General features: G+C 41.2%; 1 protein-coding gene across 2 annotated transcripts; it reads left to right on the top strand.

Annotated features, from left to right (window-relative positions):
* The first annotated feature begins 28,048 nt into the window (after nucleotides 1-28,048).
* On the top strand, nucleotides 28,049-71,605 carry trhr (thyrotropin releasing hormone receptor). Of its 2 annotated transcripts, XM_003219421.4 has the most exons (4): nucleotides 28,051-28,904; nucleotides 29,938-30,777; nucleotides 58,894-59,280; nucleotides 60,213-71,605. In XM_003219421.4, the coding sequence occupies exons 2-4, from the start codon at nucleotides 29,995-29,997 to the stop codon at nucleotides 60,219-60,221; spliced, it is 1,179 nt and encodes a 392-aa protein (XP_003219469.2). In that variant the 5' UTR covers nucleotides 28,051-28,904; nucleotides 29,938-29,994; the 3' UTR covers nucleotides 60,222-71,605. The 2 variants fall into 2 exon arrangements, with proteins under 2 accessions (XP_008106456.1, XP_003219469.2); XM_008108249.3 differs by lacking the exon at nucleotides 60,213-71,605 and having other exon boundaries at nucleotides 28,049-28,904; nucleotides 58,894-59,873.
* The last annotated feature ends 484 nt before the right edge of the window (nucleotides 71,606-72,089 follow it).

Raw genomic sequence — 72,089 nt, 5'->3', positions numbered from 1 at the left:
CAAGGTCATGTGGCCGGCATGACTGCATGGAATGCCGTTATTTTCCCGCCAGAGCGGTACCTATTGATCTACTCACATTTGCATGTTTCTGAACTGCTAGGTTGACAGAAGCTGGAGCTAACAGCGGGGGCTCACTCTGCTCCCCGGGTTTGAATCTGGGACTTTTCGGCCCGCAAGTTCAGCAGCTCAGTGCTTTAACACACTGAGCCATCGGAGGCTTCAATTTTAGACTTAGGCTCACCCAAAGTCTGAAATGATACAACAACAATCCTTATTAACTTAACTATCTCATTAGCCAGAAGCACGTCCACACTTCCCATTGAAATCCTGATAGGTTTATGTTGGTTACAATTGTTTTCATTTTAAAATATTGTATTGTTCTTTCATTGTTGTTGTTGTTTTGCACTACAAATAAGACATGTGCAGTGTGCATAGGAACTTGTTTTTGTTTTTCAAATGATAATTCGGCCCCTCCACAGTCTGAAGGATCGTGGACCGGCCCTCGGCTTTAAAAGTTTGAGGACCCCTGATCAACAGGATACACATTGTCATGTGTCAACTCCAGTTTGCTGTCCTCATGTTATAAAGTCCTATGTGAATCATTACTAAAATCATTAACATAAGACACCAGGAATAAGCAATAGCATGTTGGTCTGGAAGCTGTTTCCATCAAAATCCAAAACAGTTACTTCATAGGAAAAATACATTTGGGATGAGAGTTTACTATCAGACATATCATGATTTCAGAGCATTATGTGGGTAATACAACTGTCTTGTGGTCATTAGAGTTGCATATTATTTCAGCTTTCACACTGGCAAATAACAGTAACAACAACACTAACACATTAGGTTATATTCCTACAAAGCAGCTAGTTCTTTCCTCTCAAAATAATGCTAAAATACATATTTCTGAAGCTGCTTTCAGAAAACACTTTCTACCCACAACACACAAATTCCAGGAAGCACTGATTAAAGCTCAGTACAGACACACAATTCTGCCTTCAAAAAAATGTATTGACAATCTCCTCTCTTCAATAGGTCTACAGAAACAGCAAAAATGGGCTGTAAGCCGTGTCCTGTTAGAGGAGAGAAACAAATTCAAAATTAATTGACTTGAACTTATAACTGATGAGGGAAACTAAAAAGCATAAACTGATAAAGCTGTTGATGAGATGGTGTTAACGCTTTACAGATGTCCCTGTGATTAAAAAAAAAAACATTCCTTGTGATTGATCCAACAAAACCCCTCTTATGTTCTTACAAAAAAAGTAGCCAACCCACATCAGTGGTGGTTAGCTAAAATTTCAGTGACAATACAGCTCTTAATGCCAGATGGTGATGACTGACACCATAACAATGATATGGTTTTCATATGCTGCTTGTGGGTGTTGTGGATGCATCTAACTAACTACTGTTGGAAACAGGAAACTGACATCGGAGGGCTCTTTTATGTTCTTACCAACAGTGAGCTTTAATGTTATCTGCCATCAAGTCAAATTCATCATATGGCAACCTTGTAAATGAGAGAAGTCCAAGTCACTCTATCTTCAACTGCTCTGCTGCGGTTTTGCAGACACGGGACCATTCATCTGTAAATCTGCCTTTGTTCTTTCTTACTTCGCTTTTTTCAGTAATCTTTCAATGTCTTTGCTATTTCCACTAGTAGTATCTTAAATTGTTGGCATTCTTTCTTCCAACTTTCATGCCTCATTCCTCTGAGTCTAATCCTGCTTTGCATATATTATGTTCAGTATTCAATTTAAACAGAAAGGATGAAACAATGCAGCCTTGGCTGACACCCGATGGCAAATAATTTCTTCTTTCTCCATATTCTGTCCTAACGGTAGCCTGTGGTCTTGAGTACTTGTTATGGCTCAAGACAATTGTATGATATGGTACACCTATTTCTCTAAGAACTATCCATAGTTTTTCATGATCCATGCAATCAATAAAAAAGATTGCAACTTTCAACTATTAAGCAGAATATATTGCATTAAACCCCCAGAGACCATTAACAGGCTGTCGTGGTGGGGAGATGCTGGTTGAAGGGTTAATGTTGATGTTGGAGCCCAGCAATGCTCAACAGCTCCTTTAGCTGAGCTTGGAAGAAGACCTTATGGAGGTAGCCAGCTACCACTTCTCAGTCTGCAGAGGAAGTACAAGCAAGCTCCTCTGAGCAGAAAGAGGAAGCGTTAAATGTCGCAGTTTCGTGGACCAGCAAAGAGAGAAGGCCCAACTTCACAGGTCCTCTAGATTAGCAGAGAACCAAGCATATAAGGAGCTTGTTTGGCACATTGTTGGTAGCAGTAGCATCAATGTTTGGAGCTGTGACCTTGGATTGTTGCTTATCTTGGGTTCGTGATCTCTGGACTTACTCTTGGACTATGGCTCTGAAATTTTGGATTGACATTGGGCTCTAGACTCCTTTGGATTTGGCTTTCAACTATAGAATGGACTATCAGCATCTCTGGTGCTACCCTGTTGTTGTTGCCTCTCAGCTGGACTATTGGCTTGAACTCTTGCTAACCCCACACTTGTAAATGGGGTTGAGGCTCATGACAGCTTAGCTGACTGAGAGATCTGTGTTATTTTACTCATAACTTTGAAGGTATTAACTAGAAAGGCATCTTAACCCACCCTATAACTATGCAACTGTGTTTAAATCTTAGGATCATAGTAGGAAAAGACCCCATTGGCCATCCAGTCAAATCCCCTGCCAAGAAGCAAGAAAATCTCATTCAAAGCATCCCCAGCAGATGGCCATCCAGCCTCTGCTTAAAAGCCTCCAAAGAAGGAGACTCCACCACACTCTGAAGCAGAGAGTTCCACTGCTTAACCCTGGCTTGAATATTGTCTTGTGATAGTGGCAGCTGAGACCAGCATCAATAGTATTGTGAAACCATTCTGAGTTTTGAATAGATTTAGGTTCTGAACCTTTTTTTTGGAGAATAGGGTTTAGGACTTTAGATAATGCTTTTTAAACCATCCCAAATATGGAAGCCCACAGACATGGGAGCTATCAGTTGTCACTGTCACATCTGAAGAAGTGGATTAAAACTATAAATGCTTGAGCAAAATTTATCTGCATCTCTTAATGGTGTCGCAAGACTCTTTTCTTCTTCATTTCTTTTTTATATTCTAAAGCAGATTAACACAGCTGTTCCTTTGAAATCTGTGCCAAACTAGTGATTCCTTCCTTTGTGAAGCACTGACATACTCATACAACAAACACAAAAAATGAGGCTGATTGATCATGAAAACACAAAGAACTCATCCAAGATACTACTTTCATAGTCCATGTATAATCAATTGTACTCTTGAAAATCCACAAAATAGCTGTAATATCATCAAGTTCCCAAATCTCTTTGTTTTGTGGTTGGAGGAGAGTGTACTTTTCATGCCTTTCCCTTCTTTCTCATTGCACCCTGGCTTAATTTAATTTCTCCTCTGCAATTGAAAAAAAAAACAACTACATTGACAAAAGCCTTTAAAAAACAGTGAAAACTATATGTGGCATACATTGATGTTGTGTCCCCAAAACTGAATAATATATACTGGATTCATTTACAGTGTAGAGTCTGTCAATGCTTTTGCATATTGAAATTTCTACTTTAACAGTTAGAAGCACAAAGTTAACTGTGCAATATAACTCAATACTGCCCTTATCAGGGAAGAAGCTCTTTCAACCATATTAGAACAAGATGTTGTTAGCTTTTTATGTTTCCATATCATTATAATGCCCCCAAGGAAAACCTATCATGGGATTTTTTTGGCAATATTTCTTTAAAGGAGATTTGTCACTGCTTTTCTTCAAAGTTGAGAGTGTGACCTATGGAAAGCTAGTCAGCTGGTTTCCATGGCTGAATGGGGATTCAAAGCCTGGTACTCCAGAGTTCAAGTATTAAAACCACATTATTCATAGATTTGCATTCTAGCCAATGGCCAGGAACTAGTAGTGTACATCTAATGATCAAAGAAGCCCAGGAAGATGTGACCCTCTTCTCCCACACATGAAGGCCCTCCGAAGGTCTGGAAAACCCATTCCAAGAGGTACATAACTGAGTGGAAAGGAGAACTTCCTGTTATAGACACACAGGGATTGTATTGGAAAGGACATAAGCTCGTTGGGTTCCGGAACTGGAAAACAAAATCAGGATAATCACTGGATGTACACAGCTGGATTCTTACCAACCATGGCTAAGATCCTATCTGCTCCTTATCAACTGGGAGGGAGAGATGAATGCCAATGTAGAGCTTGTCCAAGATGTTTCACTAGATGAAATAGAACAGAAAGTGGATTCACACGGACACTTCAAAATGCACCATATCCAATGACTTTATTGCACGAGGCAGGAAAACCAGTGTTGCAGGTAACCCATCACATTTGGCGATGGCTTCTATCTCACAATCCTATAGGCAATCAACTGGTGGTCTGTTCTTCTGTCCCTTACTATTGACAGTTCCCAGTCTTGCAACATTCCCATCACCTGCTTTGGTGTAGTGGGTCCCTTCCACTTCTGTGCCAGCATGCCAGCAATAAATTCATATTGATAACTGTTCAAAAGATTGGGAACATCAGCAAACTTAAGGTTAATCTGCTACTTAATTGATTAATTTTACTTATTGACTTAAATCACTGCAAAAACAACAACAACAAAAAACCACTGTCGCACCACAGTGAAGTTTATTATGTTATTTGGAGCTCAAATTGAGGCTCTGAAGGGCAAATGTTGGCAATTTGTATCTATTTATAGAGGGGCCCCTGGTGGCACAGTGTGTTAAAGCGCTAAGCTGCTGAACTTGCGGACCAAAAGTGCCAGGTTCAAATCCCGGGAGTGGAATGAGCACCCGCTGTTAGCCCCAGCTCCTGCCAACCTAGCAGTTCGAAAACATGCAAATGTGAGTGAGTGGCGGGAAGGTAATGGTGCTCCATGCAGTCATGACAGCCACATGACCTTGGAGGTGTCTATGGACAATGCTGGCTCTTCGGCTTAGAAATGGAAATGAGCACCAACCCCCAGAGTCGGTCACGACTGGACTTAACATCAGGGGAAAACCTTTACCTTTAACCTACCTATTTATAAGGATGAGAAAGGAGTGTTGATATGCTTCTGGACATATGAAGCTTTTCTATGTACGGGCTAAAATTGCCACTTGTTGCCTTTAAAAATAGAAGGGTCTGATATGCTTAAAATATGAATGTATGAAAATAGTGGCCAGCCATGTTCTGTTTTAGATTAGCAATTAGTAGCATTTCTACAATTTTTCAAAAGAACGTCATTACAGCTTCTAATTAGCAGACCCTGTTTTGCCAAGTGGGTCCTAATAAAGATAATCAATATCTTTTCTGCTACTGACCAAAAGATTAATATGTTGTCTCATTAAGGTATTATTTTTCAGGCTGTAGATGGTGCATAACAGCCAAAATAGTCACTAAAACTGACTTCCCCTCTTTCTAAATGCACTTGATTGCATATAGCTACAGTATGTGACTCAGAAAACACTCCTGACCTTTTCTATTCTGGACATGTTTATCTTGTTTTGAACTTGAGATGACATTGAAATGTTTTGAAAATGGACAGCTGAGTGACAGAAGAATATGCCCTGATCCTCCACCTTTCTCCCACTTTCATTATGGAATGGAATGAGGAAAGGAAATGCTATTTCTTGGGGATGATTCACAATACGGTTATAAAACTTTTAGCCTTAGTCTCAATCTTGCTTATTTTTTTCCAAATTCCATCTGCATTTTTCCATCCTTATTTTGAATTTCACTTTGAAGCCTTTGAAGTATACCTTGTACTACATAATTAATAGCAGTTTAGGACTACTTCATTTGTCATAGCTGTGGAAATTTGAGATTTGCTATTTGTTATCTCTATCATCACATATACTATCTTTAACAAAATAAAGGTATTACTTTTAAAGCAGAAAATTGATAAGAGAAACAGAAATAAAACTGAAAAAAATATTATTTCGCAAACAAGAGGAGCAGCTCAGCATGTTTCAATGCGATTTTTTTTTTTTAAAAAACCCAACATTATGTAAATGTGAAATCAATCAATCTTGTCAAATAAATGCTTCTTCAGAAAGACATGTTGGAACTCCTTTTTTATTCATCACCTTCATTTTTTTATGATTCAGTGGCCAAATCTACAGATTTATGCATTTCTAACATGCCAAGAAAAATTGGTGAGGTAGACATCTTTGCTTCCCAATTTTCTATTTTGCTGTTCACGTGTGTTTGGTGAAGGATTCTGGAAGCAGCTGCTGTGTATATATTTTTATTAAAATTAGCATACAGAGTTTGAGTAGCATTGGCTACAGCAGAAGCTAGCTCTTTCCCAGTCAAGCTTTACTTATTGCATTGTTTATTGCAAGCAGTCTGCTACAACCTGACTCCAAAACATCCACTTTTTTAGCCCTCCTTGGTTATCCTCTCAGTGGCAATGCTGCTAAAAATGTACACCTAGACATATAGCTAAAATACATATTTTTTTTAAAATAGACAGTTCAAAACAGAATAAGAATGAAAAGGCTTACCAGGTAATATTTCTTTCCATTAACTGAAGACTGCTTTAAATAAAGGGTCTTTACTTCCCAGTGAAAAGACAGAAGAGAGGGGCTTTCCATTTTCCACCTATTATTTAAAATTAACAACTCCACAGCACACGTGTCAAACTCAAGGCTTGCCATGTCATTTTATGTGACCCTCCAGGTGCTGGATTACGACTCCTGTATACTTCATCATTAGACATCATGACTAGAACTGATGGGAGTTGTGATAAGTAACCTCTGGAAGGTTGCAGTTTGTTCTGTTAAGTCAGGATAGTGGCATTTGCATTCAGATACAAGGCATGTGGATAATATGATATCTGACTTTAAATTGTCCTTTAATTTTTCTCCTATCTCAGAGCCACAAGTGGAGTTGGTTTGCAATTCCTATTATCCTCATTCCATATGGCAGACAATCCAAAGTGATGGGAGTTGTTGTTAAATAAGATCTGGAGACCTACATTGGGTAAAAAACTGAAAAGCACCAAATGGTGTGGGTGTGGGTATGGGTATGTGTGTGTGTAGATAGATAGATAGATAGATAGATAGATAGATAGATAGATAGATAGATAGATACACACACACACACACACACACACACACTAACATGGGTACCCGGAGTTGAACTACAAATGACATCATGACAGGTTAACACCCAGAAACTCCATCAGTACTAAAAGTTTGTTAAGTTGGGCAAGTTTGCTCTAGATGCATCATCGGTGGGGTTCAGTATGCTCTCTGGCTAATGGCTATAGGGGAAATTACAACTCCCACTAAGGTTAGTCAGTCCCCTCAAACCCCTCCAGTGGTCATGGGGGTTCTGTGTGCCAAGTTTGGACCCAGTCCATCATTGGTGGAGGTAACAGTTTCTCTGGTTATGGGTAAACTACAACTCCCTGAATTGAAGGTCAGCCCCCCCCCTCCCTGGAATCAAACTTTGGCATATCAGGTATGAGTGCCAAGTTTGGTCCAGATCCATCAGTGTTTGGGTTCACAGTGCTCTCTGGATATAGGTGAACTACAACTCCTCCAAATCAAAGGTGAATTTTCCCCAAAGACCTCCAGTATTTTTTGCTGGTCATGGGGGCTCTGTGTGCCAAGTTTGGTCCAATTCCATCCTTGGTGGAGTTCAGAGTGTTCATTGATTGCAGGTGAACCATACATCTCAGTACATACAATGGCAATAAATCAAGGTGAATTTTCCCCAAATCCCTTCAGTATGTTTTCCTGACTGTGGTGGTTCTGTGTGTCAAATGTGGTCCAGGTCCATTGTCAGTGGGGGCCACAATACTCTCACTTGATGCAGGATGAACTACAACAACCATCATGTGGGGTCAATCCCCCAAACTCCTCCAATATGTTTAGTTGCTGCTCAGTTCTGCTCTGTTTGCTATGCAGACAGTCGAAAATAATAGGAATAGTTAAGGTAGAGACAGTGGGCAGGGTCGTGCAAATTCCACAGCAATGGAAAGAGAAAGGAATCCTGGGATGCCTTCCTGTGGTGGAGGAAACACATAAAATCTAGGATGAAATGGTCCCCAAATCCTTGGATGGTGGGCTGTAGTGTTTGGGGAGGACATTGGCAGGGTTTGGGTTACATAGTCATGGTAGTTATTATCACCTGCAATGTCAGTGGAAGGAGTGATCTTGGAGGCTTGTCAGCACTTAGAACAATACCTGTTTGTGAAGGCAGGAGTCTGTCTGTGTAAGTAGGCACCTCCGCCACATATGCACATACAGATTTTCACTTTTATTACGTGGATAGATAGATGATTGATAGATAGATAATGGGAGCCCCCAGTGGCACAGTGGGTTAAACCGCTGAACTTGCTGACCAAAAGGTCGGTGGTTCAAATCTGGGGAGTGGATTAGCCCCAGCTTCTGCCAACCCAGCAGTTCGAAAACATGCAAATGTGAGTAGATCAATAGGTAACACTCTGGTGAAAAGGGAACGGTGCTCCATGCAGTCATGCCGGACACATGACCTAGTAAGTGTCTACAGATAACACCAGCTCTTCAGAAATGGAGATGAGCACCAACAGGACTAGGACTAGACTTAATGTTGGGGGGAAACCTCTCTCAATCTCTCTCTCTCTCTCTCTCTCTCTCTCTCTCTATATATATATATATATATATATATATATATATACACTAGCTGTGCCCGGCCACGCGTTGCTGTGGCAAAGTATGGTGGTATGGGAAAAAAGTATTGAGGAATTGGTGGTAGTTAAGGTAAAGGTAAATGTTTTCCCCTGACATTAAGTCCAGTCATGTCGGACTTTGGGGGTTGGTGCTCATCTCCATTTCTAAGCTGAAGAGCTGGCGTTGTCTGTAGACTCCTCCAAGGTCATGTGGGATGACTGCATGGAGCGGCGTTACCTTCCCACCGGAGCAGTACCTATTGATGCACTCACATTTACATGTTTTTGAACTTCTGGGTTTGCAGAAGCTGGGGCTAACAGTGGGGGCTCTCTCGGCTCCCCCAATTGAAACCTGAAGCCTTTCGGTCCAGAGGTTCAGCAGCTCAACGCTTTAACATGCTGTGCCATCAGGGGATATTATTTCCGAAAGGTTGTGAATATACAATATTTCTGATTGTTTTGTTTTTTTTGTCTGTTGGAGGCAAGTATGAATGCTGCAATTAGGAAAAATGATTAGGATGTAATGGCCTTGCAGATTTAAAGCCTGGCTGTTTCCTCCCTGAGTGATTTTTTTTGTTGGGAGGTGTTAGCTGGCCCTGATTGTTTCCTGTCTGGAATTCCCTTGTTTTCAGAGTGGTGTTGTTTGCGATATTTTATGTGCTTCTACTGTCTGTGGCCCTGAGAAAACGGAGGATTGGCCAGACTTTGATGATGGGAATCCTTTGTTGGGAGTGTTAGCTGGCCCTGATTGTTTTCTGTGTGGAATTTCCCTGTTTTCAGAGTGTTGTTCTTTATTTAGTGTTCTGATTTTAGAGATTGTATTGTTCTGTTTTATTATACCACATTAATTTGTATATATTCTGATTTTAGTGTTTTTGAATACTTGGAGCCAGATTGTATTCATTTTCACGGTTGACCACAACACAATAATAATAATAATAATAATAATAATAATAATAATAATAATAGTAATGATAGTAATAATAATGACTTTGGTGATACACAGTGCTTCACTGCCTTCTCAGCTTCCTTTCTGGAAGAATCCTTTCTTGGGAGGTGTTAGCTGGCCCTGATTGGGTGATGGGTTGTGTTGTCAAATTTCAAGGTTGGGGGGCCTGTACTGTTGTTGTTTTGTGGGTTGCCGTGATGCCATCACTCTTTTATATATATATATATATATATATATATATATATATATATATATATACACACACACACACACACACACACACACACACATACACACACACACACACACACACACACACACATAGTATTCACAGATTCTCCATTCATGGATTCAATTGCCCTTTGAAGGCAACCATAAGGTTGATGTGGCTCTATAGGATTCAAAGGAGAGTGGCACAATGGTTTGAAGAGTCCATTCAATATGTCTCATAATTTTTTTAAAAAAAGTTGGAATTTACTATTGCAGTTACGGATGCATCATCTTGAGTTACACGCCCCTAACCAATTCATCCTCATGTTCCCTATTGTAGCTCTGTTGCTATAGTCAAAAAAGTATCCCAATCCTGCTTTATTGGGCATCAGTCAAAGTAAGTGACAGCGGTAGTTAGCATGCTGACATTCCCACTCCCTCCTGGGAAGAGGATTTATGACATGGACCACTGAAGGGAGGCAGATGGAAAAGTCAATATATTGCATCCTGATCAACAGGACAGACCTCTTTTGTTTGTAGCTGTTGCCTGCTAAAGCAGAATTGTGGTACTAAAATAAATAAACGGCATTTTCCCCAGCCCTATATCACACAAGAATAACATTCTTGCAGATTGTTGCATTATTTGTGCTATGCAGCATTGTTATTGTGCCTGAATTACAAAACAAACACTATTGTGATGTGTGGATCTGGCTCAGTGTTTCTTATTCTTTACATTTTTCAAATCTAGACACTTTCGTTACTTTAAAATGAAATACTTTAGTTTTGAGGAAAACAAGACCGACGCATCCCTGAGCTGCAACAATTGAAAAGACCTACTTCTTTTTAAAAAATATTCATGGACACTGTTCAAGAAAAGAAGCAGGGGGTCTGCAAATATAAACTCAAATACTTTTTTTTTTTAAAAAAAAATTGAGATTGTTCATTTTCACATTCTTCAAAGCAAATGAAGTACTTGAAAGCCAGTAAGATTTTTTTTTCCTTTGAAGGCTGTAGTGGAAATTGGATGACTTGGTCAAATAACCTGCTTTTATGTTTGTTTATTTAGAATTACGAAGAAATACATTCTGTGAGACTTATAAGTAAATCTACATGGATCTGGGCCCAAAGTTCATCTCTTTTGGGAAGGTGTTGGTTCTCAATTTCAAAATCCTCGCTTCATGAAATATGAATTTATTTCCCTATGGAAGGGCTATGTATTTAATCGTTGTTGCTTTTCTATAAGGAAAATAATAGCCACAGATACAGTGACACACACACAGTAGACAGTGTTTTTATTAAGAAAAAAGAAATAAAGGAAGAAAAGGAAAGAAAAATAAACTTACTTATACCTATTTTATGCCTTTTTATATGTGGAATTAACTTGGTCAACATCTCTGAGGAAGGTAACAGTCTCAAACATATAAAATGAGAATTTTATACCAAAAGAAAGAGGGAAGTCTAGATTTACAACTCAATCTAGGAGAACCTAGACTTTAAAAATGGACTAAAACAGCTGAATAGGAATGATTTGTGAGCTGCATTCTAAAGTATTGTATTTTATCATTCCTGCTGTTTAATGTTCTTGAACAGATAGCAGCACCTCTTCAGTTCTGGTGAAGAACGCTTTTCTGGAACCTTTCAAACTATACAATTTTTGCACTTTGATAGCACTTTAACTGCAATGTCTCCACCTTATGAAATTCTGGGATTTGGAGTTAGAGATTCTCTAACAGATTCTCTGTTAGAGATTTCAAATGCCTTTGTGAATATATACTCCAGGATTGCATATGATGGAACCATGGCAGTTCCAGTGGGATCAAAAATGCTATAACCTCCAAAATGTCACAGACAAAGCCTGGGATAGATGTCTCTATTAAGCAACATCACATTATGGTCAAGGGTGCAACCATTTTTATGTGAGTCTACACGGAAGGGCAAGACTCCCTTTCTGCTATTTCCTGTTGAGTCAAGTGACTGTAAATATGTGAGCCTTAGGTTTGCAGATGGTTTTGATTGCAACTCCCAGACATTTTATCTAGTATTGCCAATGGTCATGAATTCTGGAAGCTGAAGTTTAAAAGGTCTGGTGGACCAAATGTTGAGAATCACTGTCTGATTCAAGAAAAGAAAGTGGCCTGAATCCTACTATGGGTCCGGTCTAAAATACACCCATGGGATCAATGAAATTTACCTGCACATGGATTTTCAGTCCAGCAGTTGAGTCATTATGTTTGTTCTAGTTAGGACCTAGCAAATAGCCTTCATTCTAGTCTTTTCAGCATATTTGTTATTGTTTATTCATTCAGTCGCTTCCGCCTTTTCGTGACCAGCCCACGCTAGAGCTCCGTGTCGGCTGTCACCACCCCCAGTTCCTTCAAGGTCAAGGCAGTCACTTCAAGGATACCATCCATCAGTCTTGCCCTTAGTCGGCCCCTCTTCCTTTTTCCTTCCTTTCCCCCCAGCATCATTATTTTCTCCAAGCTTGACTGTCTTCTCATTATGTGGCCAAAGTACTTGTGATGACCCATGGGCCTTGTAGTCCTGCTCAGGACATTGTAATTCCTGATGAAGATGAAAACTTGGGTTTTTTACCTTCCCAGTCTGAACTGGATTCCTCTCAGCCAGATCTTTCCCAGGCAGATCTGGGAACCTTGCACCTGCAAGAAAGTTGTCTCCCAGAAGTATGTCAAACAAGCCCAGAGCCTACTTCTCCCGTGTTCTTGCGCCGGGAGTTTTGTAAACAACAGAGAAGTTTGGAATCAGCTTCGCGCAGGAGTGCGAGGATTGCAGCTAAGAATGTAGCCAATTAAGACTGCTTCTCGTGAGAATCTTTAAGGAGTTTAACATCTGGTCTCAGAGTTTAGCTTTCGTTTCTGATTCCCAGAGAACTGCTTCGGTGGGAAAGTTAGACTCTATATAGGTGTTTTACCCGCGTAGTAACTTCGCGGAGTCAATTCGTCAGCCTACGGAGCGAGTTGTGTCTGGACAGCGCGCTCCGATTCAAGCCTCGCTCCTGCTCAAGCCTTGCCTTGCTATCCAGCCTTCGCCTTGCTTCCCAGCCTTTGTTTATCTACGGACTTTGCCTTGTTTCCCAGGACCAATCCTTGCCTTGTTCCACGGATTTTACCAAGTTATTCCACGGACCTTGTTCTTGTTCCTAGTTACCTTGTTCCACGTTTTAAGCCTTGTTTCAAGTATCAAGTTATTTCCTAGCCTTGCTCAAGTTTATGGACTAAAGGACCTTGTCATCTCCCCTCACTTTGCTTGGCAAAGTGAGTGTTTCGGTTATTGGATTACAACTTTGGACCTTAATATTTCATATTGGACATTATTTCTTTGGACTAATTTTGACCTTTCCTGAAAGGTCTGCTTCTGGACTATCTTTTACATTTGCTTTTACTAACTTTATATATTTCCTTAATAAAGATATTAGATAGAATCTGGCCTCTGCGTATGGTTATTGGTGCTCTGTAGCCTGGGTCGTGACAGTTTGACTCCGCCACCCTAAGCACCAATTAACCTCGGCCAGAATGTCTACCGGAACCGTGCCCGGTGGGCAGCCACTGAGCTACACCATCAGCAAGGACGAAGTGGATCGCATCCGCGACAGACTCAACGCCCAGGATGGAGAAATAAAGGGCTTGCGGGAGCGCGGAATCCGCCTCCCGGCCATGGCGTTGCCTACCAAGTTTACTGGAGAAGCTTCTAAGGTTCATGTTTTCCGTCGCCAATGTCAAGCTTATCTAGAGGCCCGTGATGCCGAGTTTCCCCAAGAAGACATCAAAGTGGCGTGGGTTTACAGTCTTCTAGACGGGCCAGCGGCCAATTGGGCGACGGCACTGTTCGACCAAGCCTCTCCACACCTAAGATCAGCGCAACACTTCTTGGACCACCTCAAGGAGACTTGGGGAATCGAGGACAATTTGGAGGCAGCCGGTCACAAACTCCGTCGCCTTTTCCAAGGAGACAGACCTATGTCTCAGTATATAGCCGAGTTCCGAGTGCTGGCCCACAACACCGGCTGGAACGATGTAGCCCTCAGAGGACAATTCCGGGAGGGTCTCAACATTGAAATGCTGGAAGAAATCTCCAAGGTGGATCCTCCCCAGACCCTCGAGGCACTCATTGATCAATGTTTACGGGCTGAAGTCATGATTGCCAACAGGAAACAGTGGGTTCGAGGCCAGGGCAGTAGAGCCGGGGCAAAACCCCCCGCTCCCGCCAGCGTTCAGCCACGTCCAGTGTGGAGACCCCCACCGCCAACCCCATACCCCAGAGGAGGCGAGGAGGTGCCGATGCAGTTGGGCAATGTGCGTCCCAGACTAGATGCCGCCGAGAAGGCCCGTCGTCAACGCTTAAACCTCTGTTGGTACTGCGGGAACGGGGGCCACTTCGCCAGAGAGTGCCCAGCCAAAGGGAAGCCTGCCGCCCGTCTTGCGGCGGCGTCCTCCACGGAGACGAAGGCGTCTGAGCCGACTGGCACACAGCCGGCGGGGGAAGCCAACGACCGGGTGTAGAGAGGCTCGCCAACCCGGTCAAAAAATCCATTCAAGAGCCGCCAACCGGGGTCCTGTTCCTTCTCGTGGTCACATTATGGTCAGCAAAAAGGGGACCCGTCATGATCCACGCCATGATAGACTCTGGAGCTACCAACAATTTCATTGATAGAGAGTATGCCGACTCTCTGGGATTACAATATCATGATTTCAAGAATGCCCGTGTGGTGCAAGCCATAGACGGCCGCCCCCTCAAGACGGGCCCCGTAAGTCAGTGGTCGGAACCCACCAGGATGTGGATAAGGGAACATATGGAAGAGATTTCCTTCTTTGTTACCGAGGTTCCCCATTTCCCTGTGATTTTGGGAATTCCATGGCTGACTCTCCACGACCCTAACATCTCCTGGTCCAACAGAGAACTGCAGTTTGCTTCACCGTACTGCCAAAACCATTGCCTCGTAGCCAAGGTCTGCCATGCCAAAGACACCGAGCCCATCATCACCTTGCCAAAGAAGTACTCCGAGTATTGGGATGTATTCAATGAGAAAGAAGCCGAAAAATTACCCCCACATAGACCTTATGACTGTGCCATTGACTTGGTGGAGGGGGCCCCGATCCCGCGAGGGCATCTCTACTCCCTGACTGAACCAGAGCAAGAAGCTCTCAGGGAATTCATAGAGACAAACCTTCGCAAGGGATTCATCAGACCCTCTCAATCCCCAGCCGCCTCCCCAGTGATGTTTGTGAAGAAGAAGTCAGGGGAACTACGCTTGGTGGTGGACTACAGAGCATTGAACAATATCACCAAGCGGAACAGCTATCCCCTGCCCTTAATCTCGGATCTACTGGATCGGCTTCGAGGAGCCAAGGTTTACACCAAGCTGGATCTTCGGGGGGCTTACAACTTAGTTCGCATCAGGGAAGGGGACGAGTGGAAGACCGCCTTCCAGACCAAATTCGGATTATTCGAGTCCCGAGTTATGAATTTCGGTTTATGCGGAGCTCCCGCAACGTTCCAGCATTTTGTCAATGACATTTTTCAGGACTATCTAGACAGGTTCTTGATAATCTACCTGGACGATTTTTTGGTGTTTTCTAGATCACAATCAGAACATGAGAACCACGTCAAAATGGTGTTACAACGATTGCGGGATCATGGACTTTATGCCAAGCTGGAAAAATGCGCCTTTGATCTACAAGAGGTAGATTTCCTTGGTTACCGCATCTCGCCTCTAGGGCTTTCCATGGATCCAGCCAAGGTTTCAGCAGTATTGGAATGGCGGGCGCCAACTAACAAGAAAGAGGTGCAGCGTTTCTTGGGGTTCGCGAACTATTACCGCAAGTTCATTCCAGATTTTGCCCGCTGGTCCGACCCCATCACTAGCTGCATCCGTGGAAAGCAGCCTTTCCGCTGGACTGATCAAGCAGAGAAAGGGTTCCAGCAACTAAAGAAACTATTCACCTCCCAGCCAATTCTACAGCACCCAAATCCTGGAACCCCTTTTGTTGTGCAAGCGGACGCCTCTGATGTGGCAATTGGGGCTGTACTCTTACAACCGGTGGGAGATCACCTCCATCCCTGTGCCTTTTACTCTCGTCAACTAACCACACCAGAGAGGAATTACACCATTTGGGAAAAAGAACTACTGGCCATAAAGGCAGCCTTTGAAACTTGGAGACATTGGCTAGAAGGGGCCAAATTTCCCATTGAAGTCCACACTGATCATCGTAATCTAGAACATCTAAGAACTGCCCGCAAACTAAATCAGAGGCAGCAACGTTGGGCTTTATTCTTCGAACGTTTCGACTTCCAGATTCATTATGTGACCCCAGCCCAGACCAAGCAAGCAGACGCCCTGTCACGTAAACCGGAATACGCTGCAGGACGCAAGGAGACCTTTGAATCCCAACTATTACAACCCGGGAACTTTGCCACGCTCACAGTGGGGAACACCAAATCCATTCCCATTGGTTCAACTTCCTCTACTCCAGGACCCCTCTGTGCTCAAGAAATCAGGGCTAGTCAGCAAGCAGATGCCTGGGCGCAGGACCAACTTCGCCAAGGTCTGCATTTTCCCTTTTCGCTTAAGGATGGGCTGCTTTGCTATAGAAATCATGTTTATATCCCACCCGGACCGGGCAGGGAAAAAGCGCTTCGTCTGTGTCATGATTGCAAACCAGCAGGACACTTCGGACTATTTAAAACCATGCATCTGATCCTAAGGGATTTTTGGTGGCCCAAGATCCGCAAGGATGTGGAAAAATATGTCAACACCTGCCCAGTATGCCAGCGCTCCAAGATAAGAAGGGAGAAGCCCTCAGGGCTTTTACACCCCCTTCCTACCCCATCTCGCCCATGGGAAATAATTTCTGCGGATTTCATCACTGACCTACCACCTTCCTGTGGTTTCACCACGATCTTAGTGGTGGTGGACCTTTTCACCAAGTTAGCCCATTTCATTCCCTGCGAAGGCCTCCCCACGGCCAAAGAGACTGCGGATCTATTCCTTCAACATGTTTTCAGACTACATGGATTGCCCAAGAGTTTAGTCACAGACCGTGGATCTCAATTCACCTCTCGTTTTTGGAAGGCGCTACAAAAACTATTGGGCATAGACTCTCGCTTATCTTCAGCTCATCATCCCCAAACAGATGGGCAAACGGAGCGCACCAATGCCACTTTGGAGCAGTATCTTCGCTGTTATGTAAACTACCAACAGGACAATTGGGCTTCTCTGTTACCACTGTCTGAGTTTGCCTACAACAATGGAGTACAAGCTTCTACAAAAGAAACGCCGTTCTTTGCAAACTACGGCTTCCATCCACGTTTCTTTCCCCCTGTCATTGAAACTTCAGAAGTTCCCGCAGCAGAGGATTGGCTGCAGGAACTCACAGCGGTGCAACAACTTTTGCTCCAGCAACTGGACCAAGCCAAGGAGGACTATAAACACCACGCTGACAAACACCGCCAGCCGGGCCCCGAAATCAAGGTAGGAGATCGGGTTTTTCTGTCCACTCGCTTTCTGCCCTCCCACCGCCCTTGCCGGAAGTTAGATGCCCGTTTCATTGGCCCCTATCCAGTGGTGGCGCAATTAAACCCCGTGACTTTCAAACTCCAACTTCCGCGTTCAATGCGCATTCACCCAGTGTTTCACCGTTCCCTGCTCCTTCCGGCGGATGGTGTGCGTCCTGATACAGACCAACCGGCCCCCCCTCCTGTTTTGATGAATGGGGAGGAGGAGTTCGAGGTTGAGGACATTTTGGATTCTCGCTTTCACCGCCGCCGCCTACAATATCTCATTGACTGGGTGGGTTTTGGCCCTGAGGAACGCTCTTGGGAAGACGCCTCCACAGTCCATGCTCCTGAGCTAACCCGTCGCTTTCATCAGACCTATCCCGCCAAACCGCGACCTCGCGCCTCGGGGAGAGGGCCCCAGTTTGGGAGGGGCCTTGAGGAGGGGGATAGTGTGATGACCCATGGGCCTTGTAGTCCTGCTCAGGACATTGTAATTCCTGATGAAGATGAAAACTTGGGTTTTTTACCTTCCCAGTCTGAACTGGATTCCTCTCAGCCAGATCTTTCCCAGGCAGATCTGGGAACCTTGCACCTGCAAGAAAGTTGTCTCCCAGAAGTATGTCAAACAAGCCCAGAGCCTACTTCTCCCGTGTTCTTGCGCCGGGAGTTTTGTAAACAACAGAGAAGTTTGGAATCAGCTTCGCGCAGGAGTGCGAGGATTGCAGCTAAGAATGTAGCCAATTAAGACTGCTTCTCGTGAGAATCTTTAAGGAGTTTAACATCTGGTCTCAGAGTTTAGCTTTCGTTTCTGATTCCCAGAGAACTGCTTCGGTGGGAAAGTTAGACTCTATATAGGTGTTTTACCCGCGTAGTAACTTCGCGGAGTCAATTCGTCAGCCTACGGAGCGAGTTGTGTCTGGACAGCGCGCTCCGATTCAAGCCTCGCTCCTGCTCAAGCCTTGCCTTGCTATCCAGCCTTCGCCTTGCTTCCCAGCCTTTGTTTATCTACGGACTTTGCCTTGTTTCCCAGGACCAATCCTTGCCTTGTTCCACGGATTTTACCAAGTTATTCCACGGACCTTGTTCTTGTTCCTAGTTACCTTGTTCCACGTTTTAAGCCTTGTTTCAAGTATCAAGTTATTTCCTAGCCTTGCTCAAGTTTATGGACTAAAGGACCTTGTCATCTCCCCTCACTTTGCTTGGCAAAGTGAGTGTTTCGGTTATTGGATTACAACTTTGGACCTTAATATTTCATATTGGACATTATTTCTTTGGACTAATTTTGACCTTTCCTGAAAGGTCTGCTTCTGGACTATCTTTTACATTTGCTTTTACTAACTTTATATATTTCCTTAATAAAGATATTAGATAGAATCTGGCCTCTGCGTATGGTTATTGGTGCTCTGTAGCCTGGGTCGTGACAGTTTGACTCCGCCACCCTAAGCACCAATTAACCTCGGCCAGAATGTCTACCGGAACCGTGCCCGGTGGGCAGCCACTGAGCTACACCATCAGCAAGGACGAAGTGGATCGCATCCGCGACAGACTCAACGCCCAGGATGGAGAAATAAAGGGCTTGCGGGAGCGCGGAATCCGCCTCCCGGCCATGGCGTTGCCTACCAAGTTTACTGGAGAAGCTTCTAAGGTTCATGTTTTCCGTCGCCAATGTCAAGCTTATCTAGAGGCCCGTGATGCCGAGTTTCCCCAAGAAGACATCAAAGTGGCGTGGGTTTACAGTCTTCTAGACGGGCCAGCGGCCAATTGGGCGACGGCACTGTTCGACCAAGCCTCTCCACACCTAAGATCAGCGCAACACTTCTTGGACCACCTCAAGGAGACTTGGGGAATCGAGGACAATTTGGAGGCAGCCGGTCACAAACTCCGTCGCCTTTTCCAAGGAGACAGACCTATGTCTCAGTATATAGCCGAGTTCCGAGTGCTGGCCCACAACACCGGCTGGAACGATGTAGCCCTCAGAGGACAATTCCGGGAGGGTCTCAACATTGAAATGCTGGAAGAAATCTCCAAGGTGGATCCTCCCCAGACCCTCGAGGCACTCATTGATCAATGTTTACGGGCTGAAGTCATGATTGCCAACAGGAAACAGTGGGTTCGAGGCCAGGGCAGTAGAGCCGGGGCAAAACCCCCCGCTCCCGCCAGCGTTCAGCCACGTCCAGTGTGGAGACCCCCACCGCCAACCCCATACCCCAGAGGAGGCGAGGAGGTGCCGATGCAGTTGGGCAATGTGCGTCCCAGACTAGATGCCGCCGAGAAGGCCCGTCGTCAACGCTTAAACCTCTGTTGGTACTGCGGGAACGGGGGCCACTTCGCCAGAGAGTGCCCAGCCAAAGGGAAGCCTGCCGCCCGTCTTGCGGCGGCGTCCTCCACGGAGACGAAGGCGTCTGAGCCGACTGGCACACAGCCGGCGGGGGAAGCCAACGACCGGGTGTAGAGAGGCTCGCCAACCCGGTCAAAAAATCCATTCAAGAGCCGCCAACCGGGGTCCTGTTCCTTCTCGTGGTCACATTATGGTCAGCAAAAAGGGGACCCGTCATGATCCACGCCATGATAGACTCTGGAGCTACCAACAATTTCATTGATAGAGAGTATGCCGACTCTCTGGGATTACAATATCATGATTTCAAGAATGCCCGTGTGGTGCAAGCCATAGACGGCCGCCCCCTCAAGACGGGCCCCGTAAGTCAGTGGTCGGAACCCACCAGGATGTGGATAAGGGAACATATGGAAGAGATTTCCTTCTTTGTTACCGAGGTTCCCCATTTCCCTGTGATTTTGGGAATTCCATGGCTGACTCTCCACGACCCTAACATCTCCTGGTCCAACAGAGAACTGCAGTTTGCTTCACCGTACTGCCAAAACCATTGCCTCGTAGCCAAGGTCTGCCATGCCAAAGACACCGAGCCCATCATCACCTTGCCAAAGAAGTACTCCGAGTATTGGGATGTATTCAATGAGAAAGAAGCCGAAAAATTACCCCCACATAGACCTTATGACTGTGCCATTGACTTGGTGGAGGGGGCCCCGATCCCGCGAGGGCATCTCTACTCCCTGACTGAACCAGAGCAAGAAGCTCTCAGGGAATTCATAGAGACAAACCTTCGCAAGGGATTCATCAGACCCTCTCAATCCCCAGCCGCCTCCCCAGTGATGTTTGTGAAGAAGAAGTCAGGGGAACTACGCTTGGTGGTGGACTACAGAGCATTGAACAATATCACCAAGCGGAACAGCTATCCCCTGCCCTTAATCTCGGATCTACTGGATCGGCTTCGAGGAGCCAAGGTTTACACCAAGCTGGATCTTCGGGGGGCTTACAACTTAGTTCGCATCAGGGAAGGGGACGAGTGGAAGACCGCCTTCCAGACCAAATTCGGATTATTCGAGTCCCGAGTTATGAATTTCGGTTTATGCGGAGCTCCCGCAACGTTCCAGCATTTTGTCAATGACATTTTTCAGGACTATCTAGACAGGTTCTTGATAATCTACCTGGACGATTTTTTGGTGTTTTCTAGATCACAATCAGAACATGAGAACCACGTCAAAATGGTGTTACAACGATTGCGGGATCATGGACTTTATGCCAAGCTGGAAAAATGCGCCTTTGATCTACAAGAGGTAGATTTCCTTGGTTACCGCATCTCGCCTCTAGGGCTTTCCATGGATCCAGCCAAGGTTTCAGCAGTATTGGAATGGCGGGCGCCAACTAACAAGAAAGAGGTGCAGCGTTTCTTGGGGTTCGCGAACTATTACCGCAAGTTCATTCCAGATTTTGCCCGCTGGTCCGACCCCATCACTAGCTGCATCCGTGGAAAGCAGCCTTTCCGCTGGACTGATCAAGCAGAGAAAGGGTTCCAGCAACTAAAGAAACTATTCACCTCCCAGCCAATTCTACAGCACCCAAATCCTGGAACCCCTTTTGTTGTGCAAGCGGACGCCTCTGATGTGGCAATTGGGGCTGTACTCTTACAACCGGTGGGAGATCACCTCCATCCCTGTGCCTTTTACTCTCGTCAACTAACCACACCAGAGAGGAATTACACCATTTGGGAAAAAGAACTACTGGCCATAAAGGCAGCCTTTGAAACTTGGAGACATTGGCTAGAAGGGGCCAAATTTCCCATTGAAGTCCACACTGATCATCGTAATCTAGAACATCTAAGAACTGCCCGCAAACTAAATCAGAGGCAGCAACGTTGGGCTTTATTCTTCGAACGTTTCGACTTCCAGATTCATTATGTGACCCCAGCCCAGACCAAGCAAGCAGACGCCCTGTCACGTAAACCGGAATACGCTGCAGGACGCAAGGAGACCTTTGAATCCCAACTATTACAACCCGGGAACTTTGCCACGCTCACAGTGGGGAACACCAAATCCATTCCCATTGGTTCAACTTCCTCTACTCCAGGACCCCTCTGTGCTCAAGAAATCAGGGCTAGTCAGCAAGCAGATGCCTGGGCGCAGGACCAACTTCGCCAAGGTCTGCATTTTCCCTTTTCGCTTAAGGATGGGCTGCTTTGCTATAGAAATCATGTTTATATCCCACCCGGACCGGGCAGGGAAAAAGCGCTTCGTCTGTGTCATGATTGCAAACCAGCAGGACACTTCGGACTATTTAAAACCATGCATCTGATCCTAAGGGATTTTTGGTGGCCCAAGATCCGCAAGGATGTGGAAAAATATGTCAACACCTGCCCAGTATGCCAGCGCTCCAAGATAAGAAGGGAGAAGCCCTCAGGGCTTTTACACCCCCTTCCTACCCCATCTCGCCCATGGGAAATAATTTCTGCGGATTTCATCACTGACCTACCACCTTCCTGTGGTTTCACCACGATCTTAGTGGTGGTGGACCTTTTCACCAAGTTAGCCCATTTCATTCCCTGCGAAGGCCTCCCCACGGCCAAAGAGACTGCGGATCTATTCCTTCAACATGTTTTCAGACTACATGGATTGCCCAAGAGTTTAGTCACAGACCGTGGATCTCAATTCACCTCTCGTTTTTGGAAGGCGCTACAAAAACTATTGGGCATAGACTCTCGCTTATCTTCAGCTCATCATCCCCAAACAGATGGGCAAACGGAGCGCACCAATGCCACTTTGGAGCAGTATCTTCGCTGTTATGTAAACTACCAACAGGACAATTGGGCTTCTCTGTTACCACTGTCTGAGTTTGCCTACAACAATGGAGTACAAGCTTCTACAAAAGAAACGCCGTTCTTTGCAAACTACGGCTTCCATCCACGTTTCTTTCCCCCTGTCATTGAAACTTCAGAAGTTCCCGCAGCAGAGGATTGGCTGCAGGAACTCACAGCGGTGCAACAACTTTTGCTCCAGCAACTGGACCAAGCCAAGGAGGACTATAAACACCACGCTGACAAACACCGCCAGCCGGGCCCCGAAATCAAGGTAGGAGATCGGGTTTTTCTGTCCACTCGCTTTCTGCCCTCCCACCGCCCTTGCCGGAAGTTAGATGCCCGTTTCATTGGCCCCTATCCAGTGGTGGCGCAATTAAACCCCGTGACTTTCAAACTCCAACTTCCGCGTTCAATGCGCATTCACCCAGTGTTTCACCGTTCCCTGCTCCTTCCGGCGGATGGTGTGCGTCCTGATACAGACCAACCGGCCCCCCCTCCTGTTTTGATGAATGGGGAGGAGGAGTTCGAGGTTGAGGACATTTTGGATTCTCGCTTTCACCGCCGCCGCCTACAATATCTCATTGACTGGGTGGGTTTTGGCCCTGAGGAACGCTCTTGGGAAGACGCCTCCACAGTCCATGCTCCTGAGCTAACCCGTCGCTTTCATCAGACCTATCCCGCCAAACCGCGACCTCGCGCCTCGGGGAGAGGGCCCCAGTTTGGGAGGGGCCTTGAGGAGGGGGATAGTGTGATGACCCATGGGCCTTGTAGTCCTGCTCAGGACATTGTAATTCCTGATGAAGATGAAAACTTGGGTTTTTTACCTTCCCAGTCTGAACTGGATTCCTCTCAGCCAGATCTTTCCCAGGCAGATCTGGGAACCTTGCACCTGCAAGAAAGTTGTCTCCCAGAAGTATGTCAAACAAGCCCAGAGCCTACTTCTCCCGTGTTCTTGCGCCGGGAGTTTTGTAAACAACAGAGAAGTTTGGAATCAGCTTCGCGCAGGAGTGCGAGGATTGCAGCTAAGAATGTAGCCAATTAAGACTGCTTCTCGTGAGAATCTTTAAGGAGTTTAACATCTGGTCTCAGAGTTTAGCTTTCGTTTCTGATTCCCAGAGAACTGCTTCGGTGGGAAAGTTAGACTCTATATAGGTGTTTTACCCGCGTAGTAACTTCGCGGAGTCAATTCGTCAGCCTACGGAGCGAGTTGTGTCTGGACAGCGCGCTCCGATTCAAGCCTCGCTCCTGCTCAAGCCTTGCCTTGCTATCCAGCCTTCGCCTTGCTTCCCAGCCTTTGTTTATCTACGGACTTTGCCTTGTTTCCCAGGACCAATCCTTGCCTTGTTCCACGGATTTTACCAAGTTATTCCACGGACCTTGTTCTTGTTCCTAGTTACCTTGTTCCACGTTTTAAGCCTTGTTTCAAGTATCAAGTTATTTCCTAGCCTTGCTCAAGTTTATGGACTAAAGGACCTTGTCATCTCCCCTCACTTTGCTTGGCAAAGTGAGTGTTTCGGTTATTGGATTACAACTTTGGACCTTAATATTTCATATTGGACATTATTTCTTTGGACTAATTTTGACCTTTCCTGAAAGGTCTGCTTCTGGACTATCTTTTACATTTGCTTTTACTAACTTTATATATTTCCTTAATAAAGATATTAGATAGAATCTGGCCTCTGCGTATGGTTATTGGTGCTCTGTAGCCTGGGTCGTGACAGTACTTCATCTTTGCCTCTAATATCCTTACCTCCAGTGAGCAGTCGGACATTATTTCCTGGATTATGGAGTGGTTGGATCTTCTTGCGGTCCAAGGCACTCTCAGGATTTTCCTCCAACACCATAGTTCAAAAGGATCTATCTTCCTTCACTCAGCCTTCTTTATGGTCCAGCTCTTGCATCCATAGATTACTACGGGGAATACAATTGTTTTAATTATGCAGACCTTCATTGTCAATATGATGTTTCTACTGTTCACTATTTTATTGCGATTGGTCATTGCTCTCCTCCCAAGAAGTAAACGTCTTCTGATTTCCTGGCTGCAGTCTGTGTCTGCAATAACCTTCATGACTAGAAATACTAGAATAGGTAGGGTGAGAGTATACATCCCTGCCATACTCCTTTCCCAATCTTGAACCAGTCTGTTGTTCCGTGGTCTGTTCTTACTGTTGCTACTCGGTTGTTATACAGATTCCTCAGGAGACAGACAAGATGACTTGGTACGCCCAATACTACCAAGAACTCGCCACCATTTATTATGAGTCACAGAGTCAAAGGCTTTAGAATAGTCAATAAAACAGGAATACCCTGTTTCCCCTAAAATAAGACATCCCCAGAAAATAAGACCTAGTAGAGGTTTTGCTGAATTGCTAAATATAAGGCCTCCCCCAAAAGTAAGACCTAGCAAAGTGTTGTACATGGAAATACTGATAGTAACAAGAAATTCTTGATAGGATTCATAGTTTGTCTGGTTATGCTGGTTTATGATGACAACTACGGTACAGTATATAATAAATGTTCATTTTTTTGTTCAATAATAAATGTGAATTCTTCTTCATGGAAAAATAAGACATCCCCTGAAAATAAGACCTAGAGCATCTTTGGGAGCCAAAATTAATATAAGACACTGTCTTATTTTCGGGGAAACGTGGTAGGTGTTTTTCTGAAACTCCCTACCTTCCTCTATTTTCCAGCGGATATTGGCAATTTGGTCTCTCATTCTTCTGCCTTTTCGAAACCCAGCTTGTACTTCCGGCACCTCTTGATCCATGTATAGTTGGAGTCTACCTTGCAGGATCTTGAGCAATACCTTACTGGCATGTGAAATAAGTGACACTGTGTGAAAGTTTGAGCATTCTTTAGAATTCCCCTTTTTTGGTATGGGGATATAAGTTGATTTTTTCCAATCTGATGGCCATTCTTGTGTTTTCCATTTTTGCTGGCATATGGCATATGTTACCTTGACAGCATCCTCTTTCAAGATTTTAAACAGTTCAGCTGGGATCCCGTTGTCACTTGCTGCCATGTTATTAGCAATGCTTCTTAAGGCTCATTCAACTTCACTCCTCAGGATGTCTGGTTCTAATTCACTCACACCGTCAAAGCTATCCTCGATATTATTATCTTTCTTAAACAGATCTTCTGTATAGTCTCTCCACTTTCTCTTGGTATCTTCAGCTTCTGTTAGGTCCTTGTCATCTTTGTTTTTGAGCATGCCCATTTTTGCTTGAAATTTACCTCTGATGTTTCTAATTTTCTGGAAAAGGTCTCTTGTCCTTCCTATTCTATTGTCTTCTTCCACTTCCATGCATTGCTTGTTTAAAAATAGTTCCTTATCTCTTATGGCTAATAATGATAAAAACTTTATTTGCATTCTGCCTTATCTCCCCACCCTATCTTTCTGCCATGACCTTCCTGTCTCGAGTGTCCCTTCACAGTTTCACTCATGACATCATTGAGATGCTCGAGCTCCAGCACCATGACAAGGTAACAATCCTTTGCAGGAGTTTCAGCATATATAGGGTATAGATAGATAGATACATAAATAGTTAAAAGACTAATACATCCTATCTAGTATGGGGGTCTTTCTTGTATTGGCCACAGGGAGCCACACATTGATAGATCAGTACCCCAATTTTGGATTCTGAATCTATGAAAAGTGGTGATAAGAGCAAAGTGTAAGGTTTGCTCCGATCAAAGAGGTCAAGTTGTTCTGCTCTGTGCCAGCCTCTTCCTGTAAATATCCATTTAGTGCCCTTGGATTATGTCTATTCTGACAAAGATGGAATGTACCCCAAATACTGCCAGCTCTAGCTGGAGTCAAAGGCTGGCACATCAAGGTTACAGAAAGTTTCTGAATCTTTGTGCGCTTTGGCTAACACACCTCCAGGTATAGAGTTGCTAGGTTAATGAAGCAGAAATAATTAAATAACCGATTATTATGGGATGTTGTATGTGACTTGCTGAGTACGCTTTTACCAAGATATAGAATTTGCTAAGTAGTGACTACATAATACATTGTTGCTTATTAATCTCTTTATTAAAATGTATAAATGCTGAAGTCTTGTCTTTATTCAGATGCCTCTATTTGAGCCATCCTTTTTGCTGTAGCAGTAAAAGACAGGGAACTTCTTCCTCTGTGGGTTTTTTAATTGACAAAGGCAAACTGGGGATCTGTACCTTCCCAACCTTGGCTTGGGGACAACACATGGCTATCATATGCCCAAAGCAACAAGTGTATTGTGGAAATGGTTGTATCTTGATCGACCAAAACCATTCAACTTTATATGCCTTTTGTACTTTTCTGTTATTTGCTATTTTGATGCCGATTAGCTTGGTCTAGGTTGAGAAGCTTTTACATAAATCACATTTGACATACATGGGTTTGTGATTAGCTTTATCATGGCTTCCGAGCTCTTGAAAACTCAGCTACTTGATCTGAGTGCTAGAATCCAGACTTACTCTTCCTTAATCTTAATTGGTCTCTAAACATAAAGAACAGCCCAATATATGCTGCCTATGGCATCATCTGTTAAAGTAGGAATGATTGTATATAGATTTGTTTAAATGTAATTGAGTCATGGTGGTGCAATGTGTGCTGGAGATTGCATCATGCACTGTATACTGTTTACTATGTCAGTATGTAAAGGGTTAAGTCCCTGCAAACTTGGATTGCATCAGACAGCAGAGTCTGGGATAAATTGCCCTCTGCTTCCTATCTTATTCTCTTCTTTGTTTTCCTTCCCGTCTGTGCCTGCGTGAGAACTGTGTATTCCGTTCGTGAGTAAAACTTTTGATAGAGAACTGAAGACTCCAACGTCATTATTTATCTAGTGTTTTCTCGTCAGCGACTTCTGCTGCGTGTGTGCCTAGCAAATCACCCTGACATCATCATAGGCAGAAAGATTAATCTTACAAGTGTCTAGAATTATGATATACCACCTACTGTCCTGATCAGGTTTTTGAGCATTAGAGTCACTTCAAAATGAGGAAAAGAAACAAGCATAAACCCAATAAGAGAGGGCTATGGATCCTTTAGGAATCCATATATTTTTTGAATTTCATCTATTAGCCTGGCCAGGAAAGATTCTGGGAGCGGGAGGAGCTTACTCATGCTTACTACTTTCCTGTACTTTTCTTTTGATGTGGAATACTGGCAACTCACTATCATGATGATGAGTGGCTTTGCACAGCCACTGGTGTGTAATTGGGATGCCTCGGCTGTGCAAAGCCACACTTTTGGGAGACTGATGTAAATTCTGCCCTTTTGCTGTGCTGTGCTGCATTTTCTCCCATTATTATTATTATTATTATTATTATTATTATTATTATTATTATTATTATTATTTTACATGCACCATATTTGCAATAACTGAAAGATGTTGGGTTGAATTTTAAAAGATAATAAATCCCCTGGGAGGGAAGCGTGGGGATTTCTGTTGCAGAAGTGCCCAGACTTATAGCACCAGGTAAGTCCCAGGGCCATGGTCTGATCAGGGGCTATTCATGAGCTTTGCAATTTGTTTGTTTTAAAAACAATTTAAAAACAGAAACCCAGTTCGGAAATCCAACTTTTCATTTCTACACTCACATAAACTGTTATTTCTGAAACAGCTGCAACTGAAGCAAGAGCAGCACAAGACATGTTGTGTCCCTTCCCTCCCAAAAAAAGAAAGAAAACTGGATTGCTAAAGGGATTTCTCAGTTGCCTCTGAGAGCTAACGAACAGTGGAATTTGAAATTAATACAGCATATGTATAGATGCCTGTTACACTCTGAGTCAACACTGAAAAGAGAAAAGGCAGGAAAACATGATTTGAAAGCAGGATAGCTCCTTTTTTTCATTCCAAGTGTGGAAATTCATGGTAGGAAACGCAGGGTGGGAAAGGGAGAATGGGAGAGAAAAAGATCGCGCACACATTCACGGTATACAAGAGCATGGGTAGCACATTGCTGTCTGAGTTTCCTGTTTGCACTTGCAAAAGAACACAGACTACTCCTGTTGCCTATTTGCATGTCACTCTGCTGTTGCATTTTAAAGAGTCAGCATGAATTAAATCCGGCATCCCCAAAAGAGGTTCTGTTTTTCCTGCCTGGCAAAAGCAGGGCTGTGTGAATTGGGGGATATTTTGTTCATATTCCCTTGAAGATCTGAGGTTTGGGATTTGATGGCTTGGTTGCTTTGAAATGACCACTTTTTCATTCCTTGGAGGGCTTAGAGGATTCTGCAACTGCTAAGAAGCATTTAAGTCAGCCAGCGTGAGAATCACTGCAGCATGTTTGTGGAGTGAAGTGCAGGGACTCTCTGGTCCTGCCAAAGTGGAAGAGAGCTCATGCCGTCAACTCTAGCTGAGCATGCACAGCTCTGAAAACTCTTCAAAGCTAAAGGTAAGTTTTGCATTTTATTTTTTATACAGGGACAGGTGTGGGGACTGTAATAGGCTTTCAATTGCTTTCTTTCTTACTCCCTCGGTTCCAGACAGATATATATATTTCCTCTGCTTTTCAACTGGTACAATCTTCAATTTGAGACAGACTGATCAATGTATTTTAGTGACAAATGCCTACCCGTGGGATAAAGTAGCGACAAAGGGCTGTAACTCTAATTAACTCAGCAAACTTTCCCTTGTTCATGCCCCTTTCTTGCCCCCAGCATGACTTTTTGAACATGCCCATTACAAAAGATGCTTTAAGCCAAGAGCTTTGATCAATTTGACCTCAGTCCTCTGTATTGTTAAGCCACAGAGGAGAGTTTAGAGAAATGATGAAGGTGAGAGGTGCCAGCATTTTTTTTGTTCCTGCTGCTGTGCTCTCTGCTGAAGCTGATTTTTGAAAGCTTCTTCTGGACCACCTTTGGCTGTAAACAAGAAAAAGAGACTTGAGAACCTTATTGAAAAACATTCTTTTTTTAAAAAAATGGCATGAGTTTTGTGGAAAGCTTTAGGTGCTCCAAGTGAAAGCATCCATTATGGAAAGCTTTTGCCAAACAACACTTGTTGGTATCTCAAAGATGCTTGCTGTCTTTGTTGCAATAGCTTAATATACCTATGCCATTGGAAATTTCATCTCTGACTAGACTCCAGCCTTTTATTCATAACAACTAGTGAATGACAGTGTGGTCTAGTACTTCTCCCTTATATCTCTTCTTTCTGAGGCTGGCTTCCCACGAAGAGAAAATGCTCTGTTCTATGGCTACCAGTGCCTGAATTGTGTTCTAGAACAATTGCTCAAACATGACTTTATAAAAAAAACAACTAATTAAATTGACTAACAAAGACCCACTTGTATAGTAGTTTAATTACTATATGTGTAAAGGGGGTGCGTCGACAGCAAAGGAAAATAACATATGAATGTAAAATATGAAGACTGTGCAAAACCACTGTATATTCTACTAGATTCATTACAATCTTCATTTTCCTAGGGAGACAAAAAGAAAATGTGTTGACCAGCACCTAAGAGTTAAAGCAAGCACGTGAAGATGGAGAACAGCACAACTGATGGACAAAATGAAACAGAATTCCTGCCCAACCAAGAAGTGGTCACTATTGAATATCAGGTGGTCACCATCCTTTTGGTTCTCCTCATCTGTGGGTTAGGCATTGTGGGCAACATCATGGTGGTAATGGTGGTACTCAGGACCAAGCACATGAGGACCCCAACCAACTGTTACCTAGTGAGCCTCGCAGTGGCTGATCTCATGGTATTGGTGGCTGCTGGGCTTCCCAACATCACAGAGAGCATCTATGGATCCTGGGTGTATGGCTACCTTGGATGTCTCTGCATTACTTACCTCCAATATCTTGGAATCAATGCTTCATCTTGCTCTATTACTGCCTTCACTGTTGAGAGATACATAGCTATTTGCCACCCTATCAAAGCCCAGTTTTTATGTACTTTCTCTAGAGCCAAAAAGATCATCATCTTTGTCTGGGCATTCACATCCATCTACTGCATGCTCTGGTTTTTCTTGCTAGATCTCAACACAGTTGTCTACAAAGAGACCACCATAGTGGCCTGTGGCTATAAAGTGCCCAGGAGCTACTATTCCCCAATCTACATGATGGATTTTGGGATATTTTATGTCATACCAATGATATTAGCTACAGTCCTCTATGGGTTGATTGCCAGGATATTGTTTCTGAATCCCATCTCGTCAGACCCAAAAGAAAAGTCCAAGACATGGAAGAATGGTTCTTCTCCCCCGAACAAGACCAAAACAACCAATAAAGTTATCAACAGTGCTGTGGCTTCAAGAAGGCAGGTAAGAAATCTACCTATGAAATGGCTTTTTTGAGTTAAGGACTAAGGCCATATCTACACTGCCATATAAAATCCTGATTATCTGCCTTGAACTGGATTATATGAGTCTCCACAGCCACATAATCCAGTTCAAAGCAGATAATTTAGATTTTATATGGCAGTGCAGATGGGGCTTAAGATCATGTAGGATCTTTTAAAATATCTGGGAGACATTCTCCTTGTCGCAACAACATTACAGGCATATTTTGTGAGTACATGAGAAAGCTTTGTCAGTGGCTGCTCAGAGATTGTGGAATTCCATCTCATAGAGATTTGGTAGTCCCATCTCTCCTTCCATTGCTTTATAATTCACATGGCAGAGAGAGCTTTTAATAGTGTTGAACATTTACCTTTTCCAATACAATTAGTTGTATTCTATATTGTTTTAACTTTGTCTTTAAGCCAAATTCTTGTACAATGGGTTTTTAATGAAACTTATACAATTTTTTTAAGCTGGACCCTGCTTTTGATTGCTTCCAAACTGCCTTGGATCCTGTTCAAGGGGGAAGGTGGAATATAAAAATACAATACAAAATAATAAATAAAGATGACACCTACATAAAACTTTTCCTGAAGGTTTGAAGGGCCCTTTCATAGGAATTTCTATGCACAAATCTTTAGGACAAAAATGATGATGAGAAAAATCTGGGGCCTTCATGTCGTACTGGTGAATTTGCTAGAAGAAATGCTCAGCTGTTGTTGGAATTCTACTAGATTGTCCTTGTTCTCATCCAAAAAGGAAATTCTCACTAAGGATTCCAATGCTGTCATTGTGTCATTGTGTGCCTTCAAGTTCATTTTGACTTGTGGCAATTCTATGGCAACCCTACCATGGGGTTTTCTGAGGTTGAGAGTATGTGACTTACCCAAGATCACTCAATGGGTCTCCATGGCCAAGTGAGGAATTGAACCCTAGTCTCCAGTGCCATAGTCCAAAGTTCAAACCACCATACTTGTCTATAACTCCAGCCAGGGACAGCTACATTTGGGAGTTGGTAGCTAAATTTGAGTAAAATTTATTTTTAAGTATTTATTTATTTATTTCCCTTATTTCTATCCCGCCCTTCTAACCCGAAGGGACTCAGGGCGGCTCATAGTCTGGCAAAAATTCAATGCCAATATACAATACAAAAAGATAAAACATAAGTAATTAAAACAATTGGATAATTTAACAAAATACAATAAATACATTTAAAACAATAGTATATAAAATACTTGAACCATTCGTCCGCAAAACCTTGTACATGAACCATAATCCGGACCGAGTTGAAGCCAACAGAATTCACTCATCAAACGCTTGCTCACAAAGCCAAGTACACTTATATTCTGACCTCTAATGTACTCAGGGTATTAAATAAATTCTATCTGCCTTTTAGCCTCACTACAAGAGCACGAAGTAGCTTTGTCTGTTGTACTTTTAAAAGGAGGAAAGAAGGGGAATGAGAAAAAAATGAAATATTGCATCACATTTAAGGTTTAATTGGTTTAATTTTTGCATGACTTTTCCTGGATCTAAACCCACTTCTTCAGATGCATCCATTTTTGGATGTCCTGTGTCTGAAAAAGTGGGTTTCTAACCATAGAAGCTCGTGCACATTCCTCCCCCCCCCTCTCCCCGGGTGCCCCTTTCCTCTTATTTATGCTTCAAGATATTAATACAAAATTAATATCTTTGAAAACTGTTGCATTTTGTTGGTGATGTTGTTTCATCGTGTGCCTTTCAGTTAATTCCAGTTCATGGCAACATTATCTTAGGGCTTTCTTGGCAAGAGGGGTTGCCTTTGCCCTCCTTTGAGGCTGAGAGAGTGTGACTTGCTCAAGATCCCCCACAGGGTTTCTATGGCTGAGCAGGAAATTGAACCCTGGTCTCTTGGCCCTCTACCATTACCCTAAAAGGGGGGAAGGAGTTGCAAAAGAGATTGGGCTGGGAGAGTGAAGATTTCCCAGTGAGTTTCATGGCTCCAGAGGCGGTTCAACCACCAGGCCAACTAGGCAGTTGCCTGTGGTGCCATCTTGTTGGGGGCGCCATCGAGGCAACTTCTTTCTCCTGCGGCCTGCCTCCGCAAGGTATTGAACTGCTTTTTCTGTTCATTTGTTGTGAAATATGATGTTTTAGTGCTTACTTTGTAAAATCTTAATGTAATTTGATGTTTAATAGACTTTTCCTTAATCCCTCCTTATTATCAAACATTTTCGCTTATCATAGAATCATAGAATAGTAGAGTTGGAAGAGATCCCATGGGCCATCCAGTCCAACCCCCTGCCAAGAAGCAGGAAATTGCATTCAAAGCACCCCCGACAGATGGCCATCCAGCCTCTGTTTAAAAGCCTCCAAAGAAGGAGCCTCCACCACAGTCCGGGAGAGAGAGTTCCACTGCCAAACAGCTCTCACAGTGAGGAAGTTCTTCCTGATGTTCAAGTGGAATCTCCTTTCCTGTAGTTTGAAGCCATTGTTCCGCGTCCTAGTCTGCAGGGCAGCAGAAAACAAGCTTGCTCCCTCCTCCCTATGACTTCCCTTCACGTATTTGTACATGGCTATCATGTCTCCTCTCAGCCTTCTCTTCTGCAGGCTAAACATGCCCAGCTCTTTAAGCCGCTCCTCATAGGGCTTGTTCTCCAGACCCTTAATCATTTTAGTCGCCCTCCTCTGGACGCTTTCCAGCTTGTCAACATCTCCCTTCATCTGCGGTGCCCAAAATTGGACACAGTATTCCAGGTGTGGCCTGACCAAGGCAGAATAGAGGGGGAGCATGACTTCCCTGGATCTAGATGCTATTCCCCTATTGATGCAGGCCAGAATCCCATTGGCTTTCTTAGCAGCCGCATCACATTGCTGGCTCATGTTTAACTTGTTGTCCACAAGGACTCCAAGATCTTTTTCACATGTACTGCTGTCTAGCCAGGCGTCCCCCATTCTGTATCTTTGCTTTCCATTTTTTCTGCCGAAATGAAGTATCTTGCATTTATCCCTGTTGAACTTCATTTTGTTAGTTTTGGCCCATCTCTCTAGTCTGTCAAGATTGTTTTGAATTCTGCTCCTTTCTTCTGGAGTGTTGGCTATCCCTCCCAGTTTGGTGTCATTTCCAAACTTGATGATCATGCCTTCTAACCCTTATCCAACGCTTTTATTTTTCAGTGATTGGTTTTTTTTTGGGGGGGGGGGCACCAAAATTCTGTTCGCCTACACTTGAAAAATACCTAGGGCTGGCTCTGCATGATGGCTCAGTGTGGAATGAACCTCTCAAGTCCCAGTTTAATCCTCTAACCCAAACAGCTTTTTTCATTTGTTGTTCTTGTTGAAGAAGGATATAGACAGTCTACACAGCATTGGTAACCTAAAACAACAAAGCACATATGACCATAAATATTAAAAAAAGGTAAAGATTTCCGCTGACGTTAAGTCTAGTCATGCCTGACTCTGGGGGTTGGTGCTCATCTCCATTTCTAAGCCAAAGAGCTGGCGTTGTCCGTAGACACCTCCAAGGTCATGTGGCCGGCATGACTGCATGGAGCGCTGATACCTTCCCGCTGGAGCAGTACCTATTGATCTACTCACATTGGCATGTTTTCGAACTGCTAGGTTGGCAGAAGCTGGAGCTAACAGCGGGCGCTGATTCTGCTCCCGGGATTTGAACCTGGGACCTTTTGGTCTGCAGTTCAGCAGCTCAGTGCTTTAACACACTTCGCCACTGGGATTCCCGACCATGAATAGACGCACACATAATTTGACTATACAAACTTTTTGCTGACAAGGAAATAAGAAATTTGGAAATACCGTTATTTGGGCTTGTGATGCTGCTAAATTAAAATGTTCAGCAACCCTTGACTGGAATGGAATTTAAGCCATTTAATCTATCTAGAAAGTGTGACTCTCCTTATTTGGATATCTCTAAATAGAGGTTGGGTGGACCACATTTAAGAGTGCTTAAAAATTATATTCCTGTACAGTAGGAGGTCAGACTAGATGGCTCTTCTGATTTCTTCCAGCTCTATCATTCTATATGGAGTGTCTGCCATCATCATTCTATTCCACAAGAAGAGCAAGGAGACAGATATTATTCATAATGAGCAGTACTATTAAGTGACTTCAGATTCTGGAATCATAGGGGATAAAAACATATTTAGATGTGCGGTTCTTTTCTTCAGAATGATTCAAACTATGCCTTTTATATTTGGTGTATTTATATGAGCTTATTCTTCTCATTAGAGACTTGGATGTCTGCCACAATGTTCTGTTCAGGACAGTTAATGTCTTCTGCCCGTGTGGACTTAATCTTTGGAATAGGATTGGCTGTAGTTCCTGGCTAAGTATATATATTCAGTTGAAGATTCATCATGTTGTGGTACCTTTTGTGAAACAACCTTCAATAACTAAGCCAAAGGTCCTGCTGAAGCACTCTGAGAAACCAAATTTGCACAAAATGAACTCCTTTTCTCTTTGAACTCATTTTTGTTGCTCAGCTGGAACCCAAGTGAGAAATCAGCACTGTGTTATCTCATGATCTCAGATTAATTACCCCAAAAAGAGAGAGGTCCGTCTCCCAGCTAATATTACGGCTTAAGCAAGAAAGATGAAAAGAATTAGTTTTAATCTGCTTATAATTTCCAAAAGTGGCAATTTTTTATGCTGGAAATGACATACTCCTGAGAGTTAAAAAAAATGTTGCATGTATGAAAAAGCATTCACAAAGAGCCTTTAGTTAGCCTTTAACTCATAAAATTCTAGCTTTAAATTCATATATTTAGTATTAGCTTTAAATTAAGCCATTTCCCCCTTCTTTTCCCTCTAGATACATTGACTCTTAGCATCAGTCATTACCCAGCCTTCTCCATGGTGGAAATGTCTGTAACTATTGAATTTGAGAGAAGTCAGTCTGGTGTAGTGGTTTGTTCATTGAACTATGATTCTGGAGACCAGTGATTGAGTCCTCACCCCACCATGGAAACTCATTGGATGAGGTCTTGAACAACTCACACTTTCTCAGGCTCAAAGGATGGCAAAGGCAAGCCTTCTCAAAACAAGTCTTACTGAATGAAGTGTGACAGATTTTCCTTAGGGTCACCATAAGTCAGAAATTGCCTGAAGTCACACACAACAACATGGAATTTTATCATTGAAAATAATTTCATTATAAAGAATGTATCAAAATGTGCCAATTACATACTTGGGATGCCAAAAACTTTAGACTTACAAAATCTGAATATGGGAACAGGGGCAAAGTGTCCAAAGTACTGGAATCAGTATAGTATTTATTGTTAGCTGCCTTAGAACCCTATAATGGAACAGAGGTGGGGTAAAATAAATCTGATCTTCATCAGCAGAAACTAGGCAGTGTGACAGGTCTGCTATTGTTATAGGCCTACCATCACCTTCATCTTAACTTTGCTCATGAATAGGCTGGGTACTTTTCCAGATAAAATACGTATTTTCATTTTCATGACATGCAATTCTGCAATACATCTTTACAGCTCCACAAGCTTAAACGGGGCAAACAGAAATCTAAAAAGCAGACCAGTCTACTCCAAGTGTATAGTAATAAATTGAACATATATCTTATACATCAGATTCAAAAACTATTGTGCAGCACTCAAGGAAATGAGAGAACCAGAATGGCAAAGTGATGGCTTTGCAACAAAGTGCATGACGAATTCTATAAAAGACAAAGTTGGCATTTGATCTCAGCTGGATACTCTGTGACTTGCTGTGACAGGTCCTGTTCTAAACTCAAAGCATAATTGGCAAGAAGAAATGTTAGAAACAAGGCTGCCTTTTTCTTTCTTGCAGTATGTCAGAAGGAAGCAAGCAAGCACCAACCACTCAAGACATATGACAACTTCATAACAGTTTTTGGAGAAACCATTGTTTATGCTGTTCTTCTCCCTGTGGAGGAAAGTGTTATCCGATTAAATTGACTTATGCTGGGATGGCTAGCAATTAATTTCCATGTCAGCAGTGGGGGGAACCCACTCTGAGTTTTGTCATTCACTTTGAGTGATCTGTCCAGGGTGCTGAACCTATTTAAAGTCTTCTCGAAGGCTGAAACCATGTAAGATTCTGCATTGAAGCCACCAGTTGCCACTGAAATCACAGAAAATGAAAAATTGCCAATGAATGTATTTTGTGCATTACCACATGCTTGATTTATGTCATTCACTGAGGTTGTATGAGGTGATTGCCTTAGCTTGGAAGGCCTTAAAATTGAAGTAGATTGAAAGATAACCCAATGATAGCCATGGGAGAATATTCAGAACCAGCACCATGCTGAATACCTTGCTGTTGGCAATTGCTGGAAGGAGACTGCTGAATGAAAGGGACCCTTGTCCTGATTTAGCAGTGCTATTTTAAGATCCTCACATTTCCCCATATTAGTATGCAAACTGAATCATTGGAAAGTCACTGCAATGGAACAAACCGAATACTTAGTTTGGAGCAACTATTGAGTTGACCCCTTGTCAGGCAATGATATATTCTGTCAGCCTATCTGTTTAATTTCTATTCTGAACATACTGTTTTTCTGTATTTTGTCCTATCAAATAGACTCTTATCTTGAGGTAACATATGACAATCAGATGTTTTACCTTACCTATTGTTTTTCATGATCAAATTATTGGCTATAATCTATAAAGTAGAGGTTGACTTTCTTTTGAAAATCTTCATTATCCAATGTATGTTTGTGACATGATCTCTAGTGCCTCTTTCTCCCTCAAAGCCAGTTTATACACTTGCAATTTCTCACTCCATAAATGGTAAAAATTGTTACACCCCAAGGCTGCCTGAGCACCCCAAAAACCACACAGGAGCCAGTATCACACACAAAGCAGTTTATTACGATATATATATATATATATATATGTGTGTGTGTGTGTGTGTGTGTGTGTGTGTGTGTGCAGTTAGTGTATAAAGTCAGTATAAGAAATAGTCCTTAATGTAAAGTGTTTAACAGTTCAAAACAAGTTCAGTAATGTCCCAATTGTAATCCACAAGTGAAACTCGTTAGTTCCACCAAGAAATCAAAGTTAGTCCATAAACCAAGAAACAGGAACAAGACACTGCAAATTTGCAAACTGTAATCCACTTGAAGAGTTCCGTCACAGGAAAAAGGAAAGCAAGGTAAACAAAGCAAGGTCTACTCAAGAGTCACAGGGACTGACTCACGAAAAAGGAAAGCAAGGTAAACTAGTAAAATGTGGACTAGACAAAACTACGGTTAGGTGGATCTGTAATTGGCTAAGCAAACGAACCCAAAGGGTGCTCACCAATGCGTCGTCTTTATCTTGGAAAGAAGTCACGAGTGAAATGCCGCAGGGCTCCGTCCTGGGCCCGGTTCTGTTCAACATCTTTATTAACAACTTAGATGGAGGGTTAGAAGGCATGATCATCAAGTTTGCAGATGACACCAAACTGGGAGGGCTAGCTAACACTCCAGAAGACAGGAGCCGAATTCAAAACTATCTTGACAGACTAGAGAGATGGGACGAAACTAACAAAATGAAGTTCAACAGGGACAAATGCAAGATACTTCACTTCGGCAGAAAAAATGGAATGCAAAGATACAGAATGGGGGACGCCTGGCTAGACAGCAGTACATGTGAAAAAGATCTTGAAGTCCTTGTGGACAACAAGTTAAACATGAGCCAGCAATGTGATGCTGCTGCTAAGAAAGCCAACGGGATTCTGGCCTGCATCAATAGGGGTATAGCGTCTAGATCCAGGGAAGTCCTGCTCCCCCTCTATTCTGCCTTGGTCAGACCACACCTGGAATACTGCGTCCAATTCTGGGCACCACAGTTGAAGGGAGATGTTGACAAGCTGGAAAGCGTCCAGAGGAGGGCAACTAAAATGATCAAAGGTCTGGAGAACAAGCCCTATGAGGAGAGGCTTAAAGAACTGGGCATGTTTAGCCTGCAGAAGAGAAGGCTAAGAGGAGACATGATAGCCATGTACGAATATGTGAGGGGAAGTCATAGGGAGGAGGGAGCAAGCTTGTTTTCTGCTGCCCTGCAGACTAGGACATGGAACAATGGCTTCAAACTACAGGAAAGGAGATTCCACCTGAACATTAGGAAGAACTTCCTGACTGTGAGAGCTGTTCGACAGTGGAACTCTCTGCCCCAGACTGTGGTGGAGGCTCCTTCTTTGGAGGCTTTTAAGCAGAGGCTGGATGGCCATCTGTCGGGGGTGCTTTGAATGCGATTTCCTGCTTCTTGGCAGGGGGTTGGACTGGATAGCCCATGAGGTCTCTTCCAACTCTACTATTCTATGATTCTATGATTCTATGAAACAAAGCAAGGTTTACTCAAGAGTCATGGGACGCGGCACAGCTTGGATGGAACTGGAAACCAGGCATGGGAACAAGGCAGGGAACAAGGCTAGGAGCTGGATACTGGAACCTCTTCTGAGGAAAGTAAAGTTGACACCACAATGAGAACACAAAGGAGAACACCTTTAAGGAGATCTCAAGGCTGCAAGAATATGGGAGCGCAGGACGCACATGGGAAAATCAGTCATTATCGAGCCTGAGAGCTAACCTTCGGCTCCTTTGCACGTTCTCCCTTCTGCTCCTATCTCTTGTGAAAGATTCCCTCCAGTTAAAAGACATATCTTCACCCAAGTCAACACCATCTGGCAAAGGCAACCTTGAGGAGGCATTGGAATGCTCTCCAATTAATGGATCTTCTGGTGCTACAACTTCAGGCAGCTGTAAGGGCAATGGGCCTCGTTCCAAGTCCTGAACGGCCCCAAGATCAGAATCAGAATCTGTCTCCAATTCCATCTCCTGATGAAGTATAGGCTGTGACAGCTGAGCCACAACAAAAATCCTTATAGAATTTTGAACAACATTTTGCTAGTATGGGGAATTAATGTAATGGTTTAGTAGTTACTGTAATATCTGGTGCCCCCTTTCTTCTGGATTGCAATGTAGTTTGATAGTTTCCAAACTGTGGACCATTCTTTTATTTTCCACATTTGAAGACAGTTTCAGTTACATCTAGAGTATATTCTGTCTATGTATCTTGAAGTAGCTCTATAGATATGCAATCTCTTGATAGTGATTTATTTGGCCCAAATGCTCTGAGTTCACCTTCTGCTTCTATTAATAAACTTCAATTGGTCCTTCCTTGAATGAAGCTGTCATTATTCCATCTCTTTTATATCGTCAGGATTTGGCAAGAAGTCAAATATAAAAGCATATCCAGGTGGCTAATTGCAAGGTCAAAATGATAAGGCAAATTTCAGTATCTGATTAAACTATGAGGTAATGCCAAAACACCAGGGACGATCCAATACAATATTTGATTGGCTGGGTTTCATAAAAGATCAGGACAGCCAATATGTTTTCTTCTTGATCTTCTATTTAATGGTGTTCTTCTTCATGGTTTTGATGATGGTGTTAATTGAGGAATTTATGTTGGAGAAATTGCTGAGAGTAGGAGGGGAGAGAAAGTGACTTCTGTACAGAACTGTTTGAGTCTGTGTTACTGAAATGCAAGATAAAAGCCTTCCTGATTTTGGAACAAAACCCCTGCCGTTTTGACTGTGTGTGCTGTTTAATCAGGTACCTCCAAACTACTTAGATACTTAGAGCTAGCTTTCCTTGTTCATATACTGAACACAGAATCCCAGCAATTAAGTGCATTGTTTTCATTGTCTTTTTATTTCTACTTGTAATGTGCCTGGCTCAAAAATGTTCATGACCACTTTAGCTCCTTTCTACAACTTTTGCAATGTTTATACATTCTATTTCTTGTTTCATTATTTCTAGCTTCCCCTGATTAATGCTGCTGAAATTTCATGTACCTATGTTGTGTGTTGGGCTTTTGTTTCATCTCTGAGTATGTCAGCAGATGAACATCTTTTCAGCTTGATTCCAGTTGCGTCACTATCATAGCACGAGCCATAGTTGTCCTCTGCTGTACTCTAGTAGCTTCATTGAGTGCCATCCAACTTGGAAGTCTCATCTTCTGGCACTGTCTCCTGTTTCTGATTGCATTGATTCATCATAGGGTATTTGTAGTTTTTTAAAAAAACATTAAAAGGTGTTTACTACACTTCTGAAAGATGAGAATCATAACTGAAGAGAAATGAACTATCAAGCACTTATGAATCATCATGAACTAGGTACAAAAATCAAACCTCAAAATTTAAGGGTTAAACCATGCATCTGAACGGACAAATCTTTCAGATGTAAGGGAGTTTGATAAATGTGGTAAATGCTTACCCTATAACAATCACCACCTTAAAATGAAATCCTAGCCCTTAGGAATAAGATGACCTTGGTTGGTTGCAAATATGATGGAGAAATGGCTTTCTCTCTCTCTCTCTCTCTCTATTCTGCATTTTTGCATATAAGTAATATTGTTTACAGAATACTGCTGCCCTGGTAGTAACGGATTACCAGTTTATGCCCTCCGAGATGTTGCTCAATCTTGAGTGACTGCACTGATAAAGCCAAGTCTTTGTTTTCTGTTGTGTGACACATTGCTACTTCATTCCTCTTATGTGGACATGGATATGTTGTTTTTCCTCCCAGCACTATTCCTTCCAGGTGTCTTCTCTTTATTTCATGGCTCAGTGCCTATTCTGACAGAAAGAAAGATGCTGACAGGAGGAGAGACGTTAACAGGGAATATCATTTAATTACAGTCTTTGAAATCAACAGCATCCTTTTCAAAATGTATAGCATGTATGGGCTACAGAGTAGTCTTCACTGGAGCCTCATAATTATAGCTCCTATTTTTAAAAAGGAAAACCCGTACATTCGTTTTCACTTTTAGAAAGGAAGTGACAGTGAAATAAAGTCAATTGCTCTTCTTACCCTTTTGCCTAAGATGAGAACAATCGAGGCACAGAGATAAATTCTGCAGTGCAGAAATATACATATTTACCCAAAATCAGTAAAACGTACCTTAATACTTTATTTTCTAGGATGAACGCAAATATCGTTCAAGGCAGTCTGGGATTTATGTGCACACTTAGGGTCCCAGATCATGGGGATGCACTAGGTATACTATATTTGTGAATGTGTACATGTGCCTCATATATATATAAACTTGCTACAACATATAAACCTGGCATAACTATCTTAGCCATAGCTACTGAATATCTGCCAGGTATTGGCAGCTGCAGTGGATGTTGGGATCAGTTATTTGCCACTGGGGCTCTCCAGGGATTATGCTGATTGCCAAAAATGCCAGACCAAACCAACTATAAGTTGTTGGAAGCCCAATGGGGGTGGGGGGTGGGGGGGAGTGGTAAGATGGCATTTTAAAATATATATGTGTGTGTTTAAAAAGCACATGGCACTATAGAGGAGTGCCTGGTGAAACTGGTGGATTTAGAAAAAAATGAGAAATTGTCTTATTTGATTAGAAGACGTTTCTCAAACATCAGATGTTCATTGTGGGGTTTTTTAATAAAAAAGAAAATGTTTTGGTAGTGTTTGATTACAAAAAACCCCCGAACTCATGAATCATAGAATCATAGCATTGGAAGAGACCTTGTGGGCCATCCAGTTTAACCACCTGCCAAAAAGCAGGAAAAAACCACATTCAAAGCACCCCGACAGATGACCATCCAGCCTCTGCTTAAAAGCCTCCAAAGAAGGAGCCTCCACCACACTCCGGGGCAGAGAGTTCCACTGCTGAACAGTTCTCACAATTAGGAAGTTCTTCCTAGTGTTCAGGTAGAATCTCCTTTCCTGAAGTTTGAAGCCATTGTTCTGCCTCCTAGTTTCCAGGGCAGCAGAAAACAAACTTCTTCCCTATGACTTCCCTTCACATATTTATACATGGCCCTCATCATGTCTCCTCTCAGCCTTCTCTTCTGCAGGCTAAACATGCCCAGCTCTTTAAGCCGCTCTTCATAAGGCTTGTTCTCCTGACCCTTGATCATTTTAGTCGCCCTCCTCTGGACACATTCCAGCTTGTCAACATCTCCCTTATATTGCGGTGCCCAGAATTGGACACAGTATTCCAGGTGTGGCCTGACCAAGGCAGAATGAAGGGGTAGCATGACTTCCCTGGATCTTGGCACTATACTCCTATTTATGCAGGCCAAAATCCCATTGGCTTTTTTAGCTGCCGCATCACATTGTTTGCTCATGTTTAGCCTGTTGTCCACAAGGACTCCAAGATCTTTTTCACACACACTGCTGTCGAGCCAGGTGTCCCCTATTCTGTATTTTTGCATTTCATTTCTTTTCTGTGTAAGTGGAATATCTTGCATTTGTCCCTGTTGAACTTCATTTTGTTAGTTTTGGCCAATCATCTCTTGAGGTCATTTTGAATTCTGCTCCTGTTTTCTGGAGTATTAGCTATCCCTCCCAATTTGGTGTCATCTGCAAACTTGATGATCTTGCCTTCTAACTCTTCATTTAAGTCATTAAAAGGCATGAACATCAAGTTTGCAGACTGCACCAAATTGGGAGGGATAATTAATACTCCAGAAGTATCATAGTGAGGTAGGAATAATTGTATATTATGTATAATGACTGAAAACTGGGCAGAAGTCATCACATTATTTCCTTCTTTCTCTTTCTCTTTTCATTTCTCTTTCCTTTATTGTTTCCAATATCTTTTAGTAGAATGTTAAAACTTTTATTTTTTTTAAAAAAGCACATGTAATTGCTATAGAGGAATCCATGATGAAACTGATGGGTTTAGATGAAATGGGCAAACGGTCTTGTTTGATTAGAGGAGATTTCTCAAAGTCTGGAAGCCCATTATGGTTTTTTTCTTTCAATAACAGAGAAAAGATAATGATTTGCTAGACTTTGGGTCTGACAATATGAAGGAAATTATTATGTAAAAAAGAGAAATTGTATTCATGTTGGAAAGTGAAATATGAATAGTTATGCAATATGTTTAATGGCTGAAAAGCTGGGCAAAAGTCATCATTTTCTTTCTTTTTTCTTTTCTTCTAATATATTTTAGCGTAATGTTAAAACCTCTAATTTTTTTTAAAAAAGAGCACATAGAGGACTTCAATTTGAAAGGTAAAATGACTCTTGTGGTGTGCATCTACACTCTAGAATTAATGCAGTTTGACACCACATTAAGTGCCATTGCTCAATGCTATGGAGTCCTGGGAGTTGCAGTTTGGTGAGGCACCAGCACTCTTAGGCAGAGAAGGATAAAGACATAGTAAAACTACAAGTCTCCAGAACCCACAGCATGGCAGTTAAACTTTTGTAAAACTGTATTTATTCTACAATGTAGAAGATATGATGTACTCTCAGTTGAATCACCGAAGGTAGCGTCCAGGCTTGATACAATCTAGGATCCATTCACTTGTGTTTGTAGCAGTCAATGGTATCCATAGATTAGATACCATACAGCAGTGGATTGGACTTGATGGCCCATGTGATCTCTTCAAACTCTATTATTCTATGATTCCTCTCCAGCATCATATTTCAAAAGAGTTTGTGTTGTCAACTTTCCAGCCTTCAAGCTTAAGAAGTATTTGTCTAGATTCTGTGGAGGGCTGGGATAAGAGCACTGCCATGGCAAACAGAATCTCCAAGACAGTAAGATGTATCCATCCATAACATGGAAGGTTTTGCCAAATAGCCAATTAAGTCAATTATTTTCTGCCTGGAAATGGCCTCTTTAGCATAGATGCCTTCAATTAATAGATTAGGAAGTTTTAAGTGAAACCTTCTGCACTTTCCTCACAGTTAAATTGACAATATTTCATAACATCTCAATTGTACTAATGATTCATTTAAAACATTTTGAGATTCTTTAGTATTTTAAACATTTGCACAGAGCAGTCCTGCTCGATCAACATTATTCTCAGCAAGCTTCATCGCACCCAAGATATTCTTCCCACAAATGATGCCTGATAATGGAGTCTTCGAAATAAGAATATAAAGGCTATTTGTTTATAAAGGATAATGCTTGGAAACTATTGTATTGCTTATCTTGCATGAAAAGCTCATTTTATTTATAAAAGATCTCATGAAACACTTCCAATTTGGTTAATACTAATAAATAATAATACAGTAGAGTCTCACTTATCCAACACTCGCTTATCCAACGTTATGGTTTATCCAACGCATTTTTGTAGTCAATGTTTTCAATACATTGTGATATTTTGGTGCTAAATTCGTAAATACAGTAATTACTACATAGCATTACTGTGTATTGAACTACTTTTTCTGTCAAATGTGTTGTTAAACATGATGTTTTGGTGCTTAATTTGTAAAATCATAATCTACTTTGATGTATAATAGGCTTTTCCTTAATCCCTCCTTATTATCCAACATATTCGCTTATCCAATGTTCTGCTGGCCCGTTTATGTTGGATAAGTGAGACTTTACTGTATAACTAACAGTTAACATTAAAAGGAATAATGACATCCTACCATACCATAGGTTTTGTAACATAGGGCCCTTCCACAGTGTTGAATAAAATCTTACTGGAATATATGGCAGTGTGGACTCAAATAACCCAGTTCAAAGCAGATATTGTGGGATTTCCTGCCCTGATATTCCGGGTTATATGGCTGTGTGGAAGAGGCCTCAGTGGCGCTTTGAGCTTGCATTTCCTAAATCATAGGTCAGCACTCTAACCACTACACCACACTGGATCCACTTGCATTGCAGTAACATTCTGGCTGGAATGCTATTAGTATGTAGTTAATGATGTGGTTATTTTTGTTGTTGTGTGCATCCTTAAGGTGAATTTATCATGTGGTGAGTGAGGCTTCATTGGCAAGATTTGGGCCCCTTCCACATAGCTGAATAAAATCCCACACTATCTGCTTTGAACTGGAATATATGGCAGTGTGGACTCAAATAACCCAGTTCAATGCAGATATTATGGGATTTCCTTCCTTGATATTCTTGGTTATATGGCTGTGTGGGAGGGCCCTTATTCATAGCAATGGTGCACAACCTGCAGCTATCAAAGTCTTTTTGGACTTCATCTCCCAGAATTCTTGACCCTTGGACACACTGGCTAGAGCTGGAATCCCAAACACCTGGGGGGCCAAAGGTTGTGCACCACTGGTTTGTAGGGAGTCTTGGCTTTGCCTTCATCTCAGGATGAGTGACTGTAACTTGAACTTGATTTAAATAATATACTGTATGGTCTCTCTCTGGGGGGTTTTAAGCAGAGGTCATCTATTGGGGGTGCTTCGGCTATTTATTCCTGCATGACTGGATGGGCCTTATAGTCTTTTCCAACTCTATGATTCTGTGATTCTGTGCCCAAAGTCACCAATGACCAAGCAGGGATTCAGATCCTGGTTCATCATCCAAGCCACAACACTGGCTCTCCTTTGCATATATACCCTCCTCTCCTTCCGTAGGAGCTTAAAAATCTGGCTCTTTCAAAAGCAATTAATTTGGCAATTAATTTGTTGTTGGACTGATCTATCTGCCCATTTTATAATAGCCCCATTCTCAAGGTGTTGTCAATGTTATATTGCATTTTGTCCATTTCTACTGTGAAATTACCTTCCCCATTTCAGCCCACTTCGGCACATTCTGCACTTTGCCTGGGTTCAATGAATTAGTCTCCTGTGTTAATATTGTGTGTTTTATGTCGATTTTAACGATTGTTTTTACTGTAATTGATGTTTTTATTGGATAATTGTTTTATTGCTGTGTTTTAATATTTGATTGTTTTATCGGGCAAGGCCCCATGTAAGCCACCCCGAGTCCCTTCGGGGAGATGGGGCGGGGTATAAAAATAAAGTTGTTATTATTATTATTATTATTATTATTATTATTATTATTATTATTATTATATCATTCTCATACAGAAATGGCTGAGAGTTGTGGCTTTACAATGAGTGCTGGTGCCTCACCAGACTACAATTTCCAGGATGCCATAGCACTGAACTATGGCATCTATACTGGTGTCAAACTACGTGTATTCTACACTCTTGATACCCCACTCCTAGGACTCTGGAAGACTTGAATCCTGATGAGCCATGGAAACCCACGGCTTGAATTTGAGCCGGTCACACTCTCGCAGCCTTAGAATAAATCTTGCAAGGAAAAAGTTGCCAGAAGATGCAGGCAACAAACACATAATTGGGAGTGTCAATAACAACAAACACACAATTGATAATGCAATCTCATGTTTGCCTTCGAGCATCTTAGATAGTGCTTTCTACGGAAATGGAGTAGAATGGGGGCAGTTTTCCAACTGCCTTAAACCTTTAAATGTAACCTTATCCAACTAGTACAGTGCCAAAATGTCAGCTGGGGTTTTTTTCTACATTTGTACTGCAGAACCACAAAAAATATGTGTGTTTCATTATGCAGTGCTTTCAGGATTGTAGACTGCAAGTGCAATTCTATCGCATTCTAGCAGTAAGTGGCCAGTCTTATCCTCTTTTCCCCAGCTTCCCTCTAGGCTACACTGTCCCGCTCCAATGGGCAGCGGTGTCAAACTTTCCATTGCAATATCATAATTAATGTCAGGTCTAGCTAAGCCCTGAGAGTATAGACAAACCAGCCGAGTGTGTATGATTTCATTCCAGCAGCGTATGCTGCTCTTACGTTGCACAGTTGGGACTTAGCAACAAATCCCACAAATACTGCTGTGAGAGTTTAGCATGTAACTCTACTATCTCATCTACCAAAACATTTCTTCAAGCTATCAATGGCATCTTCCTAGCAGGCATTTTTTCAGTATCTTCCTTTCAGGTTATACCATTAGAAGTTTAAAATGTTTCCAGTATTTAGATAGCATTCAAATCTAATTAGACATATCACATGCATATACCATTGACCCATCCACAAATCTTATCCAGGAATAATATCCAAGGTGAGAAAAGAGATTTACTAAATATGAGAGATAATTTGCTTAGCCCAAGGAACATGTCATATGGGAAGATCTTTAATACTGTACTGTATAACATTGTCCACAGTTTCATTTACTTGCATCTCAAAAAATAAGTCATATCTAAACATTTTCAGTGTCCTCCGGGTGAACCTATGCATGCTTCCACCAAAAGTAGGCCATAGAATTATGATGGAGGACCTAGTGATGCCTAGAGAGGGCACCTTTCTGCATTGTCCAGCATGTCTGTATAGTATGCTTTCACCAGAAGTCAGTCATTCAATAGGGTTTGCTATTATCCATGGTTTCAAGTATCCATACAAAGTCCTCTGGACATAGAGATCATACTGTACTTATTTGACAAGGATTGGTGATTACAGATGAGCTGACTAAGCACTCAGACATCTACTGTATACTCACTGAATCAACTGGATTGATACAAGTACCTTTCAGCAATTTAGGTCTTCTCTACTTGTGAGCAGCTTTATTAATATGTGAACCCCTTGTAAGAACATGAATGTTTTAAAAGATGACTTATAAATAACTATAGAATACATGCTAAAAAGTCCTACTGACAGTGGAGCAGTGGTATATTGTGAAAGTGCTTGTTGTGATACTCCCCATAGTAATGTCACACAAGGAGAGACCAGAAATGCAAGCCATTATATAGATCTGTGTCAAACCCCCATATCCGTTTGGATAAACCAGGAACATGTCTTTTGGAAAGTTATTGTCACTTCATTGATTATCCAACAGAAGGCCAATCCCAAACATTGCATTACAATATATTGTTGCTGGGAAAAAGTATACTGGGAGACAGATGGCATCACTGCCCTTGCCACACAAAAAAATGGCCCCAGATTCCACCACACATCTGTGTGCAGGAGGTAAGGTACTAGGAAGCCCATTTTAGCAGCCAATCTGTTGTTATTTTTGTCATCAAATGAGGCTGGTTCAATGGTGTTGCACTTAAGAAAGCATCAAACTTTTGGCTAGAGCAATAACTGGAGAAGCTATCATCTAGCCTCCTATTAAGTAGATCTTTTGAAGATTGAAGACAGCAGATCAAAGCTTTGTTTGACTTGTTCTTAACCTAAGCAGCTAAGTCCAAGGCAAATTAAATCTCAGTGCATACTTCATGATGGGGAGATCTTGGAGACAAAGGTTTTGCAAGAAATAGAATTAGACACCCTTGAATTACTTTCATCTTGCTTCTCAAGTGTTTCTTATGTATTATCATAGCGAGATTTTTCTGCTCACAGAATGGACTAGTGGTCAATACAAACAATGAATGTTGAAGATTTTTGAAATGGCAGAAATGTGGAAAACTATTCACTTCTCTTAGACAGAAGCCTCTGGACAATTTTTAGACTATAAAGAAGAACGAAGGAAAGTGGGATATATTAATATTTGCTATGATTGCTGTTTTTGGTGTTTTATTATATATTTTTGTTATTTGTTTTGTTTTATGTGTGCAATAATACAGTTAAATCTATCTATCTATCTATCTATCTATCTATCTATCTATCTATCATCTATCTATCTATCTATCATCTATATCATCTATCTATCTAATCTGTCCTGGAATCATCCCTAGTGGCACAGCATTTCTTACTGACTGAAGATCAAGAATCCTCTGGCCTGCCAGTTTTTTTAGTCTACAAATCCTTTAAACCTTATCAGTCATAGCAAATGGTGAGGGATTCTGGTAGCTATAGGCTATAACATCTGGTGTGACATAGATTCCCCATGTTACCTTTAACAAACAGCCCCTTGCCAAATGATTTAACTGTCTAAAACTCTGTGTCTTTCTGCGGCTGGGGAGGTGGAAAATGAGTTTTGTCATAAGACCTCCTAATAAGAACCATCTGCATATATTTTAAAAATAATAATGCAAAAAAATTCATGGTGTGATCCCTGACAATGCACTGCATTCAAGACCAGGAAAAACCTCTATAATGGCAATGTGATAGAAATGCTTTCTACTGGAATCAGAGGGTTTTTTCTTCATCTTATATCTATTCTCTTGGAGAAATATTCCTCTTCTCCCAACTTTGCCTCACTTTGTTGTTTGGAACATAAATTCAGTTGGCACCATTACCATTTGATGTACATAAGATCATCAACAACTAGGGTGAGGCAGAATGTTTCTACTGTGGTACAATTATTATATAAACTAAAACAAATTAGCACTTACTGGTTGCATAGCTATTCACTCCTGTCAAACTTTGGCAGAAGCACCTTTGGCAGTAATTATAGCGGAAAAATTTTGGGCAAATTTCTACCAGCTTTGCACAGATTCTTGGCAAAATTGTTCCAGCTTTGTAAAATTGGATAGCAATTGTTGACAAACAGCAACTCTCAAATCTTTCCACAGATTCTTTGTTGGATTGAGGTTTGGGCTTTAACTCAGTCTATGACATTTCAGTTCTTAGTTTCAAGACAAAAACAAACAAAAATCCAAACTCTGGCTAAAATTTAGAGCACTCTTTTATGAGCACTGCATTCATTATCTGAAAGTATATAGAGGGATATTTTTGACTTTTGGCTCATTAAAGTGGAACACTGTTCCAAACATTTTATTAATCCACAGAAAGTTTTATCATGTGCAAAAATCAATCAATACTTTTAACAAGGTGCTTTAGTACCTTGTTCTGCTCAAGGAGAAATAAATCATGAAATACAAGCACCTTCTCAACGTGAAGAAATGGATGAAACAAATCAGTCCTTTTGTTGGAGTTTCACGGTTAGCTAAATTGTTTAGTATCGGAGAACAGAGGTAATGCCAAAGGGCATTTAAGACCTAGGGAGTCAACTGCCAGGCATCTTATTGTCCAGCATCTGTCTCTGTAAGGTCTGCAATCCTGATTGTGTATCACATATCCTGTATACGTGCTATTTGCCTCATGTTGACTCTGGAGTTTGGAGAGAGCACAGGTGTCCTTACGTTCACCTAAAGCTGCTACACATCAATGCTTCTCTACAAAATTCAAGCGAGGGGTGGGGGCTGGAGAGGGACTTTGTAGCATTGGAAAATGGGAAAGAACTCTTCTGGATCCTATATTAATAATAATAATAATAATAATAATAATATAACAATAACTTTATTTTTGTACCCCACATCCATCTCCCCAAAGGGACTCGGAGCAGCTTACATGGGGCCAAGCCCAGGTAATTACAATAAACAGAATAAAAAACATATCGAAATAAAAGTACAAAATTATACACATTAACAAAGTTAGAATTAAAGTGGTGTCCATAGTATAGTTAAACATAGTTTAGGCACCAGAGTAAATATACCAGCATTTATGCTATTGCTAAGCACGTGGGACTTCTAATGAAAAGTTGCAATATGAATCAGACATCAGAAAAACTACATTTAGGACAAGAATTCCAGAATGGTGACTGATGGGAAATTCTGTCCAAATTCCATGTATGCTTATTAGGCCTGTGTGACCAATTAAAAAATGTTTCAATATTCATTACGAAATTAGGGGGTGTGGGGAAATAGTTTCTAAAGTATTTCCTAAATTGAAAAGGGTCTGTATTGTAACTATAATGAGGTAGTTACTTTTTCGTTAAGTAATTATGCCATTGGGGAAATTTCTGGGGCTCCTTTCTCCCGAATTGTTAGAACTATCAGCATGAAACTTGCTACAATTGTAGAACAAATTTACAACCATTAGTCCACCAAGTTTCAGAAAGTTTCACTCATCCACTAAGTTTTAAGAAATTTATAAAATTATTACAAACAACATTTTAAAAAAACTGCAAGAGTGTCTTCTTTAATTTTCTATACAATGACACAAGACAACAAGGGATCATTCCCCCAAGTTTCAGAAAGATTTGCACATCTACTGATTTTTGGGAATTGTTTAAAGTTTTGACAAAAAACTTTACTAAAAAGTCATAACAACTATTTGCTTGAATATCTCTATGGGCCCTTCCACACAGTTGTATAACCCAAAATATCAAGACAAAAAATCCCACAACATCTGCTTTAAACTGTGTTATCTGAGTCCATACTGCCATACCTGTTTTCCACAAAATAAGACCTACCCTGAAAATAAGACCCATCATGATTTTTTGGTATTTTTGAGGATGCTTGAAATATAAGCTCTATTTCAAAAATAAGATCTAGATATAGTTCATTTAAAAAGTCAATTTGGAAAAATAAGACTGCCCCTGAAAACAAGCCCTAACACATCTTTTGGAACAAAAATTAAAATAAGACCCTGTCTTATTTTTGGGAAAATGGGTATATTCCAGTTGAAAGCAGAAAATGTGGGATTTTATTCAGCTGTGTGGAAAGGGCCTACATGACACACAACATGACATAGCCATAGAAATGCAACGTAAGGTTTCCTCTCAGTCCATCACAGATTTACTTACTATCAGCCCTCTTTGCGGAATTCTAAACTGACTGGCTGACTATCTGGCTGCTGCTACAGAGGGACAATAGCTCTCCCCTATCTTCATCGGGGCTTTCCGGTGCTGAGCAGAATGCTGGGGAATGCAGCGCCTTTTGAATTCTCTGCCACAAAGGTCCTCACCTTCCTAAACTACATTTCCCAGAATTGTGTGCTCTCTCAGTCGCATTCCCAGTTCACTCAACTTGTCCCACCCAGTTGCTTGCCCTCATGGCAACAGGTAGCCTGGCTCTTCTTAATTTAAAGAGGAATGGTGGTCTCTTTGGCTTTGCTTTACTTGCTTGCATTGAAAAAAACCTGACTTTGGGAGACTTCCAAGAATTTGGAATTTAAACAAAAAGTATTGGGTGAGTGTTTTGATTCTTAAATTTTTGGTGGGCACCCACTGTGTTTCTTAATATTTGTTTCTATGTAGAAATCTCACTAAATAATCTCATATTTGAGGCACAGCCCTAATGCTCATATATAATTCAACCTTATGTATAAATCGAGGACATGTTTGAGGACGAAAATTATGGAGGCAAAGGCAAATGTTTTCAAACCTTGCCAAGAAAACCTTTGATAGCATTACCTTTGGGTTGCCATACGTTTGAGGCCTTCCTGAAGAAAATATCAACAACTTTGAGTAACAAATGTGCATCTAGACTGTAGAATTAATGCTGTTTGACATCACCTTAACTGAATGCTTTGGAATCATGGAAGTTGGAGTTTTGCAAGGTGTTTAGCTGTGCCTGCCAAAGAGTGCCGCTGTCTCATGAAATTACAACTCCCACCATGGTGGATTATGTGATTCAACTGTGATTTTATGGTTTTAAATGTTTCTTGGTGTTTTAATTGTATTTTATAATTTTATTTTTAAATGGTTATTTTATTTTGTATTGTTGTTATGAGATTGAATAGCTGCCAATTTGTAAAGCCGCCTTGAGTCTCCTTCAGGGTAGAGAAAGGCAGGGTAGAAATATTGTAAAGAAATAAATGACTCCATAGAATTGGGTCATGGCAGTTAGTGCTGCCAAATGGCATTAACTCTACAGTGTTGCACTTCTACTACCTCATCACACAAGTGGCTTTTGGCTCCTTGCTCCTCTTTGGGGATAGGGCCTGCTGAATGCCATCACATGATCCAGGTGGTGACCCCACTTCATTGATGGCCAATGTGGCAAGGAAGCGTCACAAGGTAATGCTAGGTATGTCGTCATTTGGGTAGTTTAAAAAGAGAGACCTACTTTTTGGTCCTTTTCCCCGTTTGATAGGGGCACGGGCAGGGTGCCAATGCGCCTTGTCCTGATGCTGTCAAATGATGGGGAAAGGAGGGAGGTTGTGCAGATCGCCACAATTGCCTTCTGTTTTGCCAGTGAAACAGAACCAAATCAGGGGTGTGGGAGCGATGGACTCCTCTGTATGATGAGGTCCCTAGTGAATACAAACAGAATTTCTGATTCTTGGAGATAAATGTTAGGAGACTCATATCATAGTGAATAGAATAGGATTCCCCACCATTCCAGATGAAGAATTCCCAGAATTATAATCTAAAAAAGCAAATTTATCAAGCATTGCATGTTGCCATCATGAGCAAAACTTTTGTATTTTCCTAGATGTAAAGGCTTAATAAAGATCTATCTTCCACAGCTAAAAATACAGTAGAGTCTCACTTATCCAACGTAAACGGGCTGGCAGAACGTTGGATAAGCGAATATGTTGGATAATAAGAAGAGATTAAGGAAAAGCCTATTAAACATCAAATTAGGTTATGATTTTACAAATTAAGCACCAAAACATCATGTTATACAACAAATTTGACAGAAAAAGGAGTTCAATACACAGTAATGCTATGTAATAATTTATGAATTTAGCACCAAAATATCACAATGTATTGAAAACATTGACTACAAAAATGCATTGGATAATCCAGAACGTTGGATAAGCGAGTATTGGATAAGTGAGACTCTACCGTAACAACAAACAGCTCTAGATTCTTCTCCTTATTCCCAGATAGTGTTAGCGAAGACTGGAATAGGCTTTTGTACCTTTAATAGTCCTGAGGTAATTTCAGCAAGTGTTGCTTGTTGTGCAAACAGGTGGCAAGCAACCATTTTCCTGAAATTCCTTCTTCTCTATACAATTATTAAAGGTAGAGGAGAAGTCTCTGGTTTTTAGTCTGGCAAGCCAATATTTCATTCTTTCTTAAAACTGAGATGCAAGGTGAGTGTCAATATGTGAAAACTTCACACACCATTTATCCACACTGTAATGTAAAACATTCATCTAAATACATTTAAGCACCACTTCAAAATGCTTCAAAGGCCTCTAGTCAGTCTCTACCTTCTCATTCTAATCAAGGATTCTCATCCTACCTGCTGATGATTAAATAAAAATGTGGAGTCTTTAGAAATGCAAAGCCAGACAAGAGTACCGTTCTCAAAAGAGTGGAGCATGCATCTATTATAGAATTGGATGGTTAGTACTTTGATCCTTCTGTAGCCATCATAAGGTGAAGGGACTAGTAATGATAGTACCTGACTAACTGTTGTGTTATGTACACTGAAGAACTTTCATATTTAAAAAGAAGAACACTTGTAGCATAAAGAGTGCTACTTTAGGAGAGTGGAAAAAACAGCCACTTCTACCCTTTCACTTCCTTTCACCCTCTTATTCCTCTGCCACACTCCTGTGTCCCATCTTCTTTTTGTGTGTTTGAACTATTGCTCTTAGCACAAAATATTAAAAGCCTTCCCCCCAAATGTTTCTGAACAAAAAGAGCTCATAATAACTGAATTCTAGAGTGGTTTTAATGAAGCCAGGAACTTGTTCAGATAGAACTGTCTCACTACTCCTGAAAGGACATTCATGAATGGCTCTAAATATGGATGCACTCAAACCTCTTTTTTTTTAATCTGTAAAGAATAATTTGTATTCCAACATGCAAAGGGTAGGAAACAAATAAAGAACAGTTAACTGGTGATATGACCTGAAGGAAACAGAGGGCATGCCATGTTCTTTCCCTGCTCCATCTTTAAAAGAAAAAGAAAAAAAAACAACTGTTTACATTTTGATTTGGCAAGCAAATGCAGGCCTCGATATCATAGAAGCTTTTTAAAATGAGGCCATTGCAAAATATTTGGATCACAATTCCCATTGCCAGCTGCAAGGATGGTTCTGTACTCAAATGCACCCCTGGAAGTCATGTAGTTGGGGAAAGGTGCTTTGTGACCTGCTTAAAAAACTCTTTCTGCTTTTGAGTCCAAGGCAGGAAGCTAAAGGAGAGGGGCTATTGAGCCTCAGAAATGGCTCTTTGGTTAGCACAGCCTTCTCTAACCAGGTGCCTTTCAAATGTTTTGGAGATGGCTGAGTATGTTTGGAAGCTGAAGACCAAAAACATATAATATTTCCCACCTGTGTTATCTGGTAACCAGTTGCCTCTGGGGAAACTCCACACAAGGCAAAAGTGGGACACAAGTAGTAAAGGTCTGTTTTACAACTTCGGGGAACACCAAATTAAGAGGGTAGCTAATACCCCAGGGACCATGATCAAAATTCAAAATAACATTAACAGATTAGAGAGTTGGGCTAAAATTAACAAGATGAATTTCATCAGGGAGAATTGTAAAGTACTGAACTTAGTAAAAAAAAAAAGTTGAAACCTGAATGAAATGTATAGAGATAGGATGGGTGAAAACCTAGCTTGAAAACAGACCATGTGAAAGGGATCTGGGATGTCATCTTAGCAGATGACAATCTAAACACGAGTCACCAGTATGATGTGGCAGCTAAAAAAAAACTGCAATTCTAGGCTGCATCAAGAGGGTTACAGTGTTTAGATCAAGGGAAGAAATAGTCCCACTCTATTCTGCCTTGGTCAGACCTCCCCTGGAATATTGTGTCCAGTTCTGGACAACCCAATTCAAAAAAAGTCTTTTGACAATTTGGAGTATTTCCAGAGAAGGGCGACAAGAAACCATGACCCGTGAGGAGCAGCTTACAGAGCTGAGTATGTTTAGTTTGGAGAAAAGACAGTTAAGAAGGGATATGTTAGCCATGTTTAAATATTTGAAAGGATTTCATATTGATGATGAAGCAAGCTTATTTTCTGCTGTTCTGGAGGTTAAGAGCAATGGATTCAAACTACAGGAAAGGGATATCACTTAACAATTAGGTAGAACCTCCTGATGGTAAGAACAATGCTGCCCTGGAGGGTGGTGGAGTCTCCTTCTCTAAAGGATTTTAAGAAACCATTTGTTGGGATGGCCCAATTAAAGCTGGAAGCTTTCTTGTCCCCCTAAAAGCAAGATGAATAATCAAAGTGGATAGCTAATCAATCCTTTTGATTGTCTTCAAGCCATGCTTTCTTGTTTGGTGAAATAATTAGAATTGACTCCATCACACATGCATAAATAAACAGACATACTGGGATGCAGTCTGTGGTCAGTTCTCCTTCTTTGGGTAGCCCTTGTGGTCTCTTCCAATTCTATGGCTCTATGATTGGAGTGTTATCAAGAGGCCCAAAGCTATTAATGAGAAAGAATACACAAACTAGGCAAAAGCAAACTGCTGTATCCTCTCCTAATGTGTGTTCTTCCACCATGACCACAGAATGTTGCTTGGAGATAAGTGTCCTAGTTTTCATGTGTGAAATGCTCGATGGAATTAGTTGATAGGAAACCACTAGCCAGTGACTCTGGGCCTGACATTCTCAGCTCAAGCCACAAAGTCCTTTAGTGGCATAGGCTTCATAGACGTACCTCCCCTGGGTATCAATACATATCCTGGGGAGATACATCTAATGTGTCTCATTATCAAGCACTGCTAGTTGTCTTTCTTTACAACTAAGTGCTTGTGGGAGGATAGCTTTTGCTGTGACTTCAGTAAATGACAAAGCTAGTATGTGCTGAGGACTTTTGTCCAGCATTATACCTGATAATTGTTCCATTTCAAAAACTCATTTTCCATTGCATTAGTGACTAGCTATTCACTCCTGATCAAAGGAGAGCTCTTATTTTAGTACACGGGGAACACTGAGTTCAGTCTTGTAACCGTGTTGAATTAAAATTATTTTGTTCATTCTCTGGACTGTTGCTCACTAGAAAAGTGCTATAGTCATAAAAGAGCTTCTATTGTTTGTGATTGGTTAAAGTCATAAGACTGGTTAAAGTCACTTGACTATGACCCTCTGGCATGCAAAGTGGTTTGCTATGTATTATTATTATTATGAAGGTCTCAGTCATTATAACATGTTCACTAGTTAACTCAGGTTAGGTTTTGATAACAAAATGACTCAGATGACTCAGAAGTGGAAATACATGTTCCATTTTCCTCCCCACCCCCAATAAAAACCCTGATTATATTCTGTAACAGCAGTGAACATGTTCTGATGGTCCAAAGATCAATGTTTGTTTTTAAAATTCGATAGAAACCATATTAGAAATGGAAATGCCATTTTCAAAAGCTGTAAAATGTCAGATTGTGTATTCTTGCATGACAGTGGGTTGGAGTGAATGGCCTTGTGGTCTCTTCCAATTCTATAGTTCAGTGTTTCTATTATTCATAGAATCATAGAATAATAGAGGTGGAAGAGACCTCATGGGCTATCCAGTCCAACCCCCTGCCAAGAAGCAGGAAATCACGTTCAAAGCACCCCTGACAGATGGCCATCCAGCCTCTGCTTAAAAGCTTCCAAAGAAGGAGCATCCACCACACTCCAAGGCAGAGAGTTCCACTGCCAAACAGCTCTCACAGTGAGGAAGTTCTTCCTGATGTTCAGGTGGAATCTCCTTTCCTGTAGTTTAAAGCCATTGTCCCACGTCCTAGTCTCCAGGGCAGCAGAAAACAAACTTGCTCCCTCCTCCCTATGACTTGCCCTCACATATTTATACATGGCTATCATGTCTCTTCTCAGCTTTCTCTTCTGCAGCCTAAACATGCCCAGCTCTTTAAGCCGCTCCTCATAGGACTTGATCATTTTAGTCGCCCTCCTCTGGACGCTTTCCAGCTTGTCAATATCTCCCTTCAACTGTGGTGCCCAGAATTGGACACAGTATTCCAGGTGTGGTCTGACCAAAGCAGAATAGAGGGGTAGCATGACTTACCTGGATCTAGGCACTATACTCCTATTGATGCAGGCCAAAATCCCATTGGCTTTTCTGGTTGGGGTGTGAGTTTTCATAGTGGTTGGGTGGCATGAATAGCCCATTTTGGCTGTCTTGCAAGTGTACTACTCAGGGAGGAAAGAGATTCATGCATTCAAATGCAGCTTCTTATAACTGTTCAATGTTCATCTGCTCCTTGACTTCAAGGGGAACTAAACAGCTAGAGCCAAATGGACATGGGGCGAGTATCAGAAAACAGAACACCAGAGGAACGTTGTGTTCTCATTGTGTAATAATGGCTGTGGATCAAACAAAAATCCAACAACCTTTATGAGTGTTTCATAGCATATGTTTGCCTCTAACAAACATTCCACTCCACTACCTTTTGCCTTGACGTTTTATGAGAAGTATTTCTACCTTCCTTCCATGCCAGCTCCCTCCTCCTTACTTTGAAGCCTAAACACCATCCAAATGTACTTGTAAATTAGCAAAGTAGATGGTTAGGATAGTGGCAGCCAGCACTGGGAAAAACAAAATGCTTGGAGATAGGATAATCTTTATTTTTCCTTAACTTCTAGACAGGTTGAAGTTCAATGCCTATCATCCTCGCCCATGATCATGGACAATGAATTTGTTGTCCATTTTTTTATGTCCACTGGTTCCTTACTCCTAATCTGTAATGCTAAACCTTTATTTTATCTTATTTTCATGTTTCCCATTGTTTCTCACATATTATACATGCCCCCTCCCTCTTTTTCTTCCTCCAGGTTACCAAAATGTTGGCTGTGGTTGTTATCCTGTTTGCTTTTTTGTGGATGCCCTACAGAACCCTGGTGGTCATCAACTCTTTCCTCTCTCACCCTTTCCAAGAGAATTGGTTCTTGCTCTTCTGCAGGATCTGCATTTACTTAAATAGTGCTATCAACCCTGTGATTTATAACCTCATGTCACAGAAATTCAGAGCAGCCTTCAGAAAACTCTGCAAATGCCAGAAGAAGCAGTCAGAGAAGCCCTCCAACTACAGTGTGGCCCTCAACTACAGCGTCATCAAGGAGACCAATCATTTCAACACAGAGCTTGAGGACATCACTGTCACTGATGCCTACTTGTCATCTGCAAAAATATCTTTTGATGAAACATGTGTGTCTTCTGAGGTAAAGCACTAGAAAACAATGTAACAAATTTACTTAACAAGTTTGAGTTAATTGAATTACTCCTGAACCCATGAGAAGTTCTGGAGTCTTCTAGACTGGCATACTCTTATGTAGACATTAGCTTAACCCCAACTAGATTTGCTGCATATCCTATTGGTTTTGGAAGCAGCAACAAAGGGGACATTGTCCTATCCCTGACTGCTTTGTGTGCTTGTAGGAAGAGGAATGCTGAGGGGGCAGATGAGGGAAAGTTGAGGAATATAGAGAGTTGAGGAATATAGAGAGACTGAGATGAAAAAATTGGTAGTGGGACAAAAATGAAGGGATGTGGGTAGCCCTGTTTACTCACCACTGACAAGTAAGCCTTTATTAGATTACCATTGAACAAGTCCCTTGCTTCTGGAAATATTACACACACACACACACACACACACACACACACACACACACACACCAATCTTATGTAACAGATTAATACATCTGCCAATTTTGTTTTCTCCCATGTTTATTTTTTTGTGATTTTAAGTTAATATTAATAGTGGGAAAAGGAACTGATTAATATTCTCACCTATCCATAACTTATACAGACCCCAATTTGCATGAACAGATATGACTGATCTGCTTGCACAGAATGATCTCTACCTTGCATCCATGACCAGTGATTTCTCTGGAGACTTTTATAGCAATGGCCTGTAATAATTCATTGCCTCTTAACTGTGGGTTACAGTTTTCCATAACTGGCCCATCAAGCAACATCAGAAACATTCACTGAATTGTGAATATGATGTCTTGATCCAGTAGTCCTGTTTCAGAACTATGAGAGTTGAGATCTTTAGGCTATGCTTTTTTTTGGGGGGGGGGGTATGGTAAAGGGGCTCATGCTTCCCACTTCTACCATCTAAATTGATTTCTATTTCAATTTTTCATTTCAGGTGATGTGAAGGTGGAGAAGGAATTTTCTCCTGCTCTGTTCAGCTTCTTCTACTTCAACTGATATCACAAAATTAGATAGTTTCAAACCAATCTGATCATTTTCTAATAATGTTTGATGTGATAAAGCTGATTATTATCATGGCTCTTCATACCTCATGGAAGCTATTTTATGTCACTACCGAATTGCTTGCTTTATGGAAACTAAGAGGCAAAAGGCAAATGTATGTACATAGTTACTGTACTTATGTGTTCTAACATTAGTTTCAAAATCATATGCTAGAGGGAAGGAATTTCCACTCTTTACCATGGGTTTACTTAGACTGGGTGGTTTTTGATTTGTAACCTTAACTCTTTTGCATAAATCTTCCCCCCTAATGCATCAGATTGTATTTCCTATTACTGGAAATTGAGATAAGGAGGGATGGGATTTACTTTGTGCCTTAGGGCTACTATGAGTCAGAAACAATGTAAAACAGACAACAATAACTTCCCTGTTCAAACTGTTTACAAATCCCACAAGCATGAGAAGCACAGTGACTTTTCAAACTACATATTTATAGCACTATGGTTCCACTTTAACTGCCATGGCTACATCTTCTGGAATGCTGGGCTTTATAGTTTGGTGAGGCTTGGTGTATCCTGATCAAGGATCCCAAGTACAGTAGAGTCTCACTTATCCAAGCTAAACGGGCCGGCAGAACCTTGGATAAGTGAATATCTTGGATAATAAGGAGGGATTAAGGAAAAGCCTATTAAACATCAAATTAGGTTATGATTTTACAAATTAAGCACCAAAATATCATGTTATACAACAAATTTGACAGAAAAAGTAGTTCAATACGCAGTAATGTTATGTTGTAATTACTGTATTTACGAATTTAGCACCAAAATATCATGATATATTGAAAACATTGACTACAAAAATGCCTTGGATAATACAGAACCTTGGATAAGCGAGTCTTAGATAAGTGAGACTCTACTGTACTCCTCCCTAAAGGCCAAATTAAAAGAATAGTTAAATTGAGTCCTAGTATAATAATTGTATAGCATGAAAGGATCCATAGATCACATCCATACTTTGCTTGCAGTTGGATGGCTACTCAACAATTTGGTTCTTTCCAGACAGCTGGTGGTCCAGGCTGAAAATCCTATCAACATTGAGTATATATAAGATTCCTGTATCAGATTAATCTCATCCTATGCCACCTATTGGCTGTAATTCACCTAACATTAAAGTAGCTATCCAACATGTTAAACCTATAGTGGGTCCTTGGTTTCCACTCGAGTTTAGTTCCAGGACCCCTTTGATGCCAAAATTTGTGGGTGCTCAGACCTCATTATATATTTGAGATTCCTTATATTAAATGTAGAATAACTTAAATGAGTGCCAGAGGGAGCCTGTAGATCTATGAAATGTCTGGAGGGTAGTTCTTGGCAACTAGTAAAATCAAGATTTAGGGATTTTTTGGATATTTTTTTCCTGAATATTGTTCAGCATTGGTTGGTTGAATGTGTACATGTAGAACCTGTGGGTATAGTGGACCAACTATATTTAGAACGATAGGATTCAGTACTTTGAACAGCTTCATTAAAGTCCAACATTCCAAGTAGATTTACTGACGTGGAAGCCACCAATGATTTCATTTTAGGAGACAGAAACTCTGTGGTCAATTGGGTGATCCCAATCCACAAAATCATCATCTTTCTATATGACTGGTAATGCTTTAGGAATGGCCATTGCAAGAAACTGGGCTCAAAGCATAGGTAAGCATAGGTAGGTTTTCCTTCTGACATATTTATAAATGTATTTATTAAAATAACTTATAAATGATCCTATATCCTTATAGATATCATATTAGTATATAGCCAGTATCACTATAAATAGAAATATCCTGAATACTTCAATGATCAATGATTTCCTTAGTGTTTGTACTCCCTCTACAAAACCATGTAACACTGTCATTGTGTTTCTAGCTGCTGTATTTTGTTCATCACTAGGTAATCAATTCTCTGCTGTCCTAGGAGAGCATAAATATGGTTTCTGATTTATGATGGCCATCAAGGTAGGCCCACCAAAATTATCCTTTACTAGTATAGCCTTTAAGAATCCAGTATCATCGCCAAACAATGATGCAGTGTCAGAGTAAATGCAATTATATAGTGTCCTAGAAGCACAATAGCCAGTGCAAAGTATGCACATATAATCCTAAAATATGAGAAGTGAAAGTATAAGTCATTTGCACTTTCTTGCCACCTGTGAGATAACTATTGGGGCTAGTTTAAATTCCCAGGCCACAATATTCACAATGCTAGTTATTTGCATGTAAATAATTTGTTTTAAAATTGCAGTGGAGAGGGGATTATCTCTTTCCTCCTGGGCTGAACTCCCAATAAAAATTGACAATTTCCATGAAGATACCACTTGGTATGGAATCATTTGATGTGATAGCATGGCATAGTGGTTTGAGTTTTGGAAAATGACTCTGAAGACCAGGGTCATTGTCCAATCCCTTCTCAGCCATAGTAACCAACTGTGTACCCTTTGTCACGTCATACACTCTAAGCCCCAGAAAACCTATGATAGGTTTGCTTTAGGATTAATATAAATCAGAAACATTGTGAAGGCACACAACAGCAGCAGCAGCAGTAACAACAACAACAATGTGGGGTAAATCTTCCATTTGCATTAATGGAACCTAATAGTTGGGTGTCTGCTTTCTTCTTTTTTTCCTCTGTCCTCAGTTTCTGCACTGACTCTGTAAGTATGTGAGTACAAGAATAGACACACAGATCAGGGGAAATTGTATAGATATTTGTCCAATCAAAAGGACCCAGGGAACAAGAAAAGGTCTGTGGAGCTGGAGGAAATGAATGTTCTTAATAAAGAGGCAAACATTTACACTCAATATATACTGGATTTTATTCAAGATTCAGAAAAGTGTTCACAGAAGTATTATCCTGGATTTGAATATAGACAGTCTAGCAAACCACTATTGCATTCTTCATACGTAACAGTATTTTACAAGGATTAAATTATAATTACAGAGAGATCTCAAGAGCAGAATCAGTGTAATAGCTTTTCATTCCAAAGGAAATGGAAAAGGAAATTTTAATTTTCTCAATGGTGCAGTGTACTGTACTGTTCCTTGGAAGCAGGAAGAGGGATCAAGGGTCCGTTACATCTTCACTCTCTCCCTATGCGCTGTTTGATCATTCACTCCTTCATTGTAATTGGTTTGGTTATGAGTTATTAGACTGTAAATTTCTTAAATTTCAAACTGTTATGGATTCTTTTTTTAAAAAAAAAGTTCTAAAGTGCCATGCTACACCACCCAAAATACAGAAAAAAGATGTGAAAATATGACATTTCTCTGAAATTATCCATATTACACATAATATTTTTGATACTATTGTAACTGGCAAGGCAGAAGCTTGTGAAACATTGAAATTTATTCTTGAATTCTATTCCATCTACAGATGGGAAGTTAGGACCAAAACCAATATCTTCTATAATCATCCAGATACAATGACCTACAGATTCAGAGTTCTTGCACGTCCTACTGGAGCAGTGGTTCTCAACCTGGGGTCCCCAGATGTGTTTGCCCTTCAGCTTCCAAAAATCCTAACAGCTGGTAAACTGGCTGGGATATTTAGGAGTTGTAGGCCAAAAATATCTAGGGACCCCAGATTGAAAACCACTGTACTGGAGGTTTGTGGCTTTGATGTCAGGAGTCAGAGAATCTGGTCCAGGTTTTAGCTTGAGCTTTAAAGAAGCTTTTCAGAGTATTTAGTTTTAACCACAAATAGTTCCATGTCGTGGATAACTTCTTTGAAATTCAGATTAATACCTGGACTGGATTCACCATCCCACTGACATGGAGACCACCAATCATCATTGTTTTCCCCAGACTGGAGGTTTTTAAACAGGGGCTGGATAACCATTTACTGGGAGTCCGTTGATTACAATATGTTTCATGGTGTTATGGATTTTTGCATGGCAGATTGGGGCTGAATAGTATGGCTCTCCTGACCTTTTCAAACTCAAAGATTCTTTGATCTTTGGGTCTTCAGCTCTAAAAATGAGTACATAGGTCAAGCCCAGAAAACTGCCAGGCTTCCAGATACTGTCAAACTACTGCTCATATACTTTTTCTCTGTTAGCCATGTTGACTGAGCAGATGGGAACTGAATTCCAAAATTATCTAGAAGGTCACATGTCTCCCAGTGATGTGATATATTCTTTTAACTGAAGCAACTGAAAAAACCACATTGTCCCATTTCAAATAACCTTTTGTTAATCATTTATCTGATTGATGCACATGCCCTATTAGAAGCAGAACATTTAAAAAGAAAAGAAGAAAGAAACAAATAAGTCTTATTGTCAAAGAAAATGCAAGCTTTCCTCCTAAACTGATGTATACAGTCTGTGATCCAGAACTGGAGTTTGGAAAAGTTCCTCTCTGGACTATGAGTCTCAGAATCTTTGAGTTGGCTACTATTCATGTTGACTGATGGATATCGTCCAAAATAATACTATATAACCCAATTTTGTTCCTGGGTTATAAATGCCATTTCCAAATTGGTTCTATCATAAAAAATAGAAAAAGTTTCTGAAACAGCAAAAACTTTATTTTTGCAAGGCTTCCTGCAGCACATTTTGCTATAGTTTTTTCAATGAATGTCTCATTGAGTCTCAACCAATTCAACATAGTTTGTTGCAGCTACAAAAACAAAGTTTCTGGGGTATAACAACTACTTTCAAAGTAAGTACCATACAATTAAATAGGAATAACACTTTCAAACCAGGGTCAGAAGATTTTTCAAATTTTGTTAGATAGTGTAATTTTTCCAAATCTCCACCCACCCAAAAAAGCATGTACTATAGTTTTCCCACCCTCCATTCTCTTGACCCTTCTATTATCCTCTTTTTAGTCATAGAATCATATGACTTCTGCTATTATTCTTTTAAGGCTGTTTACAAATAGTCCACCTTGCCTTACATGGGTTTGGAGATAGAATCATAGGGTAAGAGATGACCTTATGAATAGTTTAGTTCAACCTCCCACTCCATGCAGCAAATGTAAAATTGAAACATCACTGCCCGAATAGGAATAATAATAATAATAATAATAATAATAATAATAATTTATTTATATTCCACTCTATCTCCCCAAGGGGACTCAGAGCAGATTACAGGCACATATATATGGCAAATCTTCAGTGCCATTATACAATTGAGAGAGATGGAGAATACGTAAACAGAAACAGGCTTCCCACTTTCATTTCCGGCATCTGGAAGCTGTGCTCGACTCGGCCATGGGGAGGTGTGTTGTTCCATTCTTCCACACCGAGGAGACTGCCGATTGAACCGCTGGCATGTTTTTCAGGGGCGCCTTTTACCTCCCCGCTAAAGCCAGGTGGAAGATTTTGTGAAACTTTGACATTTCTTTCCACCCTTTTTTTTCATGGAGCTTAGATTACTTCACAACATTGCGGACAGAATAATTTAAATATAGTACTAATGCATATAATATAGTTATTTATATCAAATAAAATCCCATAGCTATAAATTAAAACCATCACAGATATTACTTTGATTCCCCAAAGTCCTATAGGGATATAAATGGATAATTGTGGCCCCCTCAAACAGGATTTACCCCTTCGCCAGGAAGGTAATGTCATAATTATGGGGAGGTGTTTAAAAAAGTCCTACTCACAACTATTACCATCTACATTCCTGCAAAAGTGAAATGGTCATTGGAATCTCTTGGTTAGCTTTACAATGGTAGCATTCATTCAGCCACTTGGACCTTATGGCTTGGCTCTATCATCCTCTAGGAATTTCCAATCTGGAGGATCTGCTTTGTAGCTTTACGTCTATTAAATTTGCTTCATCCTTCCTGATAGCTATACAGATTCTTCCTGCCTGTCTCTCAGTAAAACACATTGAGAGTTTTACTGTACTGTTCAATATTGCTCAATAGATCTTGTCAACATGTTATTGACCCTCCAAAATTACAATACTGTATTAGAATACCACACTGAACATGAGAGTGTTTGCAGTGATAACACCAGCCATTCAGAGCAAGCAGCCTTGGAGCAGGTTGCAAACAGATTCCTCTTATTTTGCATGCCATGTTTGCCTTGTCTAGGCAAGGAAACATGTTCGTTTAGCCCTGCCAACAGAAATTAAAATAACAAGGAATAAGAATCCAGAAATGGATTGACCCCTAAAGCAAGGTTGCACAGCATCAAGAAATACAATTATTTTGGTTATTAGCTTTACTATTATATCCCGGCTATTTGTTGTACAGGATATAATTTAGGTTTCATTAAAGCAGGGCACAAGAAAAAAAAGAGGTCAGTTTTCCAAGCCACAGGCTGTCTGTGAATCCCCAGTCAGCTTTTAATATTCAAATGTAATAACATAAGTCATCTTTTGACTTTCAGTCAGTGCACTGAAATTAGCTAGCAAAAGGTACATTTGCTATCAACTGTGCTGGCCATAAGAAGTATATGAGGTGCATTCAGTTAAAGTTTAAACTGTAGGCGTGTAATGAAAATTATTTCTGCAAATAATTTTCATTTCACTTAGGCTGTCATATCATTGAGCATAAATTAATATTGAATTGGACTACGCATTTTTTCATGACCCAGTCCATGCCATCATATCCATGACATTTCACACTGATGAACAAGAATTCCATAAAATACAAACACAAAAGAAATTGCCTTATGTCAAAAAACAAAACATCTTGCCTATTCAAGATATCAGGAAAAGAGGTCTTTCACATTTGTTGTAATGTGCCTTCAGCTCACCTCTGATTTAGGACAACCCTGTCATAGGAATTTATTGGCATGATTTCTTGAATGGATATTTTTTATGACATTATCTCAAGGGTGGGGCCTTTTGAATTCCTTGCCTTCCCAAACTTTCATAGAATTCTGCAGACAGCAGAAGTGCGGAGCTGCCTGGTTTAAAACCCTGGTGCGATAACATATTGAGTGCATCTACACTGTAGGAGCCTCTGGTGGCTCAGTGTGTTAAAGCGCTGAGCTGCTGAACTTGCAGACTGAAAGGTCCCAGGTTCAAATCCAGGGAGCGGAGTGAGAACCCGCTGTTAGCTGCAGCTTCTGCCAACCTAGCAGTTCGAAAACATGCAAATGTGAGTAGATCAATAGGTACCCCTCTGGCGGGAAGGTAATGGCATTCCATGCAGTCATGTCAGCCACATGACCTTGGAGGTGTCTACGGACAACTCCGGCTCTTCGGCTTAGAAATGGAGATGAGCACCAACCCCCAGAGGTGGACACAACTGGACTTGTGAGGGGAAACCTTTACCTTTACTTTACCTACAGTATAGAAATAATGCAATTTGACATCACTGTAACTGCCATGATTCCATGCCATGGAATCATGGGAATTGTAGTTTTACATGATTTTTAGCCTTCTCTGTCAAAGAGTGCTGGTCTCTCATCAAACAATAGATCCCATGATTCTACAGCATTGAGCCATGTCCGTTGAAGTGGTGTCAAACTGCATTTATTCTCCAGGGTGGATGCATCCTTAGAATTAGAGAATGCAAGCCCTTCTACACATGGCTAAAAACCCGGAAGTAACCAGGTTAAAAAGATGCTCCTAAAACCTGATTCCATCTCAAAAATGTGTACCTTTGCATAATTATATATCCCTGCAGTCATGCAAAATATGTGCTTTCCTTCCCTTCCCTTCCCTTCCCTTCCCTTCCCTTTGTGTGGACTGTTTTAGCGCACATGCACTTTTTAAAACCCTGAAACAGCTGCTCAGCTGACTGGGCTGTCAAAACATGGTGCCACAGGCACACAGGTGGCTCAACGGAAGCACAAATGGAAAGCAATTAGTACTCTCTGAAGCTCTTTCTTTTAAACTTTATAATATTAAACAGAGCTCGGATTAATAATTGGGTGAAGAAAGAAATAAGAAATCTGCTTGTGTTTACATTAAGATATTTGCATGTGTGCATATGAGGTCCAGAGCATAACAGAGTGATTTTTTTAAAGGCTGCTGGATGTCCCTTGTCTACCCTCCATCTTGATCCGCTTCAAAGGAAGATGTGAGGACAGCAGGGGACCATTTCCTGGGACTGACAGGTCTGTGTGTGGACCTGCTGTCAGGTCCGGGGATTTTTTGCCTCAGTTTTAAAACACGCATTTTGGCACTGTCTGGAAGTGCCCTACAACTAACCTATTTATCTTGAAATGACTTCTGAACACACATCCATAGAATTTACGCTCTCAGTTGAATTTTTTATTTTATTTATTATTTACATCATTTAATATATACCACCTTCCTCCCCTAGGGGACCCAAAGCAGTTTACAACATACTATACAAACTATGAACATAGTGTTAAAATGGTCAAACCCATAGCATTTAAAGCACCCCAAGTAAAAAACAGATTAAAACATTGCAAGTAAAAACAGTTAAAATCACATAATCCAAAAGCATCGACCCAATGTCAATTCTTCATTGCACGTATGGTTCAATGTCTCTTATTGCTGTTGAGTAAAGGTTTGGTCCCACAAACAGGTTTTTAGTTTCTTTCTAAAGACCATGAGGGAGGGCGCAGATCTGATGTCACTGGAGAGGGAGTTCCACAGCCTGGGGGCCACCACTGAGAAGGCCCTGTCTCTCATCCCTGCCAATCGCACCTGCGATGGAGGCGGGATTGGGAGCAGGGCCTCCCCAGATGATTCTTAGATTCCGGGTGGGCTCATTCAGACAGATAAGATGGGTCTGAACTGTTTAGGGCTTTATAGGCCAAGGCCAGCACTTTGAAATGTGCCCAGAAGCAAACTGGCAGCCAGTGGAGCTGGTGTAACAGAGGAGTTGTATGCTCCCTCTACCCTGCTCCTGTTAGCAATCTGGCAGCCATACAACATTTTATGTAATGTATTACTTGATAACAAATTGTTCTACATGTTAAGCAGTAATAGAAGTCTAGGTATAGCAACTTGTTTAATATATAATAGAAAAACATCTAGCAATCATCCCTGCAGTCATCATCAATCTTGTGATTCCTTTATTTCATCACTTTTAAACTTATTTATTATGCAATGCTTTTGGTACGAAATAAAAAATCATCAAAGCAAAATCATTTGCAAAACAGCATCTAACACACCCCAAATCATTTTAAAACAGTAAACTACAAAATATGCCCACAGCATGCAATGGAATATAGACCAGTTTATACCACATGATTTCTTATGGAACAAATGGAAGATCATCAAGTTTCTTCTAACTGGAAAGATGCAAATGTTCAATGGGTTTCTGCTTCCTTTTTAAAGTAATGGTAATATAGCCAATAATGTTGAGATGCCTGCTCTATATCAGAACAGTGAAAATTATTGTGCAGGAGGTGAGCAGAAGAAAAATACACTGAAAGAACACAATTCTCTTCTCCATTTCTTGTGTTTAGAGATTAATGCCTTTGTTTGTATATAGCCTGAACAGCACCATCCATGCACAATAGGAAGCCATCATCAAAATGGGTAAATGTTTATAAAATAAGAGGAAAAAACAAGAAGAGAAGGCCATCAAGAAATTGGGGATGATCTCTCTTTTCTGTTGTTCATGTGTGTACCCCATTTCAATAGCAGCAGAGATGTCCATGGTGGACAGAAGCTCAGATGGAGCTTTATGGTCACCTAGGAGCAGCAGCGACATAAACATGATCCATCCCTTTCCCCTGTGCTTATCGGAATAAGTGTTATGGGAGTAGTGTCCATCTGGACAGTGGAATGGGTCAAATTGGGCCCAGTTTAGTTGTCCACACTCCCAAAAGCCCTGGGATAATCCAGAGTTTACAGCTAACTCCAAACTATCTCCAACTTTGCCAGAAGCAGAACAAAGTTGGTTTAAAGTGGAAAAACCCAGGGCACTCACTAGAAACTGCTGTGCATCCTGAAGACTGCCATTGTTTTATTTATGATGAGTCTGGAGTTTCAGGCCAGTGTAGACAAACTCCCAAAATCTTTTGTCAAGTTCGTTCTAATAGATTACCAAGAAGTTTCATCATGTGAATTAGACATACCACTTCATCCAGTATAGAGACCACCAGAACCCATCATATGACACAGGGCTACTTCTGGTGGGGCTCTGTCCTGGAAACATCATAGGATGAAGCCCTTAGAACACAGATGGCAACCTACCTTCTCATTAGGTAAGCCAGGGAAAACACAGGAGGAAGCGGGCCAGCGGCATTTTCTCTTATGTGATGAGGAAGGAGGCGATGCAGGGCACTGCCTGATGGTTTACCCCGCTACACGCCAGATTTGCCCTACTGCCCACTGTCCTCCAGCTTGAGGAATTCAATGTTAGTGGGGAGATGGTGGCAGGGTATAAATAAAGTTTTATTATTATTATTATTATTATTATTATTATTATTATTATTATTATTAGTCCTATACCATGGAAAAAGGTAAACTAGGTTCATGCTCTTTTCCATTTCGTAAAGTTTGAATATCCATTTCTTTTAGTTTTGGCTCCCAGCCCTGTAGAACAAGACACTGTCAAATAATGGCCATCTCAAACAAGTCTCAAGCAGTTCTTGAGAAAGATTGTATTCAGTGTTCAATACTAAAACACTGGCCAAATGAAAAGGCTGTTATTGGAATTGGGAAACTAAATAATTCTAAATCTCACCTTTTTGAAAACATATGTATGCAAAATTAAATGTAAATATATTCTGAGTAAATGGAAATACATTGTGTTATTCTGAAATGGGTAAATTTGCTGCAAGTTAATTTTACATTAGCATAATTATACTTTGTGTGACTATGCTTTGTACATAAGAGGAAACAGAATTATTTGTGCATGTAAAGCCAAAGTGGGCAAACGTTATTCTGGTATATGAAGAAAATATGGCTCCTTAGCTTTTTTGTTTGTTTGAACTGATGTGATTAAATATAAAATATATTTCTGATTTGTGAATCTAATTTTTGTATTCCAAACTTTGTGACAGTATCCATGGAAAAGGTTGTCTTTGCTTGCTCTAAATATTTTAATTCCTGTGTTTTAGATTCCATTAATGAAATTATGGATTTTAATATGTACAGATTTTATATATTTTGAACAAAGTCATGGTAATGCCCATTGTTATTTATACTGAAGTGATGTAAGACAATATGATCTCCAAAAAGCTTAACCTGAATTCATTCTCTACAAAGAGAAATCTTTTGAAATGATGTTTTTTTGTTTATTGAGCTAGGCAGCATGAAAACAGGTAAAAATGAACTACAAAGATAATTCCTGTTGTTTGCTCAGTAAGAGGTTGAAACTGTATGATGGTGATTTAGATTTCATCACATCACAAATCACAAATCCAAAAATCAAAATAAACTTATGTTGTGGAATGGCAGATGTCCTGAGTGATATACATTGGGGAGATGCCACATTCCTAAAGATTATGCTGACTATTGGATTACCGTTTCACTACTAGGGACATAGCATTAACCTGTCACTGAATCTTCAAGAAAACAGTCAGCTGTCCACTTTTTCAGGGTTCACATATGCAATTTTGATTATGCTATTTGCAAGTTTGTGCTGCTGTCCCCCACCTTCCAAAATTGGGAGATCCTTAGGAGATAAATCAGGAGGGGGGCATACTGTAGGTTGCTGTTCTGCCCAGGATCTTCTTTCCTTTCCTGGGAAAAACACATTTGTGGCACACAGGAAGAGGAGGAATTGCCCCCATGCACCACTTCACATACCCTGCGGAACTGGCTCATCTTCCTCTTCCTATGTGCCATGAATGCCTTTTTTCACCCAGGCAAAGTACGGGAGATGTCGAAGAGATGAGCACACACTATAAAGGTTCAAAACATAAAAAGAAGTATG

This window comes from Anolis carolinensis, chromosome 4, assembly GCF_035594765.1.
Source record: "Anolis carolinensis isolate JA03-04 chromosome 4, rAnoCar3.1.pri, whole genome shotgun sequence".
NCBI lineage: Eukaryota > Metazoa > Chordata > Lepidosauria > Squamata > Dactyloidae > Anolis > Anolis carolinensis.
This window is presented reverse-complemented; position numbering and strand designations above follow the sequence as displayed.

What these genes read in the sequence shown, in the direction of transcription:
- trhr (XM_008108249.3), top strand. Translation starts at nt 29,995, where the DNA reads ATGGAGAACAGCACAACTGATGGACAAAATGAAACAGAATTCCTGCCC. An exon ending in CTGTGGCTTCAAGAAGGCAG is followed by an intron (nt 30,778 to 58,893) that starts GTAAGAAATCTA and finishes TTCTTCCTCCAG; the next exon opens with GTTACCAAAATGTTGGCTGT.